Raw genomic sequence first — 72,089 nt, forward strand, 5'->3', positions numbered from 1 at the left:
TCCCAGCAGGCTGGTATCTGGACACAGAAATGGGTGGTTGGGAGCTGACAGAAGCTGAGTACAACAAGCTAGACCAGGCCTGTAATAATGGTTGCACAAAATCTGGTTTGCACATGGTTTGTCTGACCAGAGACTGCACTGAATCAATACTGCAAGCAAGCAATGCTGCAAGCACCTGTTGAGGACAAGCTGAGTATTGCTCAAAGAAAAGGCCGAGTCATCTTCCAACAGCCACACCAAAGACTCTACCTGAGCTGCACTAAAAGGCGGTGTATAGTCATCACCTCCACTAGGGACATCAGACAGGGCCAACTCTGTACAGATCCGAATCAATGGCTGCACGTCCTCAAACAGAAAACTGCCCTGATCAACAAAAACATGGGCTATACGGATACATTCCAGCAGTTGCTCCCTAGTGTATTCACCTAATGTCTGATGACAAAAATCTCTGTCATCTGTTGCCAGAAGCGAAAGATACAGGATATCTTCCAGATGCATTTTTCTTGGCAATAGCAAGTGTCCAGATCCTATTCCCAAGTGCAGCCGATCTGTTAGTATGGCTTCAGAATTCTGTCATGGGAGGGATGCCTAACACAGGCATCCAGCACAAAGTAAACAGATCAATGGGCTGCACTAAGGGAATCAGGCTCGAAAGGTAAGTGAAAATATAAATATTTATTAAGGAAAAAGACACGCGTGCAAACCAAACAAACACAGCAAACCATAAACAAGCAAGAACACAAATAATACACAGCAAACCATAAACAAGCAAGAACACAAATAATACACAGCAAACCCCAAAACCCTAAACTAACTAACTAACTAACTATATACATGGAAAGGGAACACATATATAACAAGGCAGGGATGAGAGACAAGGGGAACAGGAGGCCAGGTGGAGGAAGCGGAAGCAAGGGGAGCCAAGGCAGGAATCAGGGGACAAGTCACAGGTATAGGGAACAGAGTCCAGGACAGGAAGCAAATCAGGAACAGGTCTCAGGAACAGGTCTCAGGCAACAGGTCAGGCAGGGACAAGGCTAGCAGGAAGGATTCTGAAGCCATGAGCCTCAGTGAAGGGCGGGCTTATATACTTCCAAGCCATACCACTTCAGGTGCAGCTGGATTATTAGAATGTCTGTTTGCTGGGAGACACCCGCTGGTGACCACCAGAACTGCAACCTTTGATGGCAAAATAAACAGTGACACCAGCAGGCGATCCCAGCAACAACACCGTTCCTGACAGCTGGGCGTACCAAGATGGCCTCCGCCACCTTTCTATTGCTGGCGTCCAGCTTCTTTCAAAATGTAACATTCAAAACAGCATCCCAGATGTCAATATACTATATTTATCTAGTGTTCTGCTCAAACGATCCACAACCAAAGGGGGGGGGGGGGGGGGGGCTGGCATCTAAAATGCTAATTCCAGCAACCTAACAAGGTATACTATATAGAGGCACCGCACACATCAGCTCAATGTGTATCAAATAGTGAAGAGCGGCCTCAGCCTCAGCTCCTCCTAAGACCACACACTGACGCATTTCGTCCTGTCTCTGGGGCTTAGTCGTAGGGGTCTATCCATCAAAAGCCAGAGTGGCTTCAGGAGCAAAATTGTGAGACAAAACTGTGCCAGTAAATAAATATACAAAAAATACATAATATTTTAAATGCAAAGAAATAAAAATCATATATAAAGTGTTCAATATTGATGTCTTTTGTTGTTCAAAAAACTGCAAGCATGTATACTGTGTCCCCTGCAAAAGTGCAAATACAATGCCTCACTCTAATTAATAATCTGTGCCAGTCCCAAAGTGCAAACAAGCCAAATCCATAATCATCTTCACAGCTGACAGAGAGTGTATTGTGCAGAAGATCCTAGAGGGAATTTTGTAGTACTATCTTGTTTGTTGTGCAATAACTGATGTAAAAAAAAAACTTGCATAACCAGAATTGATAACAGTGTAAAGGTCTGAAATCCACCTGACATTCCTTCAGGTATACACAGGCATACACCATGATCGCTGTCTATGTTTTGTTTTCATTGCTTCTCTGTCCTGTGGAGAGCCAAACTTTAAAGAAATTCATTGGCGCAGTCTATGAACATGCTGTTATACTTCCAGAAGACACAGCGATACCTGTTTCAGCACAGGAGGCCCTGGACTTAATGAATAAAAACATGGATATTCTAGAGAAGGCAGTAAAGGCTGCCGCTGAACAGGTAACCTCACATTCTTTCTTACAGTAAAATGCTCACTTTACCTCTGAGGTGTGATGATAAATATTTAGTAAATTCAATATTTTTTTTTATTATTTGATATTTTTGCACTGACTTCAATAAAAGGATAAACAGTACCCTAAATGAATTGACATAGTTCTATATTGGCTCTGCCTCCTGAAGTGTCATCGATTGTGACTGATTCATTCACACTAACATATGCAAAGAGAGAATAAGGCTATATGGGGGGTACCTCATCCATATGGAATGTATACTAAAAAACTAGGACATATTGGACTTTACTGGGACCAAGAGAAGGACAGCCATGTGTAATTTAGATAAAACAAAATATTTATTACAAAAATGTAAAAGACATTCATAAAACCATATATTCATGTCGCCTAGATCTCTGATGTATATCATTGTGTTGATTATTGTAATCCTGTTTTTCCTGGGTAGGCCAAATCTCTTTGCTGCCAAGATATTGAGGTCCAGAGGAAGTGAATATGCGAAATGCATTGACCTCTTGGCATTACTGTTGAGAGAACTAATCCAAAAAGACAGAAACTACTCAAAATGTGAGGGGAGGTTTGTGGGGATTAATAATTTTTGTTAGGAAGGGGGGGGTGGAGAATTTGTTATTTGTGCTAGGGAGGGTAATTTAGAGTATTTTTGCTAAGAGGGTAATTTGGGGGGAGGATTTGTACTAGGAGTGGAAGTTTAGGGGGGGGGTGCAAAGATGGGATATGTGGGGGGGGGGGGAGATTTGTGCTAGGAGGGGACATTTAGGGTGAGAGGATTTGTGCTTGGAAAGGGTATTGAGGGGGAAATGTGTGCTAGGAGGGTGGAATGGAGGAAGGGGGATTTGTGCTAGAAAAGGGGACTGCGGGGGGGGGGGTTTGCACTAAAATGGGGGACTTGGGGGAGAGGATTTGTGCTAGGAAGGGTGATTTTTGGGGAAGGGAATTGTGCTTGGAGGGGGCATTGGTGGGGAACATGTGAGCTGGGAGGAGGAATAAGGGGGAGCAAAGATTTGTGCCTGAACTTGGAGGTGTTGTCATAAGAAGAGCGATTGGGGGACAGCGAATTTATGCAAAGATGGGGGAAGATTTGTGCCAGGATGGAGGCTTTGTGCTGGGAGGGGTTATGGGTGAAGGATATGTGCTAGAAGGGCAAATTTAGGGGTGTAAGATGGGTGGGTTTTTTTTGGGTGGGGATGTGTGCTAGGAGGGAGAAATTGGGGGGGAGTTTGAACTTTAAGGAGGGATTGGGTTGATTTTTGGATTTATTTATTTTGGTTTGGGAGAATTGTATTTTGGTTTTCAGAATGAATTTATGCATGGGGGAGGTTGCAGATCACTAGTGGATTTTTCTTTTTTTTTGGGGAGGGGTGGTGGGAGTACAGATTAGTGCTGGATTTTTTCCCTGAGGGAGGTACAAAAAGCACTTTATGCAACAGATGGTGAAAGGCTTGTTTCTGTTTCAGTATTGCTTATCCTGACCTTAAACCTGTTGAACACCTCTGTGATATGACTGGAATGCCAATTGTGTTTAACATGGGGAAACGTTCATATTGAAGTACCTTTTAAAGTAAATATGTGAGTAAACTGGAACTAAAATAATTGTGGGTACCCAGAGAATATTTTCAGAGTATTTCAGGAGACTGGAACCTAGGGTAATCTATAAATAAATTCTGACTTTACCAAAAAAAGTGCGCTTAACCCATCCTTCTGCACCTCCTTATTGACTCATCATTGTGGTGGTTGTCCATAAAAATGATGTGTTAGAGTGAGGGGTCCAAATTCAGTTTATTATATATATTATTAATATATTATATATATTATATTTATGTTTACATTTACCACAAGCACACATAAATTACATAACAAAAAATAATAAAATTGTAATCCAAAATAGTTATGTAGTAGTAAAAATGTACCGGTAATCCTAAATTATGGTACTTACAATGAGCTTTCTACTTTAGTTCTTCTTTCCTTCCCAAGATTTAATACAAATAAGAAAATAACATGTTGAATTATTAGTATATGGGTGATTCACTAGAAACCATCCACACCAGCAAATGCATGTGAGTTTAAAGCTTCAATCAAATTAAGCACACATTTTTATATACAGTATCTCACAAAAGTGAGTACACCCCTCACATTTTTGTAAATATTTTATTATATCTTTTTATGTGCCAACACTGACACTTTTCATGTGCCAACAGAAATGACACTTTGCTACAATGTAAAGTAGTGAGTGTACAGCTTGTATAACAGTGTAAGTTTGCTGTCCCATTCAAAATAACTCAACACCACCATTAATTTATAAACTGCTGGCAACAAAAATGAATACAACCCTAAGTGTAAATGTCCAAATTGGGCCCAAAGTGTCAATATTTTGTGTGGCCACCATTATTTTCCAGCACTGCCTTAACCCTCTTGGGCATGGAGTTCACCAGAGCTTCACAGGTTGCCACTGGAGTCCTCTTTCACTCCTCTAGGATGACATGGAGCTACTGGATGTTGGAGACCTTTCTATCCTCCACGTTCTATTTGATGCCCCATAGATGCTAAATAGGGTTTAGGTCTGAAGACATGCTTGGCCAGTCCATCAACTTTACCCTCAGCTTCTTTAGCAAGGCAGTGGTTGTCTCTGAGGTGTTTTGGGGTCATTATCATGTTGAAATATTGCCCTGCAGCCCAGTCCCCCTGAAAGGAGGGGATCATTCTCGGCTTCAGTATGTTACAGTAAATGTTGGCATTTACGGCTCCCTCAATGTACTGTAGCTCCCCAGTGCCGGTGTCCTGTTGAGAACTTTCCCCCATTGGATAGTGTCCGCACTATACTGCACTTGTGCAGTATGGAAGACACAGGAGATGCCGAAAGTCTCCGAAGATGAACGGTGCCTGTGCACTTAATAGTACCTTCTCTCCTCAGTCCAGGTTCAAGCCCCACCATCCAAGCAGACATAGAGTTACAATAAAAATATGCAGAGCAAAGCGAGGCCGTGTCAGAATCGTGGCGAGTGAGGCCGTGTCCGAAGCATGGCACGCGAAGCAAGCCTGCTAGGGGCCCTGTTACAAGCTGCTGTTTTACAACATTGGGAACGTGTGAAAGGAAGGTACTATTAAGTGCGCAGGCGCCGTTCATATTCTGAGACTTTTGGTGTCTCCTTTGTCCTCCATACTGTGCAAGCGCTGCGCCTGCACAGTATAGGGAGGACACTATCCAATGGGGGGACACTTCTCATCAGAACACTGGCAGTCCCAGACCATGACACTCCCATCACCATGCTTGACTGTAGGAAAAACACACTTGTCTTTGTACTCCTCACCTGGTTGCCGCCACACTCAAGCTTGACACCATATAAGTTTATCTTTGTCTCATCAGACCACAGGACATGGTTCCAGTAATCCATGTTCTTAATCTGCTTGTCTTCATCAGACTGTTTGCAGGCTTTATTGTGTATCACCTTTAGAAGAAGCTTCCTTCTGGGATGACAGAATGCAGACCAATTTGATGCAGTGTGTGGTGTATGTTCTGAGCACTGACAGGCTGACCCACCCCTTCAACCTCTGCACCAATGCTGGTAGCACTCATAGGTCTATTTCCCAAAGACTACCTCTGGATATGACGCTGAGCACGAGCACTCAACTTCTTTGGATGACCATGGTGAGGCCTTCATGTAGGATGGGCACCACACACCACATCATATGAAGTACCCTAGCTGTCAGTAGATGTGCTTCAGCCCACAACACGAATCACTATGTGTATGTACTGTATGTGTGTATGAGTGTATGGTTGTATCTATGGGGGTGTATCTATGTGGGTGTTTTGTCAAATTGCCTCATAGAGGGTAGTGTTGTGCTATGAATAAAAGGGTACAATGAAATCATAGGGGGGTGCTGTACACTAGGATGCAAATACTCATGACCCCTGCACTATATATGTTACATACTCCTAACTTCTACAGTCTGTTTTCTGGGCTGTATGTTTTTTTACTTTTACTCTTGACCCCTGCACTCCAGATGTTATTTTTACTGCTGACCCCTGCACTTTGTTACTTTTACTAATAAACCCTGCACTCTGAAAATTATTTTTACTCCTGACCCTACTCTCTGTATGTTAAACACTTCTGTCCCCTGCACTCTGTAAATGGATATGATGAATGGGTGTGCACATTGGGCATTGTTAAGATGGTTGGGCTTACACATCACATAGAAGGGGAGAACACTTTGGCATCTTCATCCTGGGCACTGGATGACCTTTACTGGTAATGGACACAGTGGCAAGTTTGGGTGGCCTTTATATAAAAAGATGGAAGAAAGCCCTTTGAAAGTACAGCATTACATCTGATACTATAAACTAGCACAAGAAATATCAATACAAAATGGTTAACTTAACAACACAGTCAAACAATGTCTCTAAAGAGAGCTGCTGGGGAGATGATCAGCAGTACCTACATTTTTTTTAATGTTATTTATTGAAAGTTTTTCATATAACATTATACAGGAACACAAGTAATAATAAAAAAAAATGGTGAGGAAATAAGAACAAAAAAAAGTATACACATGTTGTGCTCGACATACACGATATAACGTTACACAGTAAGACCGAAGGTGCATTATGGTTTACAAATAATACGGAAAGAGAATAGGAATGTTGTACATAAAATTCAATATCAATGAATGTTGTATTTAGCCCAGGTAGACCATTGTTTATCAAACTGCTGGCCTTGCATAGCATTAAGTGCAATAAGGCGTTCAAAGGTATAGTTCCTATGTACTGCTTTGGTCACATCAGAGAGGTTTATGGTGGCATTCGATTTCCAGTGACGTAATATTGGAGCTCTGGTTTCCAATAAAATATGGCTAACAACCGATCTAAATTTGGTATTGAATTCTTCTATACCTATATGTAGTAACGCCAGCAGTACCTACATTTTTAAGGCCATAACTAAGCCACTAGCCAGTGGATTTATAGATATAAGCCTGCCAGCAGTGAAGCGCTTAAAGTTGAACTTTACTCACAACAACTTGATAAAAATAAAGTTCTTAGCAAGGATTAGAGCTGGGCTTGGGCGTGTTTGAAATCCTACATGCCCGATCCAATGTGCAGCTGTGGACCAGGAAATGTCTCACTGCTTGTGATTAGCTATGTGCCGTTTTCAGCTTCCTGGTGGGATAGGGCACGTGGAATTTCAAACATGCCCGAGCCCATCTCTAGCAAGGATTATACATTCCACATTAATAATTGTTATACAAATTAGCGTGTACTGTAAATTGCCTCCAGGATTGCTCCTGTTTGTTCTTGCCAGTAAAAGCCACCATTTTGCTGCCCAGAGCCCCTGAGCAGCACTAAATACTTAGGTTATCAGCAGATCAGCCTCTAGTGGCTCTAATTTTCGGCACACTGCCAAAAAGGAGAGCAACTGAGCATGTGTACAGCAGGGTGAGGCAGTATAAACAGTATAGACACTTATTTTTAATGTTTTACATAGCTATACCTGCAAAAGGGGCCAGACTGAAGTGGTCTAGCAGGACACCATTTTCTGACTAAAGTTCCACTTTAACTTTCACAAGACCGATCAATATCAGGAGAGAGAACTTGAAATCCACTGTAACAGGATGGGTGTAGCAGTCTCCTTAAGGTAACCTTGCTGGCAGCAGTTAAACCCCTGCAAAGCGAAGAAGACAAAACTATATAAGGGTGGTCAGAGGCTTCTCACCACCATTGCTGGATAAGTGTCCCCCTATTGGTAGTCAGTCCACATATCCACCCCCATAGCCATGTAAGGTCTTTCTACCTTTATGGAGTCCTCAACCTAAGTCCCAGCAGGCTCCCTATTGTTTTCTCCACTTGCAGGACTTGATACAGTACAGTAGCCTCCCCTACACTCCACTTTCCTTAGGGGGAGGGGGCTTAGCTTTTCTGCTCCCAATGCAGCGTCTGATATCTTTGTGTATCACAGCCTTCGCCATAGTGCAGCTCACAGCACTCCACACCCCAGCCTTATGGCTCTCCGCTAGGTTTTTTTCTCCATATGTGCTGTTGGGCAGGGCTAAAGGTCAAACCACCTAATGCAGCCAATCCCTATCCTTCTCTGGTCTGCAACAAAATAGCCCCTCCTATACTGAGAAAACTTCCTTTTCTCATCTGGAACTTCATCTCTGAATGTTACATCAGCTCATTATAGATTGCCACCCATCTCATACACCTTAAATTATATTACTTTCCTAGATTTCCTAGTCTCTGGTCTGCAGTAACAAGCAGCTTGTTTAAACAGGTTTGTTTTTTATGTTACAGAAGCTCATCATGTTGAAGGCTTAATATACATTATCTTCACTGTTTTGTTATATATCTTACTACCTTTTCAGGGTGCTCATTTGATTGTCACACCAGAAGATGGCATCTATGGTTGGAGATTTACCAGAGAAACAATTTTACCATATCTTGAAGATATTCCAGACCCCGGTGTCAACTGGATTCCATGTACTGATCCTGAAAGGTGCTTTGTCTGTTGGTGAAATTTAAACAATTTAATTTTTGTGTAGAAAAGAGCTTGCTATCAAAAACTTTCCAACTGGAATTTAGGATTAGTAAATTGTACAGCAGACTTTTCAGGTCTCTTGAAAACTAGAGAAAAGCATAAGTAAATGTCTAGTTGACAAAATTAAAGTGATTGTTATTTTTATAGAATATAAAACGAGACCTTACAAACATGTAATATTTACATGCCCTGTGTAGTGGTTTTGCACAGAGCAACCTGGATCCTCTTCTTCTCCTGGCCCCTCCTTCCTGTTGAGTGTCTCCACAGCATATGGGGGCACCCGACCTGAGCTGCAGCTCAGTGTGTCCATTCAGTTCGGCCCTGCACCCTCTCTCTCCTTATTGGCTAACTGACAGAAGTAGGAGCCAATGGCACCGCTGCTGTTTCTCAGCCAATCAGAAGAGAGAAAGATGGGGCACAGGTAAGTATTAGGGGGTGCTGGGGCAGCTGTTGACACAGAAGGCTTTTTATCTTAATGCATAGAATGCATTAAGATTAATAAACCTTCTGCATTTACGACCCCTTTAATTGTTCTTAAAGTAGAACTATAGGCAAAACTTTTTTTTTTTCATTTTGGATAGAGCAAGGGAGGGTTAAAACTCCTGTCAGATTTTTTTTTTCTCCTGATCTGTGTCCCATTCGGGAGATTTCCCTTCACGTCATGTCCCAAAGCCAATAAGGATGGGAGAGGAAATCCCTGCAAATTAACAGAATTCCTTGGGGACCCCCAGGTCACCAGAACTAGTGTTTCCATTGGAAGATTTCCCCTCTATTATTTTTCTAGGGACAACCCAAAATCTGTGATTTTTTTTCTTTTGCTTTCAGTGATATTGGTAAATAGGACAAATAGAGAGGGTGAATCTCTTTAGCGGGAGCACAAAAAAACAAAAACTGACAAGTTTTCTAATCCCTTTCCATTCTATCCAAAACAAAAATATTTTTTGCCTTTAGTGATACTTAAACTTTTAATTGTACATAACACAATAAAAATACAATTTGGAGTCTGGTTGCTAAAGAATTATATACAAATCCTTATGTTTTATAGTCAGACTTGGTTTTAATTTTATGCTATATTTATTACCGGTATTTGAATAGTGTTATAAATTTAGACTGTGATTTAAATAGTATACAGTATATTTGTTTTGTAATTCCTTTATTTAACAAAAATTTGCATTTTCAAATGTGCAAAAATAGTGCACAGCTTGGTCACGTGAATAGACAGACTTGCAAAATCAATGGTAATACAATAAGGTCTGCACAGCATCAAGGAGTGAGTTTCCAACAAATACAGATGAAGTGCAGCATAAGAATGCAACTACGTTCAGAGAGGTCCCAGAGGCTATAATGACCAAGGCATGGCCTACAACCAGATGGACAAAATATAATGGTGGGGTAACTACGGAAACTACAAAGGATATATAACCAAACTTCGTAAAGGGTATGGGAGGGGAATAAGGGAGGTAGGGGAAGGGGTAGGGAGAAGAGGGAAAAGGAGGTAAAGAAGAAAAAAAGTGAAGGAAGGAGGGAGAGACTAGGAAAAGCAGTCTCTCTCACCCCGGGGCCAAAAAAAGATCCACAGGCCCTGGGGGCTCAGCCGGGTTGTAAGACCTCCTGCAAATAGGCATCAGTGTACACAAAATATTGCCACAGCCTCCATGTGTCACAAAAGATGTCCTCCCTGTTATGTAGGGTAGCCGTGAGGTCCTCCATGTCCCTGAGTTCATTGATTTTGGGAAACCAAAGAGACTTTGAAGGCGGATTCACAAACCTCCAAGCACAAGGGGATACATGCTTTTTCTGCATTCAGCAAGTGAATTGTGTAGCATTAACCCCCGAAGGAGCTGCTGGTTAGATTTGGGCTTACCGTTTCCTTCTTTCTTCCTCATTGCACGTCTAGGGGTGTCTCATGGTAAATGGCCCAGTAACTTGAGAGACTGACAACAGATCCACTTGAATGGATTTTATTTGCAAACATAGACAATGAACAGTCTCTTAAATTGGGATCAGAGGGTTGGAAAGGGAATTCAGGTACTCTTAGTGTCAAAGTCAAAATGTTGGAGAACTTGCTTACTTTGACTGCATCCAGAGAATAGCCATTCACAACCGGATGATCACTCAAGTTGTACAGTTCCTCTCTCACAAGGCCTAGCAGCCAACAAGGTGCTTACTCAGAAACAAGTCTCTGCCACAGATGTTGTTGTAGAACGTACAAGATAATGTCTCTGCCACCGACGTTGTTGTAGAACACGTAGGGAAACTTAAGCTTGAAAACACTTGTAGGATACCTGGATCTTTCAGCCAGCTTGGCAATATCCACAAGACCGGATTCTCTCGGGTACTTCAGCCCTTCCAGGCTCTTACTAAGAAACCAACCCGTACGTGGTCTTCTTCTGAAGAGTCCTCCACTGGAGTGCTTGAAGTCACTGGGCCTCCCCCAAACCGGAGATGGCACCCAACCACCTCAGAATCCTTCTTCAGTTTCCTTGCCTCGGACTAGCCAGCCCCGAGGCATCAAAATCGAGTGGATCCACACCCCAGGACATAGCCTTCCTGGGGGCTGGTCAGGAGGACCAGGACCATGAGGTCAGTACATCATTCTGGACCGGACCCCGAACCACGTGACGCCCGCATCTTAAATACCCTCACCCAGAAATCACAGTGAGAGTGCCACTCCCACTGGGCAGGCTCCGAGAGAGAGTAACTTAAGCACCTAACCAGACCATAGTTCCATGTCTGCCAGAAGAGACAGTGCCCCCTTTGGCCATGCTGAACATCTCACAGTCCAGTCAGACTGATGCTGAAGTCTAATTTAGATAATTGTACCCAAACCAAACTGCAGTTTAGGCAATTTTAACTTTGAAAAAAAAAACGCATAGCGCGTGGTCTTCAGGAGCCGCCACTATAATTGTAAAAGAAGCTTTATATTTTTTAATGGGTCATTCTGGGAGGTGCAGCAAGCATGTCACTGGCTTCCCCACCAGTTCAACATTTCTCAAGTGTTTAACAGCCCCGGCCACTGCTTGCCAAAACTGTGTAAATTTTGGGCAGTCCCAAAAGCTATGTAGCATTGTACCTTGTCCCGCACCACATTGCCAGCAGGTGTCTGATATCTGAGGAAAGAAGCAATGTAGAGTAATAGACACCCTGTACCATCTGGTTAAGATCTTGTAATTGGTGTTCTGAACCTTTATGGCAATAGACGACTTCTATGCAAAGTGGAAAATTTTCTCTTTTTGTGAATCAGTGAATTGCATGCCCAAATCAGATTGCCATTTAGAGAGAAAGCCAGGGGTGAAGTCCATATGGCTGTGTATATGATAGAAAGACTATAGCAAATTGGTTCATGTCTGTGACAGTCTCCAGTTCCGTGAGTGGACAAAATATACCAGAAGAGCAAGAACATTTTCAAATAAAATATCGGAGCTGAATACCACTCCAGAGATCCCAGGGGGATCTGAGGTGGTGGCCAAGGCAGAAGTGAGCTTACCATCAGGCCCCAGGAAGTCCCAGAGGTGGAGACGACCACCTGCCATCGGGCACTGAAACTGGGGACTCTGAAGGCCAGGCTCAAATTCCCAGAATAGGGATCATGGGGGAAGGTAATGGAGAGACCAAAGAGCTGAGAAAGGTGTTTCTGGAGACCTTCAATGTGCCACCAAGAGTGGGATGATCACTGAGATCCTATGGCAATGAAAGAGTGATCCATGGCCAGCTCTTCACAGTTCCACAAGAGTCCTCCGTTTCCATAGCCACCCAGTGTTTGGCCTCGGTATGACAATGCCAGTCGATCAGCCTAGTGAGATAGGCCGCCTTGTAGTACACCCCTATATCTGTTAGGCTGACTCCACCCTGGCATTTGGGAAGGTGGAAGAGTTGGAGCTGAATGTGAGGTTTCCAGTGGGACCATACAAACTCCCAAAACAGGGAGCTGGCACTTTTGAAGAAAATGGGAGGTAACTGGATAGGAAGTGTGCAGTATATTGACATACCCCTGCCCACAAGGAGCTTACAATACGTACACACACGCATACTAGGGCCAATATAGACAGGAGCCTCAGCTTGTCTTTGGAGTGTGGCAGGAAATCAGAGTATTTGGGGAAACCCCACGCAAACATATGCAAACTCCAATCATAATACATGTTTACTTTGGTTAGGTATATAACAAATTGCTGTAGAGGTAATGACTGGACCTCTGAAGTTTCAAGCAATTTGAATATAACAGTCCCACCTTTCTGTGGAGGTTCTTGCTGAATATATCATACGTAACACATAATATACATAAGACAAGTGCTATTGTGGACACAGGGTAGTGCTATTATCACCCTATCCCTGTAATGATGTTACTGCTGTAATACAAAAAGTCTCATACAATAGATTCTTCTTCACTTTGAATTTAAAAAATAATTAAAAATCCACGTGTATGTGCAACATCCAAAATATTATCCTTGCCATAAGGAAGCCCCCAAATTAACAAATGCAAGTAAAATACTTTAATGTGCAGCAGTAAGTAAAATGTTTTAATGTGCAGCAGTCCCCAGCCCCCCCCCCCCCCCCATACATACCTGAGCACCATCTCGATCCAGCGATGTGCGCAAGAGCTTTGACTGTCCCGTGTCTCTCCCTCCTCATTGGCTAAGACAGCAGTGAGAGCCATTGGCAGGCCTTGTATGTGCAGAACAGTGGCTTTTTAATTTCTGCCTAGTAACACTAGTCATCGTTTTTTAAATCCCATCCATAACAGTACTTGCATGTTCTCCTTGTGCATACGTGGGTTTCCTCCCACACTTGAAGGACATGTTGGTTAAGCTGATGCTTAATTGGCTCCTGTCTAAATGGCCATAGTATATGTACAATGCTGTGAAAAAATATTTGCCCCCTTTCTGTTATTATATATTTTGCATATTTGTCATACTTAAATAACTCAGAGCATGAAACAAATTTTATTATTACACAAAGATAACCCAAGTATATACAAAATGCAGTTTTTAAATGATGGTTTCATTTATTAAGGCAAAAAAGCTGTCCAAACCTGCCTGTCTTTATGTGAAAAAGTAATTGCCCCCCTAAACCTAATAATTGGTTGCGCCATCCTTGGTGGCAACAACAGCAATCATTTGTGATGACTGGCAATGAGTCTTTCACATTGCTGTGGAGCAATTTTGGCCCACTATTCTTTGCAGAATTGTTTTAATTCAGCCACATTGGAGGGTTTTCCAGCATGAATGGCCTGTGTAAGGTCATGATACAGCATCTCAATTGGATTTAAAGTGGTTGTAAACCCTTACAACACACTTTGACCTACAGGTAATCCTGGATTAAGGCTTACCTGTAGGTCCAAGAAATATCTCCTAAACCTATACGGTTTAGGAGATATTTTCCCTAAGACAGGCACCGCTGTCTACGGTGCATGCGCCGTAGACAGCGGCGCGCAGGCGCACTGAGCGCAGCATTTCCAACGACGGAGCTGCCGCGCGTGTTGGCTCCCGCATGCGCGGGAGTGACGTCATCGGGGCTTTGCCGAATGACAGCGGAGGAGCTGCGAGACCCCACCAAGAAGATGGATGCGCCGGACTACAGGGGACAGTGGTGACTTCGCTGGCTCCTGTGTCAGGTAAGTGACACATAATGGACTACTATGTGATGCATAGTGTTCCATTATGCTTTGCCTTTGCAGGGAATGAAAGAGGAAGTAAACCCATCAGGGTTTACTTCCTGTTTAAGTCCGGGCTTTGACTAGGCCACTCCAAAACCTATATTTTGCTTTGTTTGAACCAATTGGAGGTGGACTTACTGTTATGTTTCGGATCATTGTCCTGCCGCATAACCCAAGTGCACTTGAGCTTGAAGTCACAAACTAACGACCGGACATTCTACTTTAGGATTTTCTGGTAGAGCTCAGAACTCATGGTTCCATCAATTATGGTAAGTCGTCCAGGTCCTGAGGCTGCAAAGCAGCCCCAGACCATCACACAACCACCACCATGTCTGACTGTTGATATGATGTTCTTGTTATGAAATGCTGTATTAGTTTTATGGCAGATGTAACTGGACGCACACCTTCCAAAAAGTTAAATTTTTGTCTCATCAGTCCACAGAATATTTACCTAAAAGTCTTGGGGATAATCGAGATGTTTTTTGGTAATGCGAGATGAACCTTTGTGTTCTTTTTGGTCAGTAGTGGCTTTGGCCTTGAAACTCTCCCATGGATGCCATTTTTGCCCAGTCTCTTTCTTATTGTCGAATTGCAAGTGAGGCCTGCAGTTAATTTAGATGTTGTTCTGGGTTCTTTTCTGACCTCCTGGATGAGTTGTTGTCATGCTCTTGGAGTAATTTTTGTAGGCTAGCCACTCCTGTGAAGGTTCATCACTGTTCTAAGTTATCTCCATTTGTGGATAATGGTTCTCCCGTGGTTCACTGGAGTTCCAAAGCCTTATAAATGGCTTTGAAACCCTTCCTAGACTGATACACGTACATTACTTTATTTATAATCTGTTCTTGAATTTTTTTACATTGTGGCATGATGTGTGGCTTTTTGTGGTCTGCTACCGTGCGTCAGACAGCTTCTATTTATGTGATTTATTGATTCTGGCAGTAAACAGGCCTGGGTGTGGCAAGTGAAATTTAACTCAGCTTTCCAAAAAACTGTGGTTAATCACAGTTCATTCATGATTCAGCATGGGAGGGGGCAATTACTTTTTCACATAGGGCCAGGCAGGTTTGAGAAGTTTTTTTTTCCTTAACCATTTCAGCCCTGGACCATTTGGCTGGCCAAAGACCAGAGCACTTTTTTGAGATTTGGCACTGCGTCGCTTTAACTGACAATTGCGCGGTCTAGCAACGTGGCTCTTTGGGTGGTATTTGATCACCTCTGCGGTTTTTATTTTTTGCACTATAAAGAAAAATAGAGTGACAATTTTTTTTAAAAACGCATTATTTTTTACTTCATCATCTTGGATTTACTCCGGTTATCTTTGTGTAATATTAAAATTTGTTTGATGATCTGAATCAGGAAGGGTGCAAATACTTTTTCACAGTATGTATGAATGTGAGTTAGGAACCAGCCACTTCATATATTAGTGTATATATATATATATATATATATATATATATATATATATATATATATATATATATATATAAAACATTTCTCGTCAGGAAGTGTTGATACCCATTAATGATCCTGATATCATTCTTCGGTGCTGGTGATGCCCTTTCTTGTAATAGTGATTCATGTGGCTAAATGGTTGCCCGATGACTTTTACAAGGAGTAATAGGGCCCCTCGACCATGCTGCGCGCTGCTGTTTCTGGGCTCTACCATCCCACCGGGGAACCTGGAGCCACTGTAGGCCATTGTACTGGATGACCATAGAGATGAAGGAAGGATTTCCATTACCTGACTGTCTCTATGATATTTGAAACAGGAGCAACAAGAAATATATCACTTCCAGGTTTCGGCTGTTTGCAAGCTGCTACCAGCTAGTAAAGCAGGCTATCAAACTGGTCTCTAATAGACCTCAGATTTCTCAGTAAAGAGTACCTGTTACTGCCCACTCAATCACAAGGGATATTGTTAATCCCTTTGATAGCAATACAGTTGATAAAAAAAATAAAAATAAAAACACAGTGTCAAAAAATAAATGTAAATAAAATAAATAATAACAAAAAAAAATGTAAGCACACCTGTCACTTCATGCGTACACGTACTTAGATCGCTATGTATACAGTAATTGCACAACACATATAAGGTATTGTTGTGAACATGAAAAAAAAAAAAAAGCACCAGACCTCCTGTTTACCTCTAAACTGATAAAGGCTCCTGAAGCATCACCTATGGATAATTGAATGTACTGTAGTTTGTCTCCATTCCATGGGCATGCACGATTTTAAAGCCTGACATGTTAGATAACTACTTACTCAGCATATAATTATCTTTTATAATTTACAAAAACAGTTGGGTATCATATTGTGTTTTTGTGCACTAGACCACCAAGCTATAAACGTATGTCATGTTTGACGTTAAATACTGGGGTTATGGCTGCAGCTAGATGCCATAACCCCCCAGTATCTTTTTTTTTCATTAGGCAGACAGCTTTCCGATAAAAGTAATCCCAGTGGCGGATTTTTATAGGCGGCAGGGCACTTTTATAGGCCCCCCCTGTCACTTCCCGGTCATTTTCAAGCTTACCAGAGACATCTGTTAAGCTCAGAAACTATCTGATGCAGCCATTTGCTGGGCAAGAAGTCGAGGGAGGGCAAGATAGTCCCACTCGGCTCTATGCCCTCTGACATCACTTCTGGTTCTTGGGCATAAACAAAGGATTTTGTTTTTCCTTAAAGTCAAAACTTTTTCTTTTCTTTTGTTTTTAAAGGTACATGAGAGATCTGGGGTCTTTTTGACCCTAGATCTCTCAATAAAGAAGAACTGTCCTGCTTATTTCTATTACAAGGGATATTTACATACCTTGCAATATGAACAAAAGTGATAAAAAAATAAAATAAAATAAAGGGACAGTGTCCCATCCCTCTATCCTCCCATCCTTATGTAAGTCGCGCCTCATGTGTAAATGGTGTTCAACCACACATGTGAGGTGTCGTTGCAGTCATTCTAGTGTAAGACCTCATCTGTAAATCTAAACAGGTAATCTGTAAAAAATGTTAAAGCTGCGGCTATGGAGATTTTTTTAGGTACTGTAGTTTGTCGCCATTCCACGAGAGTGTGCAGTTTTAAAGCACGACATGTTAGGTATCTGTTTACTTGGCGTAATATTATCTTTCACATTATACAAAAAAATTAGGGTAGCTATTGTACTTTGTTATTTTTATTTTTGTATTCATTAACCACTTGCCGACCAGCACACGACGATGTACGTCGACAGAATGGCATGGGCAGGCAAATGTGCGTACATGTACGTCCCTTTAAATTTGCCGCCCTGCCATTGGGAGCGCGCCGCTGGCGGCGTGCTCCCGCGCTGGTCGGGACCCCCGTGAGTCCGGTCGCGGGACCCGCGGACTCGATCGCCGTTGGCATCCCCGCGATCGTCTCACGGAGCGGCTAGATGAAGAAGTGCCGTTGTAAACAACATTTCTCCATTCTGCCTAGCAACTAGTGATGCTGATCTCTGCTGCATGTGATTGGAGCAGAGATCAGTGTTCACTAAATGAAAGTCCAACCCCCCCACAGTTAGTAACACACCCCTAGGAACACTTACACTGCCACCCACTGGTTAACCCCTTCACTGCCAGTGTCATTTACACAGGAATCACTGCATTTATATAGCAGTGATTACTGTATAAATGACAATGGTCCCAAAAATGTGTCAAAAATGTCCGATGGGTCCCCCACAATGTCGCAGTCACAATAAAAATCGCTGATCGCCGCCATTACTAGTAAAAAAAAAATAATAAAAAATTATTAATAAAAATGCTATAAAACTATTCCTATTTTGTAAACGCTATAACTTTTGCGCAAACCAATCAATAATCGCTTATTGCGATTTTTTTTACCAAAAATATGTAGAAGAATATGTATCGGCCTAAACTGAGGGAAAAAAATGTTTTTTTTATATATTTTTGGGGGATATTTATCATAACAAAAACAAAAAGTTAAAAATAATGCGTTTTTTTCAAAATTGACGCTCTATTTTTGTTTATAGCAAAATAAAAACCGAAGGGGTGATCAAATACCACCAAAAGAAATCTCTATTTGTGGGAAAAAAAGGACGTCAATTTTGTTTGGGAGCCACGTCGCACGACTGCGTAATTGTCAGTTAAAGCGACGCAGTGCCGAATCGCAAAAAGTGGTCTGGTCTTTGACCAGCAAATTGGTCCGGTCTGAAAGTGGTTAAAGTGCATTTTTTTCCAAAACAATTGCATTTAAAAGACTGCTGCGCAAATACAATATGACCTAAAATATTGCAACAACCGCCATTTTTTTTCTTTAGGGTCTCTGCTAAAAATATATATATATATATATTTAGGGATTCTAAGTAATTTTTTTAGCAAAAATTACTGGATTTAACTAGTAAGCAACAAATGTCAGAAAAAGGCTGGGTTAGCAAGTGGTTAAAGTGTATTTTTTCCTGAAAATTTGTGTTTGATAAATCACTGTGCAAATATGGTGTGACATGTCATTTATATGTATGCTTCTTTTTTTTTTTTCTTTTTTTCTTAATAGTTTATAGTAGTGACTGAGCCTGGGTATGCCCATTAGGCTGTTTTGTTTTGTATTTACCTTGAAAATGAAAAAAATTTAATAAAAATTGCAGCTATCACAATTTTATTTTCCATGGTCTTTGCTTTCAGAAAATATATAATATTTGGGGATTCTTAGTAATTTTTTGTAGCAAAAAATGCAGGTTTTAGAATGAACCTGGTTTCGAAGTGGTTAAATTGTAAGTTTCTTGAGGGCAGGGACTTATTGTAAATATATGTAAAGCACTGCTTAAATTTCCATGTGTAAATACCCGTAATAAATGTGCAGGCACTGCTTTACGCTTACAGTTTAAAGTGGTATTAAACCCCAAGCCAAATAAGTATTGCAGCTTATCTATACTTAAGCCCCATACACACTATAAGATTATCTGCTGAGTTTTTCCTCAAGATTTACCAAAACCATGTAGTAGAAGAGCCTCCCTGATTGCATACACATTGAAACTCCTAAGGTTTGTCCTCATATTATATGGTTTTGGTAAATCTGAAGGAAAAAGTCAGCAGATAATCTGATAAGTGTGTATGGGGCTTAAGATGTGGCTATATTAGTTTTCTTCTTTTTTTTGTTTTTTTCCCTCTGTTTTCACTGTGTGATCTAGTCAGTAACACACCTCCTGTCTTAGCCCTTGTACACACGGTCGGACATTCCGACAACAAAATCCGTCTGATTTTGTCCGAAACGTGTGTTGCATACACACGGTCGGAAAATCCAATCGTAAATAACGTGATGATGTTATTTCATTATGACGGGACTACGTTCAGGCTAGTAGCCAATAGCTTTGGTCTAGGAATTTGATCTGAGCATGCGTGGCATTTTGTCCGATCGGAAATTCTCTACACACAATCGGACAAAGTCCGATCGGATCATGTTGTCAGAAAGTTTTATAGCCCAGCTCTAAACAGTCTAATGGAGCCCACACACAGTTGGATTATCCGGCAACACGGTCCGAGGGCTTAGAGTTCCCCCACCGTGGATGAAGGATCACAGGGGTCAGCAGCACTGGAAATTGGGGGGGGGGAGGTGTTATACTAACAGATTTAGATACACTAACACATTGAAGCCAAATTCCAGCAAAACAGTTACATCAGTTTTTTTTTTCCCTTTTGGGATAAAGGTTTTACATTAATAAATAAAAATTGTTCTTTGTAAGCACCTCTGCCAGAGGTAAATGGTTTGCCTCAACCCTGCAAGTGATGTACCTGCAAGAGAGCTTGTTCTTTTGAAAAACAACAGACTTACTGGCTGGATCATACGATGAAAGTAAAAGAAAGAAAAGCCTAAACAATAAATCTAATGCAGCCATCACATTTAAGAATTGGTAAGCTGCAATATAACAAATATTTGCTTGTGGGTTTAACCACTTGCCGCCCGCCCTATAGGCAATTGACGGTGGCAAAGTGGTTGCATAATCCTGATCGGACGTCATATGACGTGATCAGGATTATGAGTCGCTGCACGCCACCCGGGGGCGCGCATCGCGGCGATCGTTGTTGCGGGGTGTCAGTCTGACACCCGGCAACTACGATCTCGGTAAAGAGTCTCCGACGGAGACTCTTTACCACGTGATCAGCCGTGTCCAATCACGGCTGATCACAGTGTAAATAGGAAGAGCCGGTGATCGGCTTTTCCTCACTCGCGTCTGTCAGACGCGAGAGGAGGAGAGCCGATCGGCTGCTCCTCTGACGGGGGGGGGGGGTCTGTGCTGATCGATTATCAGCACAGCCCCCCCGAGGATGCCCACACTGGACCACCAGGGACGCCACCAGACCACCAGGGATGCCCAGCAAAAGGTAATCCTCCCTAGACCACCAGGGATGCCAGTCAGTGCCACAATGGATGCCAATCAGTGCCCATAATGGATGCCAATCAGTGCCCACAATGGGCATCACTGATTGGCATGCATTATTGTTTGGCACTGATTGGCATCCATTAGTACAGTATAACAATACAATGCCATCTATGAGTGCCCACCTGTGCCGCCTATGAGTGCCCACCTGTGCCGCCTATCAGTGCCCACCCATGCCCATCTGTGCCGCCTATCCGTGCCCATCTGTGCCGCCTATCCATGCCCATCTGTGCCACCCATCCATGCCAATCCATGCCAGCTATCAGTGCCAATTTGTGCCACCTATCAGTGCCCATCCGTGTCGCTCATCAGTGCCACCCATCAGTGCCACCTATCAGTGCCCATCAGTGCCACCTATCAGTGCCACATATCTGTGTCCATCAATGCCACCTCATCAGTGCCACTTCATTGGTGCCACATCATTGGTGCCCATCAGTGCCGCCTTATCAGTGCCCATCAGTGTAGCCCCATCAGTGCCCATCAGAAAAAAACGTACTTATTTACAAAGTTTTGAAACGGAAACAAAAAAAAACATTTCTTTTCAAAATATTCGGTATTTTTTTATTTGTAGCGCAAAAAATAAAAACCGTAGAGGTGATCAAATACCACCAAAAGAAAGCTCTATTTGTGGGAAAAAAATGATAAAAATTTCATTTGGGTACAGTGTAGCATGACCGCACAATTGTCATTCAAAGTGCGACAGCGCTGAAAGCTCAAAATTGGTCTGGGCAGGAAGGTGTTTAAGTGCCCGGTATTGAAGTGGTTAATATTGCTTTAATTCTGTAACCAACCTGCACATTTGTTGTTACTGATAGGTGTAAAACATTCAACTGATCAATGCTGTACATAAGGCAAATAAGACCAAAGACTGAACTAAACAACCGTGCAATCAAAAGTATAGTATTAAAGTTTATATACTCATTAAAGTCTTATTTGTTTGTGTAGGTATGGTCGAGCACCAGTGCAGACAAGGTTGAGCTGTATGGCTAAACACAACTCTATATACGTGGTTGCAAACTTTGGAGACAAAAAGTTGTGTAATGCCTCTGATGCTGGATGCCCAGATGATGGTCAGTATAATTATAACACTGCTGTTGTGTACGACTCTCAAGGAAAATTAGTAGCACGTTACCACAAGGTATGTAGTTTCACTTCATTGCTATTATTATTATTGCTTTTTTTTATGTATTGGTCCATCCAGTCAGATTGTTCATGCCAAATCTGATACCCTTTTGGTTTAATTAAAATAATATTGCTCTTTTAGCATGAGCTGTACTAACGGTACCAACTTTCAGTATAGTGTTTATTGTCTAACCTGAATAATTTAGTTTCATTTTGCATTTGTTTTATCGGTATTGATGTATTTTTTTTATAATTTGCAGTATAACTTGTTCCTTGGAGAAAAGCAGTTCAACGCGCCCAGTAAACCTGAGCTTGTGACATTTGACACACCTTTTGGAAAATTTGGCATTTTTATTTGCTTTGATCTGCTATTTTATAACCCAGCTGTTGCTCTGGTTGTTGAGCACAATGTAGACACTATTCTTTTCCCTACTGCATGGATGAACCTTCTCCCTCATCTGACCGCTGTGGAATTTCACTCTGCATGGGCCATGGGAATGGGTGTTAATCTGCTGTCTTCAAATACCCATAATACTAGCATGAGGATGACAGGTAAGCAGCAATAAGTATTTCACTTAGGCCTCATTCACACCTTGGTGTTTTTGGAATGTGAACAGAAACAGATGAAAAATGTGCATCATGCTTTTGGTGCCTTCACGGCACTCCAAACATTGGTAGCAGCTGCGTGGCAAAACGCATGAGGCTCACTGCAAAAAAAAGTGCAGGTGCTACTTTGGTGCATTTGTCCCACAGTCCGGTGTATCCCTCGATACCATCTCACAAAGTTAAGAGGTATGCAAATGATTAGTCACCATTATTGCCTGTGATCGCCCTGCAACTGATCTTTCTACTACTAGTAACTAGGGATGCGTTCAGGCTTGTTCGCATGGAACCCGTGCAGAGCCTGCCAGGAATTCGGCGCAGCGCTGCGCTAATCACAGGCAGTGAGACATTGCCCGATCTCCGCAGCCACACATTGGGGCAATGTCTCACTGCCTGTGATTAGCGCAGCGCTGCGCCGACTTCCTGGTGGGCTCTGCACGTGTTCCATGCGAACACGCCTGAGCTCATCCCTACTAGTAACTTACCATGCCTTGTTCTACACTGTGTCCCTGTGTGGAGGCAGCCATTTTGGTAGAAACATGGCTTTGCTTCCTCATTTCAGAGTCTGGAGGCAGCCATCTTGATAGAGACATGACTTTGCTTCCTCATTTCAATGTCTCCAGCAAGGAGAACTGTAAAAGCACAGTGGTGACATCACCAAATCTCACTCCATATCTCCTTGGCCTGGCATTCAGAGACATCAATGCCTTAGAACTCACACTACCAAAATACAGCTATAAGGCTGTAGGCGCACTCACTTACCAGGATGTGCTCTGCTATTTCCATGAGGTTTTAAATTTTTCAGTGTACTGTATAGGCACAATTAACATTTTAAATTGTCCCTTTGTAGCACTACTCCCAAAGAAACTGCTTGGCAATTATGGATTCTATGTTTTGTGCCTAGTCTCCAAAAAACAATCTCAGCCCCTCTGGTATACTTGATTGAATGAAAATCACTGCATGCACATATAAGGATATGAGTATAGATACATTTAATCTGGCTGTAGGCTACTACCAGAAAATAGACATAAGATCGATTGGTGGTAGATGAACTCAATTTATTGATACAGGTCAAAATAGCTAAATTTGCACACAGTCTGCTAGACAGAGTAAAAGTTGGGGTGAGCGAGGAATTTCACACAGAGCCCGCAGCTGCACCTCTCCTCTGTTACAGTACAGTAACTCTGCCATAATTTTCAGCGTGGGGGTGAAGTGGGTGGAAAAACACAGTTGGTGGCAGCACTAGGCTACACCTTTAAAAGAGCAATTATTTACTTTTTATATCCAGATCCAATTTATAACAAAACTGAAACTTTCCCTTCTGTGCCATTTCCAATGCAGGGCGTGCCTCCTTTTGCTAGACTGAGACAGCCCAAAGATGACTTCAACAATGCAGGAGCTTCTCTGTGGTCAGGAGTTCTAGCAAGATTTTTGCAGTCCTTGCAATATGTTGACAAATGCATTAGCTGACCTGGCATGAAAAATCCATTCTTGGCATCCAACAGATACCAGGAATGAAGTCATGGAACTACAGTTCCATTTTAAAGTGAACCTTTTCTGAAAAGAAGCACAAAATCTGCTTTGCATATGTCCTCCTTACATAATGAACTTAATGGCTTCTATGACCGGGTCACTGGCCTGGAATAAGTATGCAGTTCAGGAAAGTCAGAATGAATCAAGAACTACTACAAGCTGGGAGTTTGTTCCAGGCCAGTGACTGAAAGTACTGATATAAGTGGGTGCAGATAGGGTTATTATTAAAATAAATAAAAATCAGCCAAAGGCCAAACACTGCGCTATAAAAAGGATATAAATATCCAAAAAATATAAATAAATAAATCGGTAGAGCAGCCAGCACTTCGGTTTTTAGAATACAAGAAAACCCCTAAATCAGTGACAAATAAAAAATAAGTGCAGGGTCGTTAAGTGATAAAACAATAGTGAAGGGAAAAATTTACATAAATAATAATACATCAAGGAATATGCCAGATTAATAGCACAAACTCTGCTTAAATATAATATATTTGCACACTAGAATTAAGCATATATAATAAGCATCAACAAAATTATTATTTAAAGTGACTAAAATTATCTGGTGAATAAATGCTAAAAGTGAAAACTAAGGCAATAATTTTATATCGCGCTATATTTCAACTTTCTTGTAAGTGTGATCTATTTATTTTTATTAAATTCTTTATTTAAATACTAAATCTCCTCCTGTCCCCCTCAGTCTAGCAACTGCGAAGGCCTAGCCCACAGTTTCTTGTCTCAGTAAAGCTGCCTGCAGGGGCAGCAACTTCAAGAGACTCCAGAACCATTCCTGGAGGGAAAAGAACATCCTAGTAAAGCTTCCAAAACATTTATCAACTCCCCAGCCACCTTCTGCATGCCTCCTTCCAGGGATTGGCTGGGGTATGATAAACATTCATACTGAGCGTTTAAATCTCCCTGCTCGATACGCTGGAAACTTCTTTCAGAGGCAACTGTAAGGAATCAAACCCTAAGCGCAGGAGACCCTGAACAGATGAAAACAATCACTGCTCTACTTACTACAGTAGAGTCAAAGTCTAAATTGAACTAGAGGAGAGCGCTATATACCTAACAGATTTTTGTTATATTGCATGTTATTTGAGACGATAAAAACTGTATTGTGAATGGGAAAGTCCATTGTATAATCTGTATTTTAATTCTGTTTTAGTTTGTATTTCCTTCTAGAAAAACGGGCACATTTCCCAGCAATTCTCAAACAAATCAATTTATTGTTTCCTGTTTTCAGGCAGTGGAATCTTTTCCCCAGATAAAGTTGTGCCATACTTCTATAATATGGAAAATGAGGAAGGTAAACTGCTTATCTCTGAACTCAGCTCCCATCCACGGAAATCTGCAACATACTCCCCTACCAAATGGAACTTGCATGCCTCTATGATTCAGAATTATCCTCCTGGCAGCAATGTTTTTAATGGATACCTCTTTTCTGATAACTACACTTTCACGGAGCTTACAGACTTACAAGGGAAATATACGGTTTGTCAAAACCAACTGTGCTGTCATTTAGAATTTAAAATGGCAGACAAACGTGAGGGTGAGATTTACGTATTAGGTGTTTTCGATGGTCTACATTTAGTTGAAGGAGAATACTATCTACAGGTAATATAACTGTAGTTACGTTTTTTTTTGTGATAATGTTTGCCGAGTGTGCTCAAAGTAAATAATTTTGCCTTTACTAATAAACTGGTCAACATAAAATAGCAATCAAACTTGAATTCAAAATAGGAAACTGCTACAGTCTGAACTCAGTGTCTTTAAATACTTAAAGTGGAAGTAAACCCTTCTATCGTTTTCAGTCAAGGAAGCCGCCATCTTGGCTTCTAATAATTCTTCAACTGCCATAATGCTGCACATGTTAGCAGTTATGACACCAGCCATTAGATGGTTTGAAACTTTGGTTGAGAGCACACCCAATGTGAACGTTAGCATTTACGGCATGCATGGAATATAAGTGTTTTTTGAAACTGGGTTTACTCACGCTTTAATGTATAACTTCAAAAACTTTTTTTTCTCTGGAGTGGTTAGACTGGTGAAAGACTAATGCCCCATACACACTATCAGATTTTCCGCAGATTTTTTACTTCAGGTTTACCAAAACCATGTAGTACAAGGGCCTGCCTGATTGTATACACATTGAAACTCCTAAGGTTTGACCTCATATTATATGGTTTTGGTAAAACTGAAGAAAAAACTCAGCAGAAAAACTGATAGTGTGCATGGGGCTTAAAACTCTTTTTGGCTTCTTTTTGCTGTTTATGATTTTGTTGAGGAGATTTCTTTCCAATTCCTATCCCAGTAACAATATAGCCCAAAGTGGAATTGAAGGAAGCTCTCCATAGGGATACATACAACAATAAAATACTAAAAGGGGTTTAATCCTTCTCCTATGCAATAAAAAAAACAAGCGTGGACAAGTTTGCTTCAGAGCAGAAAATAAACGCAAAACTGCTCTGCCCTAACTGTAACCTTATCTCTGTAACCTTATCTCTCTCTGGATTCAGTAGGCCATTCTATGCTATGTGAAGAATGACTCTACCTCTATATACATTAGTTTGATGATTATTTATACCTTCTGGATGACAGGCACATTGTTTCATCATGGGGACAGCTGTATTTACATCTGCTGATACACATATATATGCTACATATATATCATATTTGCTCCATAACATTTTATAATCAGTTACTAATAACACAACTTTGTAAGTATTTTAAAGAGAAGCCTTATATATTATGACTTGTGTTATCCAGGTATGCACATTATTGAAGTGTCAAAGCACAGATATTGCATCATGTGGAGAATCTGTTGAGGAAGCTTCTACTAGATTTGAATCATTTTCTCTCAGTGGGAATTTCTCCACTTCCTATGTCTTCCCAGAAGTTTTGTTGACTCAAATTAATTTGGCTCCTGACCTGTTTCAGGTTTGTAACTGTATATACTGTATAGTTTTGTTTTACTTGTTTTATGTGTGATTTGGACACAATATCCTGAAATAAGAAGGAATCTCACATGTTATGTGATGCAATAGAAATAGGACATGTAAATACCTTCTGTGCTAAGAAAGCTCTAGTGTGCCAAACAATTGTTTAGCGGTGGGATTGTTGGTTCCTTTCATCTCTTCTTACCTAAACCTTCTAGGTTTTACTACAGTTTGCAGTTTAGACCTTGCAGCATTAGGGTTATTAGTTTGAGTGTCAACCATAACAACCTGCATTGAATTTGCATATTTTCCTATGTTAGCTTGGGTTTCCTCCTAAATTCCAAAGACATTTTTTGGTGGATTAATTGGTTCCCATCCAAATTGGCCCTAGTATGTGTATTTTTGCGTATGAGGTAGGGACCATACTTTGTAAGTTCCTTGAGGGCAGAGACAGATGTTTATGTACAATATATGTAAAGTACTGCATAAATTGATCATGATATATCAATACCTGTAATACTGGGTGCTTCCCCAAAGATACAGTTTCCTCCAGTCTGGAACCAGGAACAAGGTATTATAGTTGAGCACCCAAGAACTAGAGGACACTAGCTTAGGTGCAAACTGGAACTCACTTTATTGTAAACTCACACAGAATATATAGCACACAAGATCAGGTAAGAGCCTGATCACATTACTCTAACAATGCAAACTGTAAACAGTAGTCTCATTTGCACATCTAAGGAACAGCCGAAAGCTAACAGTGATCTAATTAATAACCAGTTGCCTAGGCGACTCAGGTCACTAACCAACCAGACAATGCTTTCATTAATCATTGATTCCACCTCACCTCGGACTGTCCAGCACCAGTCTACAATAGTCTGAGACAAAGCTCTTACAACGTTCCAGCAGTCTGAAAAAGTGAAATTCATTTATCTTCATAGATTTCTTGAGGGACATTTTTGATAAATATTTCTGTCCCAAGTGGAGGGGCTCCAACTCAGTCTGCAGGGGGGCCACCATATTTCTCTGACCATTAACCTGTATAATTACACCTTTCAATTCACTCTAGATGATAAACGTTATTCTCCTTATTCAGTTTAAATTAATCCAAGCCTCTTTTCAATCAAATAATTGTATTTATTTATTTTTTCAATCTCAGCCTCACTCTTAGTGTTCATCACATTGTTGTACATCATTAGATAATCTACTTTTTCATGGGATTAGAGGCTGAACTGAGCTCCTTACCATGCTCTGATTGGAAGAAGCAGACAAAATCCCCAGCTTTCTCCATGGGCCATAATCGGTGGGTTGGAAGCTTGCCCCTAGTCCCCTCCAAAAGCCTCTGTCCCAGTTTGGTCTGCCACACTGTAGATAGGAATAAAGTAACGGTTACAGCATTTAGGTGACTATAGTTACTTAAAAGACTTGGTTCAGGTCATTATTGGCTGACACCAGCTGGCCCTTGAAGTAAAAAAAAATGTGTAATGCCAGGTAATCGCTGTTGCATTTTTGAAAGAAAACCAGTTGTTTAATGGTTTACCCCCTGCTTATAATTCTTTTAGAATAGAAGGCCTAGGCTTTTAAGTTTTCAGTACAATGCATTTTATGCTGTGCAGATGCCTGTTGCCAGGTTTGCTCACAGGTAGGTGAGGGGGTCTCTCACATATTCTGCTTCAGCAATAAGTACCTGATTGGCTAAGCTCTGCTTCTCCGTCTTTAAGATGAGCACATTATTGTTCAACCTCCCAGGGGTGTATTCTTTATAGGAGTAAAGTATACAAGTCAATACATCAGCGGTATCAAAGAAAGTAGGCCTTGGAAGTAAGAGCAATGTCCTCTGTGAACAAGTAAAATCAAAAGGAGTTACATTTCCATAATGTTAGAGGGGGGCTTGTAAGGAGTAGTAGGTGCCATGGTGGGGTGCAGTTGGTTGTCATATCCTCCATGTTTGGCTCCTTGTTGGGCTCAAAGCAAGGGTCACATGAGAGTCCTACCCCTGGGGGACGGGGGGTTATTTTGGGCTATGCTGGACACTTTTGAAAAGGGTCACTGCCTTACACAGGGTACCATTAATGAAACTGGCTGATCTCTAATAAACATGATGTTACTGTACATCGCCACAGTCACCTTGCCCTCTCCACCTGTCCAGCATATCACCGCTACCTCACTCCCAGTAACGGTATGGGGTCCTGCCGTGCACCTAGAGTGGACTCCATACATGCACTTCACTTAACTCTTTCTCTTCTGTACCTGTGTACAAGTTGAGAGCCCCGGCAGTGCAGTTCTGCTCCCATTGCTACAGGAGACGGATAGCTGCTGAAGGAGTGTCAACAACATCTCCCTCGCTACAAGAGGGTAGCTCACCTGGCACATGTACATGCTTACGACAGGCTGCTAGAGAGGCCTTCAGTACCCATGGTAACCACTTGCATCCTCACACTGCTTAAACTCTTATACCATTATCTTCATACCCCGATGTGATGATTGACCCGAGCTACCTGCAACTATATGTGTTGGTTACTTGCATTACACCCCTTTAGTAACTTCAGAACAGGCAAAAGCAAAGTTTCAAAAGCTTTATATGAGTAAATTACCATAGTGACATAGATAGTCTGGAATAAAGTGCAAACATTTCCATAACATCCCTAGTCACTAACTTGTGGCTGGTTGGCAGTGAAAACTCCAACCTCAGCATATTACTCCCAATCCAGACTCAAGCCCTACCTAAACAAACCGGCCAGAATGGAACCAACAGAACAGCAACAAGAATCCACTTGGCAGCAGCCCTAGGGTCTGGGTCTCTGTCCTTATAGCACACAGGGGGTCGGGCATAAGAAAATCCTGTCAAGAAAAACTCAGGAAGCACAATTAACTCTCAACTCGTTAACCACTACCTGCCTAAAGACAGAGTCAGTCCCCATTGCAATGAAAGACTGAGTAGGAATTATGCACAGCTTCCAACTGTCCATAATTTTTGCAGAAATGTCTCTGATTTGGCACTAACTCTGTCCCTCTTTTCTCCCCATTCGTCCCTCCTTTTCTCATTTTGGTCTAATCTATATAGATGCATATAAATGCACTATTTATCTTTCAAAAAGTGTTTGCCAGAGGTAAACCTTTCATTCAAATTCTTAATTGCTGCATTTGTAATTTTCAGAAGCCAGTATAAAGGAATAGTAGTGGTAAAAAGAGCACGTGTGGGTTTAACTGATATTTTTTTTTGTATAATTCTCTTTTAAGGGGTGTGTCCTCTGTTCCATCTCAAAAATTTGGGAGGCATGATTATGTGAATGTAGCCCAGGCATTGACATTTTGAAGTAGGGGAAGGGTGGAATGGATTACAAAGGCATAGTCTATACTAGATAACGTGGAGTGGTTGCTGGAATGAAAGGAGAATTGATGGGAGCCAGAGTGAAGCCATCTCCATGCATCTACTAAGCCCAGTAAGGCCAGAGGTAAAGCAAAAGGGGTAGGTCTACACAGAATTGCATAAAGCAACTGTAGTATGGTCAAAAGTAGTACAAAGACCCAGAGAAAGAGAATGCAATTTGCGGCAGGAAGATAGGTATGACAGATGATGAATGTGGAGCTCCGATACTCTTTTTGTTCTGGTGACAGTTTTTAACGTTCACCAGAACAAAACAGAAATTTAATCTTCCACCTCTTTCCTCTATATTGGAGTTTCCACAACCTATCCAGTAATGAATCAATACATTTTAAAAAATTGATTTCGTCACACTTTAACTTGTGAAACTTTACATATGGTTGTGGTGGGTAATAGCAATATGCACATTATCACTGATCATTTTAAAGTTAGACTGCGTTCAGTCACACATTGCCAATGCAATATTTGGGCAACATACAGTATACCTGCTCATTTCTATATGGTAATATTTTAACGTAATTATTGTTATTACATTGTTTTCATTCAGGTTTTAAATGATGGACGGCTTATTAGTAAAAATGGTATTTCTTCTCATCCCCTGCTAAGTGCAACTCTGTTTGGAAGATGGTATGAACAAGACCCACCTGAAAAGTTAAAGAAAGTAAAAAATGATACACATTCAAGAACTATGCTGCTTAATGAGTAGAATTGTTTGCATTTTTGTTATGTTCACCTTTAAAGTCACTTTAAAGTATTTGAACGAGAACCTTTATACAATAAAGAATGTATGCTTCAATATATCATTACTGGTAGTTATGTTAATGCGCATGTAGCGCTATCCCCATAGGGGCCTCTGAAAATGTGTCCAGGTTTTTCTTTTCCAGTGATTGCCCTGCCCTGCACACATTCAGTCACTCCTTGGCTCAATGATCAGTATAGGGTTGTTCCTTTTGGTGTTCTTATTTTTCTCTCTCACAGCAGTTTGTACTCACAAAATGTCCTTGGAAAGTTGGTTGCCTCCTTTGAACATCCATGTAACACCCTTTTTCCTGTGATACCAGACTAGATCTTCAGGTTGCACACCTAAGGCCTCATGAATAGCAAGCATTTGGCAGGGTTTGCTAAGGGGGCAGCCAACCCCCCTAGGCTATGTTCCTCTCCTACAGGAAAAAACCTGGAAGCTCTGTGTCTTTATACATACGAAACGGAATGAAACAAAACACGTTTTTTGACAGCACCCATGTCTAACAGAGTCAGCTGATGTCAGGCCCATTCTGGATCTAAAAAATCTAAATTGGTTCCTAAAAATTCGCTCACTTCGAAAGGAGCCGATCAGGTCAGTGGTCTCCATCCTACAAGGTGGAGAACTTCTGGCGTCCATCGACATCAGGGACGCATATCTGCATGTCCCTATATTTACCGCTCACCAAAGGTTTCTGCGATTTGAAGTGGAACAACGGCACTTTCAGTTTGTGGCCTTACCCTTCGGGCTAGCCACAGCACCACGGGTATTCACAAAAATACTGGCCCCACCTCTAGCCAGGTTGAGGGCACAGGGAATAACAGTGTTGGCGTACCTAGATGATCTATTATTAATAGGCCAGTCAGTGACACGCTTAAGGCAAAGCGTACGCATTGCAACCAGTTACCTGGAAAAGTCTTCATTGGATCCTTAACCTAGAGAAGTCTTCCTAAAGTGGAACTTCCACTCATCGGAACCCTCCCCCCCCCCTCCGGTGCCACAATTGGCACCTTTCAGGGGGGAGTGGTACAGATACCCATATAATACAGGTATCTGCACCCACTTCCGGGCATAGATAGCCGCAGAATCTGCGGGTATTTATGCCACTTCCTGCGGGGCCCCCACTGTCTGCTGGGAATCACATGCATCCCAGAGACAGCAGGGACCATCCTTATTGCGCAGCGCGACTCGCACATGCAAAGTAGGGAACCGGGAAGTGAAGCCGCAAATCTTCACTTCCTGATAACCATACCCAAGATGACGGCGGCAGTAGAGTAAGATTCCCCCTATTCAAGTTAAGGCTCACTCTACCAGAGCGGTTAGTGTTTCTTGGGCAGTGAGTCACCTGGCCTCCTTTGCTCAGATCTGCAAGGCCGCAACTTGGTCTTCGAAGGAATGAGGATATCGCCTTCAGGCGCAGTGTGCTGCAGGCAGCAGTATAAGTCCTCAAGGTCTGGGGGTGCCTTACAGGTTGTGTCTCCCTCCCCTCAAGTAGCATTGCTATGGGACATCCCACTAAGTAAATACTTAAGGCTCTGTGTCCTATGATGTACGATAAAGAAAATAGGATTTTTATAACAGCTTAACTGTAAAATCCTTTTCTTGGAGTACATCATAGGACACAAGTCCAAGAGGAGAGCGGTTGCCCGTAGCAATGTCTGTGATTCCAAGTCTGCAGACTGGGTGAGAAAGACTGATTATGTGACTGTGCACGCAGGAGTGGAAGTGACCCCAAATGGGAGATCTCCTGTTTGTGCTAAAAATGACTTGCCTTGCTGCAGTGCCCTGTTCAGTGGGGAGGCAAGTGTTAAAGTTATGTAGTACTGACTTCCGAAAGAGCGGCTGATTTGATTTGGGCCTGCACTCTAGTAACAAAAACTCCACTAACTTGCCTCAGTCCCCTTGACACAGCTGTAGTGCAATATAATATATCCCAATATACCTGTATTGTCCTCTCAGGATCCACTGGCTCCACCTGCTGGGAGAAAACAATACTCCACACAACGAGGTACTTAACCAAAGTATATTTTACTATATATATTTGCAAATAGGTGATTACCACAATTGTACTGGCATCCAACATAGACTGACAGAACAATGAACTTTGGTAAAACAGTTAAAAACAAAATATATATATACATATATGGGAGCTCCCCCTACTTTTGTTGCTATGCGTGAGATCTCATTTAAAGTACTCAGTCTTTATCTTCTGATCTTCGCTAGCAATGGTAACTCCATATAAATTTGTAATCCAAGGTTAAAACTGAATTAACCCTTTCATGACTAAGCCTATTTTTGGAATTTGGTGTTTACAAGTTAAAATCCATATTTTTTGCTAGAAAATTACTTGGAACCCCCAAACATTATATATATTTTTTTAGCAGAGACTCTAGAGAATAAAACGGCGATTGTTGCAATATTTTACGTCACACGGTATTTGCGCAGCGGTGTTTTAAACGCAACTTTTTGAGAAAAGGGACACTTTCATGAATAAAAAAAAAACAAAACAGTAAAATTAGCCCAATTTTTTGCGTAATATGAAAGATAATGTTACGCCGAGTAAATAGATACCAAACATGTCACACTTTATAATTGCGCGCACTTGTAGATTGACGACAAAGTACGGTACCTAAAAATCTCAATAGGCGACGCTTTAATTTTTTTTTACAGTTACCAGATTAGCGTTACAGAGGAGGTCTAGTGCTAGAATTATTGCTCTCGCTCTGACGATCGCGGCGATACCTCACATGTGTGATTTGAACACAGTTTACATATGCGGGCGCGACTTCCGTATGCGTTTTCTTTGCTTCGCGAGCTCGCGGGGACGGCGGGCGCTTTAAAAAAAGTTTTTATTTTTTTATTTATTTTATTTATTTTAAAATGACTAAATTGTTTTAAAAAAAAAAAAAAAAATGTGATCACTTTTATTGCTGTCACAAGGACTGTAAACATCCCTTGTGACAGTAATAGGTGGTGACAGGTCCTCTTTATGGAGGGATCGGGGGGTCTAAAAGACCCCCCACCCCTCCTTTACACTTCAATGTATTCAGATCGCTGAAAACGGCGATTCTGAATACCGGATATTTTTTTAAAACCGGCGCCATTGGCAGCCGAGTAAACGGGAAGTGACGTCATGACGTCGCTTCCGTGTTTACGATGAGGAGACTGGAATGAAGCCGATTGCGGCTTCGTTCCAGTTCCTCCCCAGCAGCCGGAGGCGTCGAATCACGAATCGGTGCTCCCGATCAAGCGGGAGCACCGGTAACAGCGGCGGGAGGCGGCGGGAGGGGGGGACGTCCCCTCCCGCTCCTCCGGCATAACAGCCGAGCGGCTTTTAGCCGCATCGGTTGTTATGCCTGGATAGCCAATCGCCTGCTGCAAAAAACGGTACTGGGATGATGCCTGCAGGTGCGGGCATCATCCCGGTATAACCCCCGGAAGCCGAGTACGCATATCTGCGTGCGCTCGGCGGGAAAGGGTTAAGGATGAGCCTAGTGTTACTTCCACAAATATAATACAGTACTTGAAGTATAATAGTAAGTAGGCCTTATGCCTGCCTAGCATCAGTTGCTATACTCCTCCTCCATGGGATTAAGTATCCCAGCGAGGCCTGTAAATAAGTATAACTAGGTGTGAAGTTTAGAAAATGGTGGGTAGCAACCCGCTCACCAACTGGATCGGAACCTTGGTATGGTAACTGGTCCGGTCGTTGCAGCTTGCTTTTGCGTCAGCCGGCTCCATCACTCCGTCCCATTCCAACAGGTGGACCTGGTCTTCCGATGCTCAAATGAGTGTCTCTGGATCCTCTCAATCCGATCTCTGAGTCACTGGCACTTCAGGTCACTCACAAAACTGAGCAGGGTTGCGCTCTGCACAGGCAATAGGTCGTTTCCTCCGGAAGGCCTCTGTACAAGTCCTCACAGGCAGGCCATGCGTTCCCAAGAGAGCTAAAATGGCCGCTCAGGGTCCTTTTATCTCCTACCCAGCATGCAATGCCAGAGAGGGTGTCCATGGGTAGTGATGGACGAACTTCCGACAGGACGTTTCGCGAACGCGAACCGCGAACGTGACCAAAAGTTTGCGGACCCAATTGACTTTAATGGCAGGCGAACCTTAAAAAGCTCCAGGTCATATTTTCAGCCACAAAATACTTACTAGCAGTGCACACATAGTCCCACAACATGGACACTGACATAACAAAAGTATTAAGTGAATCTGGGATCGACAACGACAAGCATTCTTTTTTTATCTGTGAAATTTTGACAATTCAGGAGCGCATGAAGGCCATGGAGGAGAGGCAAGGTCAGGCCAGGCTATGAAGGGGGTGCAGGAGATGATCAGTGCCACAGTCAGGGCAGCGTAGTCTTATGCCAGTGTCCCAGTGTGCCAGCCTGTGCTTGAGCCCCTCCCTCTGCCTGGCCCTTACCCCCACCTATGCAGGGCTCCACTGCGGTGGTCCGGAGGTGCCAGTCCAGTGCTGATCCTCAGCCATGGTGCTGGCACTGCCTGCTGATTGGCTTCTCCAGTGCTATCTCCCTCACTGTCTGAAACCAGCAAAGCGATAGAGACTGAGCACTGTCACCAGCACCGTGATAGAGACTGAGCATTGACACCAGCACCGGGATAGAAAGCACTGACACCATCACCAAGATAGAGAGCACTGACACCAGCACCATGATAGAGAGCACTGACACCAGCACTGTGACAGAGAGCACTGACACCAGCACTGTGACAGAGAGCACTGACACCAGCACCATGATAGAGAGCACTGACACCAGCACCATGATAGAGAGCACTGACACCAGCACTGTGATAGAGAGCACTGACACCAGCACCATGGTAGAGAGCACTGACACCAGCACGGTGATAGAGAGCACTGACACCAGCACCATGATAGAGAGCACTGAGACCACACCAGCACCGAGATAGAGAGCACTGACACCAGCACCGTGATAGAGAGCACTGACACCAGCACCGTGATAGAGAGCACTGAGACCACACCAGCACCGAGATAGAGAGCACTGACACCAGCACCGTGATAGAGAGCACTGAGACCACACCAGCACCGAGATAGAGAGCACTGACACCGGCACCGTGATAGAGAGCACTGAGACCACATCAACACCGAGATAGAGAGCACTGACACCAGCACCGTGAAAGAGAGCACTGACACCAGCACCGTGAGAGCACTGACACCAGCACCGAGATAGAGAGCACTGACACCACACCAGCATCGAGATAGAGAGAGAGCACTGACACCAGCACCGAGATAGAGAGAGAGCACTGACACCAGCACTGTGATAGAGAGCACTGACAGCAAACCAGCACCGAGATAGAGAGCACTGACAGCAGCACTGATACCAGCAACTTGCTGCGGGACCCAAAAATATGACACCGCTCAACCTCTTCAAACAGGAGGGTACAGGCATATAGTAAGGTGTGCTTTTTTTGTACAAGGAAGTGAGTCAAAGGTAGAAAAAAGGTCTGTGTGCTCGATTAAATAAATCGTTTATAGAGTTATGCATATACATGGTCTACTGGTCACATGTGTTGAATTCCTCCGAGATCCATGCCTCATTCATTTATATAAATGCGAGGTAGTCAACACTGTCGTGAGCTAGGCGAGTGCGCTTACCGGTCACGATTCCCCCTGAATGTCCTATCGGACAGGACACTGGACGAAGGGGCAAGCCAACAGTTCCATTGCAAATTGGGCAAGCTCTGGCCAGAGGTCAAGCCTGCCCACCCAGTAGTCTAGGGGTTCATCACTTCTCAGAGTGTCTACATCGGCCGTTAACCCGATGTAGTCGGACACCTGTCGGTATAGGCGTTCCCTGATGCTGGATCCGGATGAGACCTGTCGATGGGTCGGCTGAAAGAATGATCTCATATCAGAATTCACCAACACATCTTCAAACCGCCCTCTTCTTGCAGGCGCTGTTGGATTGGTACCCGCAACTCTTTCTCTGGGAGTGGGAATTCCTCCTCTGCCAGCGCACGCAAAAGCAGAATGCAGCATTTCTCGAAGCAAGGCTTGTAAGTGCTCCATTCTGACAACCCTCTGTGATGGTGGTAACATTTCCGCCATTTTGTGTTTGTACCGGGAGTCTAAGTACATTGCTCCCCAGTACTGGTCCTTGACCTTTATGCTTTTTATACGGGGGTCCCTGTTAAAACACTGGAGCATGAAGACCCCCATTTGCACTAAACTGGAAGCGGTGTGGTGGCCTGGCTCCTGCTCATCATCCAGGACAATGTCATCCTCCTCGTTCTCCTCTCCCCTTCCACGGACAACAGGGATCCCAGAAAGGTTTAAAGCATGCTCTTCTTGCTCCTCCTCATCCGCCCCGACACCATACTCCTCTGACTCCTCTTCAGATTCCTGTTGTTGACTAGTCTCAGATAGAGTAGCCCCCCCCCCCGGGAATTCATCCAGCATTGCGACTTCCTCATCTTCCTACTCCTGCACCTGGTGATCTCATCAAATGGCTGCAGAAGTCTGCATGCGTTGCGCATGAGCAGTCACTGGCGCAGTGAAAAAAAAAAACAAGCTCTCCAGAACCTGTTCTGCTGCAGAGTTCCTACAGGTGCACATTTCTGCTGGAGCAGCCTATCAAGCATATAGAAGGTTGAGTCTGGCGATCGCAAATAAGACGTCTGACCGGCAGATTGTGTCGCCGCTGAATGTCAGCAAGGCGAGCCATGGCCATGTAGATCTTCTGAAATGGGCTGAGATTTTCCTTGCCTGCCGCAAGATGTCCTGGACCCCAGGGTATTTGACAACGAATCGCTGCACTACCAAGTTTAAGACATGTGCCATGCATGGCACGTGTGTAATTTTGCCTTGTTTCAATGCGCTAAGCAGTTTGGCACCGTTGTCACACACCACTTTACCAACTGTCAAATTGAGCGGTGTTAGCCACTGATCTGCCTGTGAACGCAAGCCCAGTGTGGCTCTTGGCTTCCAGGCACAAAAGACGCAGCACAGCATGGCAACGTCTCACCTGGCATGTCGAATAGGTTCTGGGGATCTTGGGCGGCGCAGCGGAAAGAGACGCTAGCAGTGGAAAAGGAGGAGTCAGTCGAGGAGGAGAGGGATGATGGAGTAGGAGGAGGAGAAGAAGAGGCAGGCCTGCATGCAATCCGTGGCAGTAAAACCAAATCTACACGGGTGCCACGGGTTACATGCTTGACGGCCGTCAGAAGGTTCACCCAGTGGGCAGTAAAAGTGATATACCTTCCCTGCCCGTGTTTGCTAGACCACGTGTCTGTGGTCAGATGTATCTTGGCACCGACACTGTGTGCCAGAGATACATTCACTTGCCGCTGAACATGGCCATATAGCTCTGGGATGCCCTTCTGTGAGAAATACTTCCTTCCTGGGACCTTCCATTGTGGTGTTCCAATGGCCACAAATTTTTGAAAGGCCTCCGAATCCACCAGTTTATATGGCAGTAGTTGGTGGGCTATCAGTTCTGACAAGCCAGCCGTCAACCGTTAGGCAAGAGGGTTATCCTGCGTCATAATTTTTTTTTACGCTCGAACATTTGGCCCACGGAAGCTTGCCTTTTTCCAGAAAAACATGAGGACAGCATGATGGAAGGTGGAGTGGAGGACAATTGTGAGGAGAGAGGAGAAGGAGAAGTAGAAGATGAGGCTGGATGGTGAGAGCCTGGAGTGTGGCTTTGTGGGTTCCGTTGCTCCCACTGGGCTCTGTGATGGCAGCTCATGTGCCTTTTTAAGGCGGTCATCCCTAGGTGAGTGTTGGGCTTACTGCGACTTATGTGCTGACTGCAAAGGCTGCAGATGGCAACACTATTGTCAGCAGCGGACATGTTAAAAAAAGACCACACTGCGGAGCCATGTGCTGGCGTCCTGGGAGCGCTAGATGTGACCGTACATGGTTGATGCCTCGCTCCTGATACATTAGCAGTCTGCTTTGTCCCTCCTGTGCAATCTAAGTTCTTCTTGCTTCTTCTCCCTATTTGCTGGTCCATATCTCCCTCTGAACTCCCCTCCTCTTCCTCTCTTGTGGGCACCCACCTGACATCACTAGACACGTCATCATCAATGTCACCTTCCCCACCGCTATAATTAGAGATCTCAGAGTAGGCAGCAACACCGGAGACCAACCTCCTCCTTGGGCTGATCTGGGTACTGTCATCAGACTGCTGAGTGGTGGTTGTTGCTACCTCCTCTTCCTAATCCAATGCCAAGGGTGGCTGCGCATCTGCAATGTCTTGTGATGGATCGGAAAATAATTCCTGTGACTCAAACGGAGGGTATATGGTGGTGGTGTTGGTAGTAGTGTCTTTGGGGGTGCACACAGCAGAGAGTGAAGAAGAGGGTGCAGATCAAGAGGATGAGGAGGGTGCAGAAGAGTAAGGCTGAGTGAGCCACTCAACCAAGTCTGATGTGTCCTTTGACGTAATCGCACGCACCTTCTGCAATTTGCCACTTAGGCTCAAGCCTGTTGCTTTTGCCCTACCCCTACCACCCCTGCGGAAGGGCCTGCCTCTTCCTCTGCCTGTAATTTTTTTAATGACCCTATGACAAAAGTCTCTAGAGAAGTGCAGTATGTATGTGGAAGAAGGTATATAACACCCTGCTTCAATCTGTCGTTTTTGGGGGCCACTGGTCTATCACACCAGTTATAATACTTTTTTTTTGTGGTATCGCTGCACAACCGCTCAGCAGTCACAATGCTGCACAGTGGAAATGCACTATACTATGCTTTCTATATGTGCAAGTATTTTATACGTGTATTACACCCCTATATACTGCACATCAAATAGTACACCTATACCAGTCCTTAAAAGGACCTTTGTGGACCTAATAGTAGTTGGCTAGTAGCTAGTGAATTGCAGACTGTCCCTGCTCCAAAAACCAAACTGTCCCTCCTTACACTGAGAAACGACAGCTGCAGAATCGGTCAGCAGCACTGCATGCAGTGCACTATAATATGCTTTCTGTATTTGAAAGAAAGTATATTATACGTGTACAACCCTATATACTGTACACCTATAAAAGGACCTTTGTGGACCTAGTAGCTAGTGATTTTCAGACTGTCCCTGCTCCAAACATCAAACTGTCCCTCAGTCCCTACACTGATAAAAGACAGCTGCAGAATCGGGCAGCAATCAGCTCAGCAGCACAGCAGTCAAGTATAATATGCTTTCTATATTTGAAAGAAAGTATATTATATGTGTACAACCCTATATACTGTACACTAGGGATGAGCTTCGTGTTCGAGTCGAACATACGTTCGACTCGAACATCGGCTGTTCGCCCGTTCAGCGAATTCCGAACGTTAAGGGCTGTTCACACCAAATTCGTGTGGCGCTCACGGCCCAAAATGCACTGCGATGGCGCAGTGCATTGCTGGCTCATGATTGGCCAAGCATGCACTGTGACCCCGCATGCTTGGCCAATCCCAGCGCCGGCAACGAGGAGAGCCATGATTGGCCACAGGCAGGATGCCTGTGGCCAATCATAGCTCAGGCTGTGTAGTACACGCCCCACACTATATAAGGCCGCCAGCGCGGTGGCCTTGTGTAGTGTGTTGGCATCTGTCGCAGTTAATGGATGTTCTGTGTACCTTCAACACAGTATACACCAATCGTTATCGGCCGATTTTTCGTTCTTGCTCTTCTGTAGTGGTTGTTGTCTGCGTGCCCTGACCGCTATATTCACCTATATATCTAGCGATATATCTATCTTTTATAATAGAGCTGTCAGTCAGTGTTAGGAGATTGTGCGTGCTGTCTGCATGCTCTGAACGCAGTATACACCGCTATATCCACCGCTATATCCACCTATCTAGCTAAATATCTTGCTCGTTTTAAATAGAGCTCTCAGTCAGTGTTAGGAGATTGTGCATGCTGTCTGCGTGCTCTGAACGCAGTATACACCGCTATATCCACCTATCTAGCTAAATATCTTGCTCGTTTTAAATAGAGCTCTCAGTCAGTGTTAGGAGATTGTGCGTGCTGTCTGCTTGCTCTGAAAGAGACGGACGGCAAAACAAATTATACAAGGGTGATAACCCTTCCCTATGTTTTCCAAAAAGCTTAAAAATAGTTTTTTTGACTGGAGCTACACTTTAAAAATGTACCAGTTGAAAATTACAAACCGATTCAACTTAACACAACAAACCTACACAGTCCCTGTCTTGTTTGCACCGCCTGTATACTGCTGTTCTGAGTATATAGGGCCTGGGGGCCACACGTATTTCCTTTTTTTAATATGGGTACGGGGTTCCCCTTAATATGTGTACAAGACCCAAAGGGGCTGGTAATGGGCAGGGAGGGCTACCCATGCCATTTTTCTCAATGATTTTCAACCATATTGCAGGAACCAGATATAACATTAAAACCGCAAGCAGCTTTAAATGACGTTATTTCCGTTAAATGTCATTTTGTGCAGGGACTGTTCTAAACACCGGAAACACGTGGCACTTCACAGGCATACTACAGACACCCCCCAGGCACCATATTTAAAGGAATATTTCACTTTTTTTTTCATTTTAATCGTCATTAAAATCAGTGCTCCCGCCAAAACGGCCGTTTTTAAACGTTTTTTTAAACGTTTTTTTTTTGCAGTGACCCATGTCCCCTGGGGCAGGAGCCAGGTCCCCAAACCCTTTTTAGGACAGTATCTTGCATATTAGCCGTTAAAATTAACACTTTTAATTTCGAACGTTCGAGTCCCATAGACTTCAATGGGGTTCTAACGTTCGTACGAATTTGGGGTCTGTTCGAAAGTTCTGGTGCGAACCGAACCGGGGGGTGTTCGGCTCATCCCTACTGTACACGTATAACAGTCCTGAAAAGGACCTTTGTGGACCTAGTAGCTAGTGATTTACAGACTGTACCTGCTCCAAACACCAAACTGTCCCTCCCTACACTGATAAAAGACAGCTGCAGAATCGGACAGCAAGCACTCAGCAGCACAGCAGTCAGCAGTGCACCATAATATACTTGAAAGAAAGTACATTCTAAGTGTATTACAACCCTATATATTGTATACCTATACGAGTCCTTAAAAGGACTTTTGTGGACCTAATAGTAATAGCTAGTGATTAAACTGACTGTCCCTGCTCCACACAGCATCCTTTCCCTACACTGACAAAAATCAGCTGCAGAATCGGACAGCAGTGCACTCAGCAGCACAGCAGTCAGCAGCAGTGCACCAGAATATACTTTGTATATTTGAAAGAAAGTATATTCTAAGTGTATTTTGTTTACGAATTCCGGATTTCGGACGACGACTCAGTCATTATGCTTATTATGACTTGCAAAAGACTTCTGTGATAGAAGTCAATGTAAGTTGCCTGAAGACATCAGTGAAGGACTTTCCTCCTCTCTGGGCAGGCTGCCAAGAAAAGAACAAAGAGATTCAATGTTTCTTCTTCAATGGGCTGAACTCCTGTGTAGAAGTTCTCAGTTTAACCATTTAAAGACTAAATCTTTTCTGACACTTGTTGCTTACAAGTAAAAATCCAGTATTTTCTGCTAGAAAATCACTCAGAAGCCCCACAAATTATATATATTTTTTTAGCAGAGACCCTAGGGAATAAAATAGCAGTTGATGCAATATGTTATGTGACGCTGTATTTGTGCAGAGGTCTTTCAAACACAAGTTAGCCTTTTTTTTTTTCGGTCGACCTCTAGAGAGCACTGACATTAGCAGCGTGACATACAGCAATGACACCTGCACCATGATAGAGTGATCTGACACCAGCACCATGATAGAGAGCACTGACATCAGCAGCGTGACATACAGCAATGACACCTGCACCGTGATAGAGTGATCTGACACCTGCACCGTGATAGAGTGATCTGACACCAGCACTGTGATAGAGAGCACTGACATCAGCAGCGTGACATAAAGCACTGACACCAGCACAGTGATATACAGCACTGACACCAGCACCGTGATATACAGCACTGACACCTGCACCATAAGCAGCCCCGGGAGGAAGTCAGCATAGCACAGGGATGGTGGGAGCCCCTCATAATAAGCAGCCCCAGGAGGAAGTCAGCACATCACAGGGATGGTGAACTTTACAAACCTACAGGTCATATTTTCAGCCACAAAATAATTACTAGCTGTGCACACATAGTCCAACCACATGGCCAATGACATAACACATGCATGAGGTGCATCTGGGATCGACAACTACAAGCATTCTTTTTTTATATGTGAAATTCTGAAAATTCAGGAATCTTGAGACAATGGAGGCGAGGGAAGGTGAGGGTAGGCAAAGAAGAAGGTGCAGAAGATGATCACCAGCACCGTGATATGGAGCACTGACACCTGCACCGTGATAGAGTGATCTGACACCAGCACTGTGACATAACACATGTATGAGGTGAATCTGGGATCGACAACTACAAGCATTCTTTTTTATATGTGAAATTCTGAAAATTCAGGAATCTTGAGACAATGGAGGCGAGGGAAGGTGAGGGTAGGCAAAGAAGAGGGTGCAGGAGATGATCACCAGCACCGTGATATAGAGCACTGACACCTGCACCGTGATAGAGTGATCTGACACCAGCACCGTGACATAACACATGTATGAGGTGCATCTGGGATCGACAACTACAAGCATTCTTTTTTTATATGTGAAATTCTGAAAATTCAGGAATCTTGAGACAATGGAGGCGAGGAAAGGGGAGGGTAGGCAAAGAAGAGGGTGCAGAAGATGATCACCAGCACCGTGATATGGAGCACTGACACCTGCACCGTGATAGAGTGATCTGACACCAGCACCGTGACATAACTCATGTATGAGGTGAATCTGGGATCGACAACTACAAGCATTCTTTTTTTATATGTGAAATTCAGAAAATTCAGGAATCTTGATATAATGGAGGTGAGGGAAGGTCAGGGTAGGCAAAGAAGAGGGTGCAGGAGATGATCACCAGCACCAGCACCGTGATATAGAGCACTGACACCTGCACCGTGATAGAGTGATCTGACACCAGCACTGTGACATAACACATGTATGAGGTGAATGTGGGATCGACAACTACAAGCACTCTTTTTTTTATATGTGAAATTCTGAAAATTCAGGAATCTTGAGACAATGGAGGCAAGGGAAGGTGAGGGTAGGCAAAGAAGAGGGTGCAGGAGATGATCACCAGCACCAGCACCGTGATATAGAGCACTGACACCTGCACCGTGATAGAGTGATCTGACACCAGCACCGTGACATAACACATGTATGAGGTGCATCTGGGATCGACAACTACAAGCATTCTTTTTTTATATGTGAAATTCTGAAAATTCAGGAATCTTGAGATAATGGAGGTGAGGGAAGGTCAGGATAGGCAAAGAAGAGGGTGCAGAAGATGATCACCAGCACCGTGATATGGAGCACTGACACCTGCACCGTGATAGAGTGATCTGACACCAGCACTGTGACATAACACATGTATGAGGTGAATCTGGGATCGACAACTACAAGCATTCTTTTTTATATGTGAAATTCTGAAAATTCAGGAATCTTGAGACAATGGAGGCGAGGGAAGTTGAGGGTAGGCAAAGAAGAGGGTGCAGGAGATGATCACCAGCACCAGCACCGTGATATAGAGCACTGACACCTGCACCGTGATAGAGTGATCTGACACCAGCACCGTGACATAACACATGTATGAGGTGCATCTGGGATCGACAACTACAAGCATTCTTTTTTTATATGTGAAATTCTGAAAATTCAGGAATCTTGAGACAATGGAGGCGAGGAAAGGTGAGGGTAGGCAAAGAAGAGGGTGCAGAAGATGATCACCAGCACCGTGATATGGAGCACTGACACCTGCACCGTGATAGAGTTATCTGTCACCAGCACCGTGACATAACTCATGTATGAGGTGAATCTGTGATCGACAACTACAAGCATTCTTTTTTTATATGTGAAATTCAGAAAATTCAGGAATCTTGATATAATGGAGGTGAGGGAAGGTCAGGGTAGGCAAAGAAGAGGGTGCAGGAGATGATCACCAGCACCGTGATATAGAGCACTGACACCTGCACCGTGATAGAGTGATCTGACACCAGCACTGTGACATAACACATGTATGAGGTGAATGTGGGATCGACAACTACAAGCACTCTTTTTTTTATATGTGAAATTCAGAAAATTCAGGAATCTTGAGACAATGGAGGCAAGGGAAGATGAGAGTAGGCAAAGAAGAGGGTGCAGGAGATGATCACCAGCACCAGCCCCGTGATATAGAGCACTGACACCTGCACCGTGATAGAGTGATCTGACACCAGCACCGTGACATAACACATGTATGAGGTGCATCTGGGATCGACAACTATAAGCATTCTTTTTTTATATGTGAAATTCTGAAAATTCAGGAATCTTGAGACAATGGAGGCGAGGAAAGGTGAGGGTAGGCAAAGAAGAGGGTGCAGAAGATGATCACCAGCACCGTGATATGGAGCACTGACACCTGCACCGTGATAGAGTGATCTGACACCAGCACCGTGACATAACTCATGTATGAGGTGAATCTGGGATCGACAACTACAAGCATTCTTTTTTTATATGTGAAATTCTGAAAATTCAGGAATCTTGATATAATGGAGGTGAGGGAAGGTCAGGGTAGGCAAAGAAGAGGGTGCAGGAGATGATCACCAGCACCAGCACCGTGATATAGAGCACTGACACCTGCACCGTGATAGAGTTATCTGACACCAGCACTGTGACATAACACATGTATGAGGTGAATGTGGGATCGACAACTACAAGCACTCTTTTTTTTATATGTGAAATTCTGAAAATTCAGGAATCTTGAGACAATGGAGGCAAGGGAAGGTGAGGGTAGGCAAAGAAGAGGGTGCAGGAGATTATCACCAGCACCAGCACCGTGATATAGAGCACTGACACCTGCACCGTGATAGAGTGATCTGACACCAGCACCGTGACATAACACATGTATGAGGTGCATCTGGGATCGACAACTACAAGCATTCTTTTTTTATATGTGAAATTCTGAAAATTCAGGAATCTTGAGACAATGGAGGCGAGGAAAGGTGAGGGTAGGCAAAGAAGAGGGTGCAGGAGATGATCACCAGCACCGTGATATAGAGCACTGACACCTGCACCGTGATAGAGTGATCTGACACCAGCACCGTGACATAACACATGTATGAGGTGAATCTGGGATCGACAACTACAAGCATTCTTTTTTTATATGTGAAATTCTGAAAATTGAGGAATCTTGAGATAATGGAGGCGAGGGAAGGTCAGGGTAGGCAAAGAAGGGGGTGCAGAAGATGATCACCAGCACCAGCGCCGTGATATAGAGCACTGACACCTGCACCGTGATAGAGTGATGTGATCTGACACCAGCACCGTGACATAACACATGTATGAGGGGCATCTGGGATCGACAACTACAAGCATTCTTTTTTATATGTGAAATTCTGAAAATTCAGGAATCTTGAGACAATGGAGGCGAGGAAAGGTGAGGGTAGGCAAAGAAGAGGGTGCAGAAGATGATCACCAGCACCGTGATATGGAGCACTGACACCTGCACCGTGATAGAGTGATCTGACACCAGCACCGTGACATAACTCATGTATGAGGTGAATCTGGGATCGACAACTACAAGCATTCTTTTTTTATATGTGAAATTCAGAAAATTCAGGAATCTTGATATAATGGAGGTGAGGGAAGGTCAGGGTAGGCAAAGAAGAGGGTGCAGGAGATGATCACCAGCACCAGCACCGTGATATAGAGCACTGACACCTGCACCGTGATAGAGAGATCTGACACCAGCACTGTGACATAACACATGTATGAGGTGAATGTGGGATCGACAACTACAAGCACTCTTTTTTTTATATGTGAAATTCTGAAAATTCAGGAATCTTGAGACAATGGAGGCAAGGGAAGGTGAGGGTAGGCAAAGAAGAGGGTGCAGGAGATGATCACCAGCACCAGCACCGTGATATAGAGCACTGACACCTGCACCGTGATAGAGTGATCTGACACCAGCACCGTGACATAACACATGTATGAGGTGCATCTGGGATCGACAACTACAAGCATTCTTTTTTTATATGTGATATTCTGAAAATTCAGGAATCTTGAGATAATGGAGGTGAGGGAAGGTCAGGATAGGCAAAGAAGAGGGTGCAGAAGATGATCACCAGCACCGTGATATGGAGCACTGACACCTGCACCGTGATAGAGTGATCTGACACCAGCACTGTGACATAACACATGTATGAGGTGAATCTGGGATCGACAACTACAAGCATTCTTTTTTATATGTGAAATTCTGAAAATTCAGGAATCTTGAGACAATGGAGGCGAGGGAAGTTGAGGGTAGGCAAAGAAGAGGGTGCAGGAGATGATCACCAGCACCAGCACCGTGATATAGAGCACTGACACCTGCACCGTGATAGAGTGATCTGACAACAGCACCGTGACATAACACATGTATGAGGTGCATCTGGGATCGACAACTACAAGCATTCCTTTTTATATGTGAAATTCTGAAAATTCAGGAATCTTGAGACAATGGAGGCGAGGGAAGGTGAGGGTAGGCAAAGAAGAGGGTGCAGAAGATGATCACCAGCACCGTGATATGGAGCACTGACCCCTGCACCATGATAGAGTGATCTGACACCAGCACCGTGACATAACTCATGTATGAGGTGAATCTGGGATCGACAACTACAAGCATTCTTTTTTTATATGTGAAATTCTGAAAATTCAGGAATCTTGATATAATGGAGGTGAGGGAAGGTCAGGGTAGGCAAAGAAGAGGGTGCAGGAGATGATCACCAGCACCAGCACCGTGATATAGAGCACTGACACCTGCACCGTGATAGAGTTATCTGACACCAGCACTGTGACATAACACATGTATGAGGTGAATGTGGGATCGACAACTACAAGCACTCTTTTTTTTATATGTGAAATTCTGAAAATTCAGGAATCTTGAGACAATGGAGGCAAGGGAAGGTGAGGGTAGGCAAAGAAGAGGGTGCAGGAGATGATCACCAGCACCAGCACCGTGATATAGAGCACTGACACCTGCACCGTGATAGAGTGATCTGACACCAGCACCGTGACATAACACATGTATGAGGTGCATCTGGGATCGACAACTACAAGCATTCTTTTTTTATATGTGAAATTCTGAAAATTCAGGAATCTTGAGACAATGGAGGCGAGGAAAGGTGAGGGTAGGCAAAGAAGAGGGTGCAGGAGATGATCACCAGCACCAGCACTGTGATATAGAGCACTGACACCTGCACCGTGATAGAGTGATCTGACACCAGCACCGTGACATAACACATGTATGAGGTGAATCTGGGATCGACAACTACAAGCATTCTTTTTTTATATGTGAAATTCTGAAAATTTAGGAATCTTGAGATAATGGAGGCGAGGGAAGGTCAGGGTAGGCAAAGAAGAGGGTGCAGAAGATGATCACCAGCACCAGCGCCGTGATATAGAGCACTGACACCTGCACCGTGATAGAGTGATGTGATCTGACACCAGCACCGTGACATAACACATGTATGAGGTGCATCTGGGATCGACAACTACAAGCATTCTTTTTTATATGTGAAATTCTGAAAATTCAGGAATCTTGAGATAATGGAGGCGAGGGAATGTCAGGGTAGGCAAAGAAGAGGGTGCAGGAGATGATCACCAGCAACGTGATATAGAGCACTGACACCTGCACCGTGATAGAGTGATCTGACACCAGCACCGTGACATAACACATGTATGAGGTGAATCTGGGATCGACAACTACAAGCATTCTTTTTTTATATGTGAAATTCTGAAAATTCAGGAATCTTGAGATAATGGAGGCGAGGGAAGGTCAGGGTAGGCAAAGAAGAGGGTGCAGAAGATGATCACCAGCACCGTGATATGGAGCACTGACACCTGCACCGTGATAGAGTGATCTGCCACCAGCACCGTGACATAACACATGTATGAGGTGAATCTGGGATTGACAACTACAAGCATTCTTTTTTTATATGTGAAATTCTGAAAATTGAGGAATCTTGAGATAATGGAGGTGAGGGAAGGTCAGGGTAGGCATAGAAGAGGGTGCAGGAGATGATCACCAGCACCGTGATATAGAGCACTGACACCTGCACCGTGATAGAGTGATCTGACACCAGCACCGTGACATAACACATGTATGAGGTGAATCTGGGATCGACAACTACAAGCATTCTTTTTTTATATGTGCAATTCTGAAAATTCAGGAATCTTGAGATAATGGAGGCGAGGGAAGGTCAGGGTAGGCAAGGAAGAGGGTGCAGGAGATGATCACCAGCACCAGCACCGTGATATAGAGCACTGACACCTGCACCGTGATAGAGTGATGTGATCTGACACCAGCACCGTGACATAACACATGTATGAGGTGCATCTGGGATCAACAACTACAAGCATTCTTTTTTTATATGTGAAACTCTGAAAATTCAGGAATCTTGAGACAATGGAGGCGAGGAAAGATGAGGGTATGCAAAGAAAAGGGTTAGGAGATGATCACCAGCACCGTGATATAGAGCACTGACACCTGCACCTTGATAGAGTGATCTGACACCAGCACCGTGACATAACACATGTATGAGGTGAATCTGGGATCGACAACATCAAGTATTCTTTTTTGATATGTGAAATTCAGAAAAATTCAGGAATCTTGAGATAATGGAGGTGAGGGAAGGTCAGGGTAGGCAAAGAAGAGGGTGCAGGAGATGATCACCAGCACCGTGATATAGAGCACTGACACCTGCACCGCGATAGAGTGATCTGACACCAGCACCGTGACATAACACATGTATGAGGTGAATGTGGGATCGACAACTACAAGCATTCTTTTTTTATATGTGAAATTCATAAAATTCAGGAATCTTGAGATAATGGAGGCGAGGGAAGGTGAGGGTAGGCAAAGAAGAGGGTGCAGGAGATGATCACCAGCACAGTGATATAGAGCACTGACACCTGCACCGTGATAGAGTGATCTGACACCAGCACCGTGACATAACACATGTATGAGGTGAATCTGGGATCGACAACTACAAGCATTCTTTTTTTATATGTGAAATTCTGAAAATTCAGGAATCTTGAGATAATGGAGGCGAGGGAAGGTCAGGGTAGGCAAAGAAGAGGGTGCAGAAGATGATCACCAGCACCGTGAAATGGAGCACTGACACCTGCACCATGATAGAGTGATCTAACACCAGCACCGTGACATAACTCATGTATGAGGTGAATCTGGGATCGACAACTACAAGCATTTTTTTTTATATGTGAAATTCTGAAAATTCAGGAATCTTGAGATAATGGAGGCGAGGGAAGGTCAGGGTAGGCAAAGAAAAGGGTGCAGGAGATGATCACCAGCACCAGCACCGTGATATAGAGCACTGACACCTGCACCGTGATAGAGTGATCTGACACCAGCACTGTGACATAACACATGTATGAGGTGAATCTGGGATCGACAACTACAAGCATTCTTTTTTATATGTGAAATTCTGAAAATTCAGGAATCTTGAGACAATGGAGGCGAGGGAAGTTGAGGGTAGGCAAAGAAGAGGGTGCAGGAGATGATCACCAGCACCAGCACCGTGATATAGAGCACTGACACCTGCACCGTGATAGAGTGATCTGACAACAGCACCGTGACATAACACATGTATGAGGTGCATCTGGGATCGACAACTACAAGCATTCCTTTTTATATGTGAAATTCTGAAAATTCAGGAATCTTGAGACAATGGAGGCGAGGGAAGGTGAGGGTAGGCAAAGAAGAGGGTGCAGAAGATGATCACCAGCACCGTGATATGGAGCACTGACCCCTGCACCGTGATAGAGTGATCTGACACCAGCACCGTGACATAACTCATGTATGAGGTGAATCTGGGATCGACAACTACAAGCATTCTTTTTTTATATGTGAAATTCTGAAAATTCAGGAATCTTGATATAATGGAGGTGAGGGAAGGTCAGGGTAGGCAAAGAAGAGGGTGCAGGAGATGATCACCAGCACCAGCACCGTGATATAGAGCACTGACACCTGCACCGTGATAGAGTTATCTGACACCAGCACTGTGACATAACACATGTATGAGGTGAATGTGGGATCGACAACTACAAGCACTCTTTTTTTTATATGTGAAATTCTGAAAATTCAGGAATCTTGAGACAATGGAGGCAAGGGAAGGTGAGGGTAGGCAAAGAAGAGGGTGCAGGAGATGATCACCAGCACCAGCACCGTGATATAGAGCACTGACACCTGCACCGTGATAGAGTGATCTGACACCAGCACCGTGACATAACACATGTATGAGGTGCATCTGGGATCGACAACTACAAGCATTCTTTTTTTATATGTGAAATTCTGAAAATTCAGGAATCTTGAGACAATGGAGGCGAGGAAAGGTGAGGGTAGGCAAAGAAAAGGGTGCAGGAGATGATCACCAGCACCAGCACTGTGATATAGAGCACTGACACCTGCACCGTGATAGAGTGATCTGACACCAGCACCGTGACATAACACATGTATGAGGTGAATCTGGGATCGACAACTACAAGCATTCTTTTTTTATATGTGAAATTCTGAAAATTTAGGAATCTTGAGATAATGGAGGCGAGGGAAGGTCAGGGTAGGCAAAGAAGAGGGTGCAGAAGATGATCACCAGCACCAGCGCCGTGATATAGAGCACTGACACCTGCACCGTGATAGAGTGATGTGATCTGACACCAGCACCGTGACATAACACATGTATGAGGTGCATCTGGGATCGACAACTACAAGCATTCTTTTTTATATGTGAAATTCTGAAAATTCAGGAATCTTGAGATAATGGAGGCGAGGGAATGTCAGGGTAGGAAAAGAAGAGGGTGCAGGAGATGATCACCAGCAACATGATATAGAGCACTGACACCTGCACCGTGATAGAGTGATCTGACACCAGCACCGTGACATAACACATGTATGAGGTGAATCTGGGATCGACAACTACAAGCATTCTTTTTTTATATGTGAAATTCTGAAAATTCAGGAATCTTGAGATAATGGAGGCGAGGGAAGGTCAGGGTAGGCAAAGAAGAGGGTGCAGAAGATGATCACCAGCACCGTGATATGGAGCACTGACACCTGCACCGTGATAGAGTGATCTGCCACCAGCACCGTGACATAACACATGTATGAGGTGAATCTGGGATTGACAACTACAAGCATTCTTTTTTTATATGTGAAATTCTGAAAATTGAGGAATCTTGAGATAATGGAGGTGAGGGAAGGTCAGGGTAGGCATAGAAGAGGGTGCAGGAGATGATCACCAGCACCGTGATATAGAGCACTGACACCTGCACCGTGATAGAGTGATCTGACACCAGCACCGTGACATAACACATGTATGAGGTGAATCTGGGATCGACAACTACAAGCATTCTTTTTTTATATGTGCAATTCTGAAAATTCAGGAATCTTGAGATAATGGAGGCGAGGGAAGGTCAGGGTAGGCAAGGAAGAGGGTGCAGGAGATGATCACCAGCACCAGCACCGTGATATAGAGCACTGACACCTGCACCGTGATAGAGTGATGTGATCTGACACCAGCACCGTGACATAACACATGTATGAGGTGCATCTGGGATCAACAACTACAAGCATTCTTTTTTTATATGTGAAACTCTGAAAATTCAGGAATCTTGAGACAATGGAGGCGAGGAAAGGTGAGGGTATGCAAAGAAAAGGGTTAGGAGATGATCACCAGCACCGTGATATAGAGCACTGACACCTGCACCTTGATAGAGTGATCTGACACCAGCACCGTGACATAACACATGTATGAGGTGAATCTGGGATCGACAACATCAAGCATTCTTTTTTGATATGTGAAATTCAGAAAAATTCAGGAATCTTGAGATAATGGAGGTGAGGGAAGGTCAGGGTAGGCAAAGAAGAGGGTGCAGGAGATGATCACCAGCACCGTGATATAGAGCACTGACACCTGCACCGCGATAGAGTGATCTGACACCAGCACCGTGACATAACACATGTATGAGGTGAATGTGGGATCGACAACTACAAGCATTCTTTTTTTATATGTGAAATTCATAAAATTCAGGAATCTTGAGATAATGGAGGCGAGGGAAGGTGAGGGTAGGCAAAGAAGAGGGTGCAGGAGATGATCACCAGCACAGTGATATAGAGCACTGACACCTGCACCGTGATAGAGTGATCTGACACCAGCACCGTGACATAACACATGTATGAGGTGAATCTGGGATCGACAACTACAAGCATTCTTTTTTTATATGTGAAATTCTGAAAATTCAGGAATCTTGAGATAATGGAGGCGAGGGAAGGTCAGGGTAGGCAAAGAAGAGGGTGCAGAAGATGATCACCAGCACCGTGAAATGGAGCACTGACACCTGCACCATGATAGAGTGATCTAACACCAGCACCGTGACATAACTCATGTATGAGGTGAATCTGGGATCGACAACTACAAGCATTTTTTTTTATATGTGAAATTCTGAAAATTCAGGAATCTTGAGATAATGGAGGCGAGGGAAGGTCAGGGTAGGCAAAGAAAAGGGTGCAGGAGATGATCACCAGCACCAGCACCGTGATATAGAGCACTGACACCTGCACCGTGATAGAGTGATCTGACACCAGCACTGTGACATAACACATGTATGAGGTGAATCTGGGATCGACAACTACAAGCATTCTTTTTTATATGTGAAATTCTGAAAATTCAGGAATCTTGAGACAATGGAGGCGAGGGAAGTTGAGGGTAGGCAAAGAAGAGGGTGCAGGAGATGATCACCAGCACCAGCACCGTGATATAGAGCACTGACACCTGCACCGTGATAGAGTGATCTGACAACAGCACCGTGACATAACACATGTATGAGGTGCATCTGGGATCGACAACTACAAGCATTCCTTTTTATATGTGAAATTATGAAAATTCAGGAATCTTGAGACAATGGAGGCGAGGGAAGGTGAGGGTAGGCAAAGAAGAGGGTGCAGAAGATGATCACCAGCACCGTGATATGGAGCACTGACACCTGCACCGTGATAGAGTGATCTGACACCAGCACCGTGACATAACTCATGTATGAGGTGAATCTGGGATCGACAACTACAAGCATTCTTTTTTTATATGTGAAATTCTGAAAATTCAGGAATCTTGATATAATGGAGGTGAGGGAAGGTCAGGGTAGGCAAAGAAGAGGGTGCAGGAGATGATCACCAGCACCAGCACCGTGATATAGAGCACTGACACCTGCACCGTGATAGAGTTATCTGACACCAGCACTGTGACATAACACATGTATGAGGTGAATGTGGGATCGACAACTACAAGCACTCTTTTTTTTATATGTGAAATTCTGAAAATTCAGGAATCTTGAGACAATGGAGGCAAGGGAAGGTGAGGGTAGGCAAAGAAGAGGGTGCAGGAGATGATCACCAGCACCAGCACCGTGATATAGAGCACTGACACCTGCACCGTGATAGAGTTATCTGACACCAGCACCGTGACATAACACATGTATGAGGTGCATCTGGGATCGACAACTACAAGCATTCTTTTTTTATATGTGAAATTCTGAAAATTCAGGAATCTTGAGACAATGGAGGCGAGGAAAGGTGAGGGTAGGCAAAGAAAAGGGTGCAGGAGATGATCACCAGCACCAGCACTGTGATATAGAGCACTGACACCTGCACCGTGATAGAGTGATCTGACACCAGCACCGTGACATAACACATGTATGAGGTGAATCTGGGATCGACAACTACAAGCATTCTTTTTTTATATGTGAAATTCTGAAAATTTAGGAATCTTGAGATAATGGAGGCGAGGGAAGGTCAGGGTAGGCAAAGAAGAGGGTGCAGAAGATGATCACCAGCACCAGCGCCGTGATATAGAGCACTGACACCTGCACCGTGATAGAGTGATGTGATCTGACACCAGCACCGTGACATAACACATGTATGAGGTGCATCTGGGATCGACAACTACAAGCATTCTTTTTTATATGTGAAATTCTGAAAATTCAGGAATCTTGAGATAATGGAGGCGAGGGAATGTCAGGGTAGGCAAAGAAGAGGGTGCAGGAGATGATCACCAGCAACATGATATAGAGCACTGACACCTGCACCGTGATAGAGTGATCTGACACCAGCACCGTGACATAACACATGTATGAGGTGAATCTGGGATCGACAACTACAAGCATTCTTTTTTTATATGTGAAATTCTGAAAATTCAGGAATCTTGAGATAATGGAGGCGAGGGAAGGTCAGGGTAGGCAAAGAAGAGGGTGCAGAAGATGATCACCAGCACCGTGATATGGAGCACTGACACCTGCACCGTGATAGAGTGATCTGCCACCAGCACCGTGACATAACACATGTATGAGGTGAATCTGGGATTGACAACTACAAGCATTCTTTTTTTATATGTGAAATTCTGAAAATTGAGGAATCTTGAGATAATGGAGGCGAGGGAAGGTCAGGGTAGGCATAGAAGAGGGTGCAGGAGATGATCACCAGCACCGTGATATAGAGCACTGACACCTGCACCGTGATAGAGTGATCTGACACCAGCACCGTGACATAACACATGTATGAGGTGAATCTGGGATCGACAACTACAAGCATTCTTTTTTTATATGTGCAATTCTGAAAATTCAGGAATCTTGAGATAATGGAGGCGAGGGAAGGTCAGGGTAGGCAAGGAAGAGGGTGCAGGAGATGATCACCAGCACCAGCACCGTGATATAGAGCACTGACACCTGCACCGTGATAGAGTGATGTGATCTGACACCAGCACCGTGACATAACACATGTATGAGGTGCATCTGGGATCAACAACTACAAGCATTCTTTTTTTATATGTGAAATTCTGAAAATTCAGGAATCTTGAGACAATGGAGGCGAGGAAAGGTGAGGGTATGCAAAGAAAAGGGTGTAGGAGATGATCACCAGCACCGTGATATAGAGCACTGACACCTGCACCTTGATAGAGTGATCTGACACCAGCACCGTGACATAACACATGTATGAGGTGAATCTGGGATCGACAACATCAAGCATTCTTTTTTGATATGTGAAATTCAGAAAAATTCAGGAATCTTGAGATAATGGAGGTGAGGGAAGGTCAGGGTAGGCAAAGAAGAGGGTGCAGGAGATGATCACCAGCACCGTGATATAGAGCACTGACACCTGCACCGCGATAGAGTGATCTGACACCAGCACCGTGACATAACACATGTATGAGGTGAATGTGGGATCGACAACTACAAGCATTCTTTTTTTATATGTGAAATTCATAAAATTCAGGAATCTTGAGATAATGGAGGCGAGGGAAGGTGAGGGTAGGCAAAGAAGAGGGTGCAGGAGATGATCACCAGCACAGTGATATAGAGCACTGACACCTGCACCGTGATAGAGTGATCTGACACCAGCACCGTGACATAACACATGTATGAGGTGAATCTGGGATCGACAACTACAAGCATTCTTTTTTTATATGTGAAATTCTGAAAATTCAGGAATCTTGAGATAATGGAGGCGAGGGAAGGTCAGGGTAGGCAAAGAAGAGGGTGCAGAAGATGATCACCAGCACCGTGAAATGGAGCACTGACACCTGCACCATGATAGAGTGATCTAACACCAGCACCGTGACATAACTCATGTATGAGGTGAATCTGGGATCGACAACTACAAGCATTTTTTTTTATATGTGAAATTCTGAAAATTCAGGAATCTTGAGATAATGGAGGCGAGGGAAGGTCAGGGTAGGCAAAGAAAAGGGTGCAGGAGATGATCACCAGCACCAGCACCGTGATATAGAGCACTGACACCTGCACCGTGATAGAGTGATCTGACACCAGCACCGTTACATAACATATGTATGGGGTGAATGTGGGATCGACAACTACAAGCATTCTTTTTTTATATGTGAAATTCTGAAAATTCAGGAATCTTGAGATAATGGAGGCGAGGGAAGGTCAGGGTAGGCAAAGAAGAGGGTGCAGGAGATGATCACCAGCACCAGCACCGTGATATAGAGCACTGACACCTGCACCGTGATAGAGTGATCTGACACCAGCACCGTGATAGAGAACACTGACATCAGCAGCGTGACAAAAAAGCACTGACACCAGCACCGTGATATACAGCACTGACACCTGCATGGTGGGAGCCCCTCAAAATAAGCAGCGCCCGGAGGAAGTCAGCACAGCACAGGGATGGTGGGAGCCCCTCATAAGGAGCATAGCACAGGGATGGTGGGAGCCCCTCATAGTATGCACAGCAGAGGACGGTACAGCCCCAGGAGTAAGTCTTTAAATGGTTAAACTGAGAACTTCTACACATGGAGTTCAGCCCATTGAAGAAGAAACATTGTATCACTTTGTTCTTTTCTTGGCAGCCTGCCCAGAGAGGAGGAAAGTCCTTCACTTCAGGCAACTTACATTGACTTCTATCACAGAAGTCTTTTGCAAGTCATAATAAGCATAATGAGCAATGTTTTTTCCTTTAAATTCATCGTAAAGAACGTTGTACACGTTAACGAACCTAACGACAATTCGTATTTCATACTAAACAGAACGGAATTTCGGACACGAAATACGAAGTACGAATTAATTTTATTACGAATCGAAACGGAACAGAACGAAACAAATTTCGCCCATGTCTAGTCCCTACACTGACAAAAGACAGAATGTAAAATGGCCACCAGATCAAGTCTATTTATAAGGTAGGGTGTATGTCCAATTGTCCATGTGCTGAAATGTCTCAATTGGCTGTCCTCTACCCCATGATGGATGTGTCATGGGTCAAAGTTCTTCACAAAATAAACAAATATGTCCGCAGAGAACAACGACAGAAGTCCGCCGGTTTGGCAAATCGCGAACGAGCAAAATTCACCGCAAACCGACCGCTGGGTGGACCGCAAGGCCATCTCTACTCCCAAGACGCCGGCATATGGCTCCGCAGTGTGGGCTTTTTTTAACGTGTCCGCTGCTGGCAATAGTGTTGCCATCTGCGGCCTTTGCAGTCAACACATAAGTCGCGGTAAGCCCAACACTCTAGGGACGACAGCCTTAAGAAGGCACATGAGCTGCCATCACTGAGCCCAGTGGGAGCAACGGAACCCACAAAGCCACACTCCAGGCTCTCACCGTCCAGCCTTGTCTTCTACTTCTCCTTCTCCTCTCTTTTCACAATTGTCCTCCACTCCACCTTTCATCATGCTGTCCTCATGTTTTTCTGGAAAAAGGCAAGCTTCCGTGGGCCAAATGTTCGAGCGTAAAAAAATGATGATGCCGGATAACCCTCTTGCCCAATGGTTGACGGCTGGCTTGTCAGAACTGATAGCCCACCAACTACTGCCATATAAACTGGTGGACTCGGAGGCCTTTCAAAAATTTGTGGCTATTGGAAAACCACAATGGAAGGTCACAGGAAGGAAGTATTTCTCACAGAAGGGCATCCCAGAGCTATATGGCCATGTTCAGCGGCAAGTGAATGTATCTCTGGCACACAGTGTCAGTGCCAAGATACATCTGAGCACAGACACGTGGTCTAGAAAACATGGGCAGGGAAGATATATAACTTTTACTGCCCACTGGGTGAACCTTCTGGCGGCCGTCAAGCATGTAACCCGTGGCACCCGCGTAGATTTGGTTTTACCGCCACGGATTGCATGCAGGCCTGGCTCTTCTTCTCTTCCTCTTATTCCATCCTCCCTCTCCTCCTCGGCTGACTCCTCCTTTTCTGCTGCTAGCGTCTCTTCCGCTGCACCGCCCAAGATCCCCGGAACCTATTTGACATGCCAGGTGAGATGGTGCCATGCTGTGCTGCGTCTGTTGTGCCTGGAGGCCAAGAGCCACACTGGGCCTGCACTCCTTTCAGCTTTGCGTTCACAGGCAGATCAGTGGCTAACACCGCTCAATTTGACAGTTGGTAAAGTGGTGTGACAACGGTGCAAATCTGCTTAGTGCATTGAAACAGGGCAAAATTACACACGTGCCATGCATGCCACACGTCTTAAACTTGGTTGTGCAGCGATTCGTTGTCAAATACCCTGGGGTCCAGGACATCTTGCGGCAGGCAAGGAAAATCTCGGCCCATTTCAGAAGATCTTACACGGCCATGGATAACCTTGCTGACATTAATCGGTGACACAATCTGCCGGTCAGACGTCTTATTTGCGATTGCCAGACTCAACCTTCTATATGCTTGATAGGCTGCTCCAGCAGAAACGTGCAGTTAACGAGTACCTGTACGAACTCTGTGGCAGAACAGGTTCTGGGGAGCTTGGTTTTTCCCTAATCGTCTTTCAGGACAGCCACTATGAGAGATAGACTCCTCCTCTTCCTCTGGAAACACTGCGCCAGCCCATAAATTCTTACTTCCCCTGCCGGACCTCAGTTATTAGTGTTTCCTCCGGCGGGGAGACACTGTGCAAGGAACCAGTCCGATCAGTCGTGGAGGCTGTGGCCATTTTTTCGTTAAAAAACCCGGTTTAAAGAAGCAGGGGCTTCGTTTGGAGAAAGCTGGGTTCAAACCGTTCGAAACCGAGCGGGCCGAAAGGTTTACTTACCTCACCAGGTACTGCCACCCCTTCCTAGTCGAGCGCGGCTTCAGGTCGTGGGGGACTCCTATCGCGTCTACAGGGATGCAGCTGGCAAGCCGTTCGAAAGATTTCCCTGTACAAGGGTACAGTCCGCCCCTTTTTTTCTTTGAACCGAGCGGACCGAACGACGGGCGACGTCGTATCCGGCGGAAGCGAAGGCTTGACCTCGAATACGATCGACTTCCGGTTCCGGGTCGTGGAGCTGATAGGAGGGCCGGGCACAAGCTGGAGATGAGTTCGGAACGTGCACAGGCAGCGTGGAACTCTGTAGTAAGCAGCCACCTGCAGTCATGTCGGAAGCTGAGGCTCAAACAACAGACTCTGTCTCCAGCATTCCTAAGGTAAGAGCACCCTGGGGAGGGGTACTCTCTATCTAGGATCCCCCCACCCCAATGTATGGTTCTATCATGGGGGGGGGGCAGACCCCCTGGGTGGCCAGGGGGGAGGGGAGGCTCAGATTCCTTCTTTTAAAAAAAGGGTCTAGTGCACTCCCAGGGTTGTATCCCGAGCTTTGTATTGACTTTGTCTTTTTTCTGTTTTTTCCTTTTTCCTTTTTTTCTTATTTCAGAAAGCTACGGAAAAAACTAGGTCTACGCATAGCTCTAAAAAGAAGTGTGCCTCCTGTAGGGACATTTTAGGGGAATCTTGGACCAAAGTGTTGTGCAAAGGCTGTATTGACTCCCTTGTTAGGGAAAGGGAATCTGAACAGGAGTCAGGACTAGCAGCTTCAGTAAGAGCTCTCGTCCACCTTCTCTTCTTTTAGGTCCCTTTTTGAAAAATTTCAGCTTCCCACGAGTCCATCTCCCCAGGATACAACCCCCCCTCTAGCACAGAGTGCAACAGAGGTTGCAGGCCCTTCAGGGACAGGTAGGGAACTTCCAGACAGTTCCTCTTCCGATTCCCAGGAGGGTTCAGAGGGGGAGGACCAGGACGGGGGGTCCAGGAAAGCCTCCAGATATAAATTATCCCTTGATGAGGTAGAGGACCTCTTAAAGGCAATTTATACAACCCTCGGTATCCAGACGGATAAGAAGCCCCTAACCCTTCATGACCAAATGTATTCAGGTTTGGGGGAACCAAAAAGAAGGGTGTTTCCAGTGCACGAAGTTTTAATGGAAACAGTTAAAAAGGAGTGGCAGGATCCGGATAGAAAGACCTTTTTAGCTAGATCCCTCAAAAGAAGGTTCCCATTTTCGGAGGACCCGACATGCCTTTGGAATAAAAATCCCAAATTAGATTCCGCTTTCTCCCAGGTATCCAGACACACAGATTTGGCGTTGGAAGACATGGGGGCCTTGGCAGATGTCATGGACAAAAGGATTGACTCTCTGTTTAAAAAAACGTGGGACTCGGCTATCGGCAATCTAAAGCCTGAAATGGCAGTTACAGTTGTGGCTCGCAATTTAGAGCACTGGCTCTCACAGATCCAACAACATATTGAGGCAGGCACAGATAAGGAAACCATTATGTCATCCTTTCCTACTATGCTGCGAGGGATCGCTTACATAGCAGATGCCTCTGCTGAGTCCGTCCGCATGTCGGGCAGAACGGCGGCTCTAGCCAATTCGGCCAGAAGGGCCCTCTGGTTAAAAACATGGCTAGGGGATAATGCCTCCAAGATAAAACTATGTGGGATACCCCTGACGGGGGACCTCCTTTTTTGGCCCAGGGCTAGAGACTGTTCTAGACCGGACAGCGGACAGGAAAAAATCCTTTCCTCTTAAACGGAAAACCCCCGTACAAACTAAAAAGGGGTTTAGTCCGCAAGGGTGTAGGGAAACCCCTAAACCAGAGGGGAAAAAGAAAACCTGGCCCCAAAAAGGCAGGGGCAGAGGAGGGGCGATTTTTCGCCCTCCTGTCCAGCCCCGTAAAACCCAGTGACATTCCAGCTACAGTGGGAGGAAGACTGGGGGCCTTTCTACCACAGTGGGAGACAATATCCCCCAATCAATTTATTTTAGAGGTAATAAAAAGGGGGTACCTCTTGGAATTCTTAAGACCACCCCCTCAAAGGCTCCTTGTCACGCATCTACCCAGGTGCATGGTAAAGGCCGAGGACTTGCTAGAAGCTCTGAGGGAATTGGAGAATCAGGATGTTATTCTCAGGGTCCCAAAAGCAGAAGAGGGAAGGGGGTTTTATTCTCACATCTTCGTAGTAAAAAAAACCTCAGGAAAGTTCAGATTGATTCTGAACTTAAAGCCCCTGAACGCTTCAGTGACATACAAAAGATTCCGCATGGAGTCGATCTTTTCAGTAAGGGCTCTTCTGCCCCGCAACTGTTTTATGGTATCTCTGGACCTAAGGGACGCGTATTTACACATCCCTATAGCGGAGGCCTCGCAGAAGTTTCTACGCCTTGCCATAGATTTAGGGGGAGAAACAGTACATTTTCAGTTTCAGGCCCTGCCATTCGGGCTATCCTCTGCACCCCGCATTTTTACCAAGGTCCTGGCAGAAGCCATGGCCTTTCTTCGGCTCCAAGGGATATGTATAATAGCCTACCTGGACGACCTGCTTTTATTTGTGGCATCCCCAACACAGTTGGTCAAGGATCTCGATCTAACCAAAGGGGTCCTTACAGACCTGGGGTGGCTTCTGAACTTGCAAAAGTCCAGCCTGATCCCCTCACAACAGATCTCTTATCTAGGTTTCCTGTTGGACTCAACGCTGTTGAGAGTTTTTCTACCAAGAGAGAAGGTACAAAAGCTGGAAAGAGCGGTGGCCTCTCTTCAGAGCAACCAGCTGGTTTGCATAAGGGTTCTGATGTCAGTATTGGGTCTCCTTACATCTATCCTCCCAGCAGTGCAGTGGGCAGGGCTACATTTTCGTCCCCTACAGACCTTCATCCTGGGGACTGTGGGACCACAGTCAGGAGGCTCTAGACACCCTAGTACATATTCCACACCAAGTAAAGAGACTGGAGGAAAGTGACGAATCTGTCGCAAGGGCGTCTGTGGCTCATCCCGGTTTCTCGGGTAGTGACCACAGATGCAAGTGGAAAAGGCTGGGGGGCACATTTGGGTTCCCTTCTAGCCCAGGGCACTTGGAAAGAATTAAGGGCAGTGGGACTAGCCCTCACATTCTTCAAAAAGAGCTCACCACATTCAGGTGCGGTCGGACAACTCCTCCGTAGTGGCCTATTTAAACAAGCAGGGTGGCACGAGAAGCGGAGCTCTGTTGTCTTTAGCGACAGAGATCCTGAGCTGGGCCGAGACCTACACCCTTTTGCTCTCAGCAGTTTTCCTGAGGGGGAGAGAAAAACGTAGTAGCAGACTTTCTCAGCCGAAAGAGGCTGAGGGAGGGCGATTGGGTTCTCAACCAGGAGGTTTTCAATCTCATAATAAAGAGATGGGGATCTCCAGAGTTGGACCTGTTCGCGCCCAGAAACAATGCAAAAACCTCCTGTTTTTCTCCCTAAAAAGGGGAGAGGGAGCCTTAGGTGTGGACGCCTTGAACCAGAATTGGCACTTCAGAACTTGCCATGCCTTCCCACCTCCAGCGTTGTTCCCAGCAGTTCTGAGAAAGTTTCAAATGGAAAACACATCTCTGATTCTGGTGGCTCCGCATTGGCCCAAGAGAGCATGGTTCTCAATGCTAAAGCAGTTGGCGGTAGAACCTCCCTTACTCTTGCCCCCTCGGCACGATCTCCTCTCTCAGGGGCCAGTCCTCTGCCCACGAGTACGCCAGTGGAAGTTAGCGGCCTGGCTACTGAGGAGGGTTTATTAAAATCTAAAGGTTTTTCAGAGAGACTAGTTTCTACCCTCCTGGACAGTAGGAAAAAGGAAACTCGCCAGATCTATGAAAAGGTCTGGTTACGTTTCAACAAGTGGTGCGCAGAGAGCTCTTTCCCAGTACGGAGCTTCTCCGCAGTTTTGGAATTTTTACAATGTGGGGCAGATAAGGGCTTATCCATTAGTACCCTTAGGGGTCAAGTATCAGCCCTCAGTGTTTATTTGGAAGATCATTTGGCTGCCAACCCATGGGTAGTCAGGTTCTTTAGGGCCCTGTCCAGACAGAGACCGGTCCAGGGTCTGTCCTTTCCCAGATGGGATTTATCTTTAGTTTTACAGAGCTTAACTGGACCCCCCTTTGAGCCTTTAAAGGAGTGTTTTCTGAGAGAACTTACTCTGAAGACAGTGTTTCTGGTAGCAGTAACAACTGCCAGGAGGGTCAGTGAGATGGAGGCCTTATCAGCCAGGGCTCCCTTTTGCGTTATTTTTCCGGACCGGATAGTTTTAAAGACCGATCCGGCCTTTTTGCCTAAAGTGGCATCCAGCTTTCATAGAAGCCAGGAAATTGTTTTGCCCTCTTTTTGTCCCAATCCCTCCGGCAAGAAGGAATTAAAATTTCATTATTTGGATGTTAGGAGATGTATCCTACACTATCTAGAACTGACCAAGACATTCAGAAGGTCAGATTCCTTATTTGTTTTGTTTTCCGGGGCCAGAAAAGGTTGTAAAGCGTCCCGGCGCACTATTGTCTAGTCCCTACACTGACAAAAGACAGAATGTAAAATGGCCACCAGATCAGGTCTATTTATAAGGTAGGGTGTATGTCCAATTGTCCATGTGCTGAAATGTCTCAATTGGCTGTCCTCTACCCCATGATGGATGTGTCATGGGTCAAAGTTCTTCACAATGTAAACAAATATGGCCGCTGAGAACAACGCCAGAAGTCCGCCGGTTTGGCAAATCGCGAACGAGCAAAATTCACCGCAAACCGACCGCCGGATGGACCGCAAGGCCATCTCTACTCCCAAGACGCCGGCATATGGCTCCGCAGTGTGGGCTTTTTTTAACGTGTCCGCTGCTGGCAATAGTGTTGCCATCTGCAGCCTTTGCAGTCAACACATAAGTCGCGGTAAGCCCAACACTCTAGGGACGACAGCCTTAAGAAGGCACATGAGCTGCCATCACCGAGCCCAGTGGGAGCAACGGAACCCACAAAGCCACACTCCAGGCTCTCACCGTCCAGCCTTGTCTTCTACTTCTCCTTCTCCTCTCTTTTCACAATTGTCCTCCACTCCACCTTCCATCATGCTGTCCTCATGTTTTTCTGGAAAAAGGCAAGCTTCCGTGGGCCAAATGTTCGAGCGTAAAAAAATGATGATGCCGGATAACCCTCTTGCCCAATGGTTGACGGCTGGCTTGTCAGAACTGATAGCCCACCAACTACTGCCATATAAACTGGTGGACTCGGAGGCCTTTCAAAAATGTGTGGCTATTGGAAAACCACAATAGAAGGTCACAGGAAGGAAGTATTTCTCACAGAAGGGCATCCCAGAGCTATATGGCCATGTTCAGCGGCAAGTGAATGTATCTCTGGCACACAGTGTCGGTGCCAAGATACATCTGAGCACAGACACGTGGTCTAGAAAACATGGGCAGGGAAGATATATAACTTTTACTGCCCACTGGGTGAACCTTCTGGCGGCCGTCAAGCATGTAACCCGTGGCACCCGTGTAGATTTGGTTTTACCGCCACGGATTGCATGCAGGCCTGGCTCTTCTTCTCTTCCTCTTATTCCATCCTCCCTCTCCTCCTCGGCTGACTCCTCCTTTTCCGCTGCTAGCGTCTCTTCCGCTGCACCGCCCAAGATCCCCGGAACCTATTTGACATGCCAGGTGAGATGGTGCCATGCTGTGCTGCGTCTGTTGTGCCTGGAGGCCAAGAGCCACACTGGGCCTGCACTCCTTTCAGCTTTGCGTTCACAGGCAGATCAGTGGCTAACACCGCTCAATTTGACAGTTGGTAAAGTGGTGTGACAACGGTGCAAATCTGCTTAGTACATTGAAACAGGGCAAAATTACACACGTGCCATGCATGCCACACGTCTTAAACTTGGTTGTGCAGCGATTTGTTGTCAAATACCCTGGGGTCCAGGACATCTTGCGGCAGGCAAGGAAAATCTCGGCCCATTTCAGAAGATCTTACACGGCCATGGCTCACCTTGCTGACATTAATCAGTGAAACAATCTGCCGGTCAGACGTCTTATTTGCGATTGCCAGACTCAACCTTCTATATGCTTGATAGGCTGCTCCAGCAGAAACGTGCAGTTAACGAGTACCTGTACGAACTCTGTGGCAGAACAGGTTCTGGGGAGCTTGGTTTTTCCCTAATCGTCTTTCAGGACAGCCACTATGAGAGATAGACTCCTCCTCTTCCTCTGGAAACACTGCGCCAGCCCATAAATTCTTACTTCCCCTGCCGGACCTCAGTTATTAGTGTTTCCTCCGGCGGGGAGACACTGTGAAAGGAACCAGTCCGATCAGTCGTGGAGGCTGTGGCCATTTTTTCGTTAAAAAACCCGGTTGAAAGAAGCAGGGGCTTCGTTTGGAGAAAGCTGGGTTCAAACCGTTCGAAACTGAGCAGGCCGAACGGTTTACTTACCTCACCAGGTACTGCCACCCCTTCCTAGTCGAGCGCGGCTTCAGGTCGTGGGGGACTCCTATCGCGTCTACAGGGATGCAGCTGGCAAGCCGTTCGAAAGATTTCCCTGTACAAGGGTACAGTCCGCCCCTTTTTTTCTTTGAACCGAGCGGACCGAACGACTGGCGACGTCGTATCCGGCGGAAGCGAAGGCTTGACCTCGAATACGATCGACTTCCGGTTCCGGGTCGTGGAGCTGATAGGAGGGCCGGGCACAAGCTGGAGATGAGTTCGGAATGTGCACAGGCAGCGTGGAACTCTGTAGTAAGCAGCCACCTGCAGTCATGTCGGAAGCTGAGGCTCAAACAACAGACTCTGTCTCCAGCATTCCTAAGGTAAGAGCACCCTGGGGAGGGGTACTCTCTATCTAGGATCCCCCCACCCCAATGTATGGTTCTATCATGGGGGGGCAGACCCCCTGGGTGGCCAGGGGGGAGGGGAGGCTCAGATTCCTTCTTTTAAAAAAAGGGTCTAGTGCACTCCCAGGGTTGTATCCCGAGCTTTGTATTGACTTTGTCTTTTTTCTGTTTTTTCCTTTTTCCTTTTTTTCTTATTTCAGAAAGCTACGGAAAAAACTAGATCTACGCATAGCTCTAAAAAGAAGTGTGCCTCCTGTAGGGACATTTTAGGGGAATCTTGGACCAAAGTGTTGTGCAAAGGCTGTATTGACTCCCTTGTTAGGGAAAGGGAATCTGAACAGGAGTCAGGACTAGCAGCTTCAGTAAGAGCTCTCGTCCACCTTCTCTTCTTTTAGGTCCCTTTTTGAAAAATTTCAGCTTCCCACGGGTCCATCTCCCCAGGATACAACCCCACCTCTAGCACAGAGTGCAACAGAGGTTGCAGGCCCTTCAGGGACAGGTAGGGAACTTCCAGACAGTTCCTCTTCCGATTCCCAGGAGGGTTCAGAGGGGGAGGACCAGGACGGGGGGTCCAGGAAAGCCTCCAGATATAAATTATCCCTTGATGAGGTAGAGGACCTCTTAAAGGCAATTTATACAACCCTCGGTATCCAGACGGATAAGAAGCCCCTAACCCTTCATGACCAAATGTATTCAGGTTTGGGGGAACCAAAAAGAAGGGTGTTTCCAGTGCACGAAGTTTTAATGGAAACAGTTAAAAAGGAGTGGCAGGATCCGGAGAGAAAGCCCTTTTTAGCTAGATCCCTCAAAAGAAGGTTCCCATTTTCGGAGGACCCGGCATGCCTTTGGAATAAAAATCCCAAATTAGATTCCGCTTTCTCCCAGGTATCCAGACACACAGATTTGGCGTTGGAAGACATGGGGGCCTTGGCAGATGTCATGGACAAAAGGATTGACTCTCTGTTTAAAAAAACGTGGGACTCGGCTATCGGCAATCTAAAGCCTGAAATGACAGTTACAGTTGTGGCTCGCAATTTAGAGCACTGGCTCTCACAGATCCAACAACATATTGAGGCAGGCACAGATAAGGAAACCATTATGTCATCCTTTCCTACTATGCGGCGAGGGATCGCTTACATAGCAGATGCCTCTGCTGAGTCCGTCCGCATGTCGGGCAGAATGGCGGCTCTAGCCAATTCGGCCAGAAGGGCCCTCTGGTTAAAAACATGGCCAGGGGATAATGCCTCCAAGATAAAACTATGTGGGATACCCCTGACGGGGGACCTCCTTTTTTGGCCCAGGGCTAGAGACTGTTCTAGACCGGACAGCGGACAGGAAAAAATCCTTTCCTCTTAAACGGAAAACCCCCGTACAAACTAAAAAGGGGTTTAGCCCGCAAGGGTGTAGGGAAACCCCTAAACCAGAGGGGAAAAAGAAAACCTGGCCCCAAAAAGGCAAGGGCAGAGGAGGGGCGATTTTTCACCCTCCTGTCCAGCCCCGTAAAACCCAGTGACATTCCAGCTACAGTGGGAGGAAGACTGGGGGCCTTTCTACCAGAGTGGGAGACAATATCCCCCAATCAATTTATTTTAGGGGTAATAAGAAGGGGGTACCTCTTGGAATTCTTAAGACCACCCCCTCAAAGGCTCCCTGTCACGCATCTACCCAGGTGCATGGTAAAGGCCGAGGCCTTGCTAGAAGCTCTGAGGGAATTGGAGAATCAGGATGTTATTCTCAGGGTCCCAAAAGCAGAAGAGGGAAGGGGGTTTTAGTCTCACATCTTCGTAGTAAAAAAAACCTCAGGAAAGTTCAGATTGATTCTGAACTTAAAGCCCCTGAACGCTTCAGTGACATACAAAAGATTCCGCATGGAGTCGATCTTTTCAGTAAGGGCTCTTCTGCCCCGCAACTGTTTCATGGTATCTCTGGACCTAAGGGACGCGTATTTACACATCCCTATAGCGGAGGCCTCGCAGAAGTTTCTACGCCTTGCCATAGATTTAGGGGGAGAAACAGTACATGGCCTTTCTTCGGCTCCAAGGGATATGTATAATAGCCTACCTGGACGACCTGCTTTTATTTGCGGTATCCCCAACACAGTTGGTCAAGGATCTCGATCTAACCAAAGGGGTCCTTACAGACCTGGGGTGGCTTCTGAACTTGGAAAAGTCCAGCCTGATCCCCTCACAACAGATCTCTTATCTAGGTTTCCTGTTGGACTCAACGCTGTTGAGAGTTTTTCTACCAAGAGAGAAGGTACAAAAGCTGGACAGAGCGGTGGCCTCTCTTCAGAGCAACCAGCTGGTTTCCATAAGGGTTCTGATGTCAGTATTGGGTCTCCTTACATCTACCCTCCCAGCAGTGCAGTGGGCAGGGCTACATTTTCGTCCCCTACAGACCTTCATCCTGGGGGTGTGGGACCACAGTCAGGAGGCTCTAGACACCCTAGTACATATTCCACACCAAGTAAAGAGATCCCTCTGGTGGTGGAGGAAAGTGACGAATCTGTCGCAAGGGCGTCTGTGGCTCATCCCGGTTTCTCGGGTAGTGACCACAGATGCAAGTGGAAAAGGCTGGGGGGCACATTTGGGTTCCCTTCTAGCCCAGGGCACTTGGAAAGAATTAAGGGCAGTGGGACTAGCCCTCACATTCTTCAAAAAAGAGCTCACCACATTCAGGTGCGGTCGGACAACTCCTCCGTAGTGGCCTATTTAAACAAGCAGGGTGGCACGAGAAGCGGAGCTCTGTTGTCTTTAGCGACAGAGATCCTGAGCTTGGCCGAGACCTACACCCTTTCGCTCTCAGCAGTTTTCCTGAGGGGGAGAGAAAAACGTGGTAGCAGACTTTCTCAGCCGAAAGAGGCTGAGGGAGGGCGATTGGGTTCTCAACCAGGAGGTTTTCAATCTCATAATAAAGAGATGGGGATCTCCAGAGGTGGACCTGTTCGCGTCCAGAAACAATGCAAAAACCCCCTGTTTTTCTCCCTAAAAAGGGGAGAGGGAGCCTTAGGTGTGGACGCCTTGAACCAGAATTGGCACTTCAGAACTTGCCATGCCTTCCCACCTCCAGCGTTGTTCCCAGCAGTTCTGAGAAAGTTTCAAATGGAAAACACATCTCTGATTCTGGTGGCTCCGCATTGGCCCAAGAGAGCATGGTTCTCAATGCTAAAGCAGTTGGCGGTAGAACCTCCCTTACTCTTGCCCCCTCGGGACGATCTCCTCTCTCAGGGGCCAGTCCTCTGCTCACGAGTACGCCAGTGGAAGTTAGCGGCCTGGCTACTGAGGAGGGTTTATTAAAATCTAAAGGTTTTTCAGAGAGACTAGTTTCTACCCTCCTGGACAGTAGGAAAAAGGAAACTCGCCAGATCTATGAAAAGGTCTGGTTACGTTTCAACAAGTGGTGCGCAGAGAGCTCTTTCCCAGTACGGAGCTTCTCCGCAGTTTTGGAATTTTTACAATGTGGGGCAGATAAGGGCTTATCCATTAGTATCCTTAGGGGTCAAGTATCAGCCCTCAGTGTTTATTTGGAAGATCATTTGGCTGCCAACCCATGGGTAGTCAGGTTCTTTAGGGCCCTGTCCAGACAGAGACCGGTCCAGGGTCTGTCCTTTCCCAGATGGGATTTATCTTTAGTTTTACAGAGCTTAACTGGACCCCCCTTTGAGCCTTTAAAGGAGTGTTTTCTGAGAGAACTTACTCTGAAGACAGTGTTTCTGGTAGCAGTAACAACTGCCAGGAGGGTCAGTGAGATGGAGGCCTTATCAGTCAGGGCTCCCTTTTGCGTTATTTTTCCGGACCGGATAGTTTTAAAGACCGATCCGGCCTTTTTGCCGAAAGTGGCATCCAGCTTTCATAGAAGCCAGGAAATAGTTTTGCCCTCTTTTTGTCCCAATCCCTCCGGCGAGAAGGAATTAAAATTTCATTATTTGGATGTTAGGAGATGTATCCTACACTATCTAGAACTGACCAAGACATTCAGAAGGTCAGATTCCTTATTTGTTTTGTTTTCCGGGGCCAGAAAAGGTTTTAAAGCGTCCCGGCGCACTATTGCTAGATGGCTCAGAGTAGCCATCGAGCAGGCTTATTCAGTTGCAGGGAAAGAAATCCCAGTGGGTTTTAAAGCACACTCCACTAGAGCTATGGCAGCCTCCCAGGCAGAAAGAGCGGGAGCAACGCCAGAGCAGATTTGCAGAGCAGCAACATGGTCCAGCTATTCCACTTTCGTAAAACGCTACAGAGTGGATCTGGTGTCGGCAGGTGAGCAGACCTTTGGGCGAAAGGTTTTGCAAGCTGTAGTCCCACCCTAACTGGTAAGTGCTCGTTTATCCTCTCATAGTGGCTGTCCTGAAAGACGATTAGGGAAAATTAGAGTTACGCTTACCGGTAACGTCTTTTCCAGTAGTCTTTCAGGACAGCCCTAGTTCCCACCCGAAAATTGGGGGGAGTCTTAGGCCGCGTACACACGGGCGGATTGTCTGCCCAACTAAGTTCATCAGACAATCCGACAGACAGTCCGTTCAACTTTTGAATGAACGGACTTGACCACACACGATGAACAGATAGTCCGCTGAAAGCTTGCGCGATGACGTGTACAGCACGTACGACGGGACTAGAAATACGACGTCCAATACACTGCAATGCAACCTTCGGCGTGTAAATCCTTTCTGAGCATGCGCCATACTTAGTCCGTCCAACTTGCCTACACACGAGCGGACTGTCCGCTGAAACCAAGTTTGGACGGACAAAATTACGGAAATTTCGAAAGACTTAGTCCGTCAGACTGTCTGCTGAAAAAGTCCACTGAAGCCCACACACGAGCGGATTGTCCGCTGAAACACGGTTCAGCGGACTAAGTTGGGCAGACAATCCGCCCGTGTGTACGCGGCCTTACAAAGGACCAGAGCGCAGCAAGATAATGCTATTTGATAAATATGTTATTAATGTGTTCTTGTGTCTCCCCAGCTGGCCGGAGGTAATCTCGATATAAACTGAGGTTCGGCAGGGGAAGTAAGAATTTATGGGCTGGCGCAGTGTTTCCAGAGGAAGAGGAGGAGTCTATCTTTCATAGTGGCTGTCCTGAAAGACTACTGGAAAAGACGTTACCGGTAAGCGTAACTCTAATTTTTTTCACCGCGCCAGTGGCTGCTCGTGCACGACGCATTCAGACTTCTGCAGCCATTTGATGAGATCACCCAACTGGTCAGTCGTAGCCATGGTGCCATAAGTGGCATTGTAACTTATGCCTTCTTTATGGAGCGTGCATTGCATTGTGTCATTGATCAAGCCGTGGAGGAGTAGGACAGGAAAATGAGGAAGTCGCAATGCTGGATGAATTCCCAGGGGGGGCTACTCTATCTGAGACAAGTCAACAACAGGAGTCTGGAGAGGAATCAGAGGAGGATGGTGCCAGGGTGGATGAGGAGGAGCAGGAAGAGCATGCTTTAAACCTTTCTGGGATCCCTGTTGTTGTCCATGGATGGGGAGAGGACAACGAGGAT

The 72,089-nt window shown here is 44.9% G+C and overlaps 1 protein-coding gene across 1 annotated transcript; it reads left to right on the top strand.

Annotated features, from left to right (window-relative positions):
* The first annotated feature begins 1,967 nt into the window (after window positions 1-1,967).
* Window positions 1,968-31,201, top strand: LOC143987809 (pantetheinase-like). The gene is made up of 7 exons (XM_077486855.1): window positions 1,968-2,215; window positions 8,593-8,723; window positions 21,768-21,960; window positions 22,205-22,496; window positions 25,324-25,694; window positions 26,847-27,017; window positions 30,949-31,201. The coding sequence occupies exons 1-7, from the start codon at window positions 2,012-2,014 to the stop codon at window positions 31,105-31,107; spliced, it is 1,521 nt and encodes a 506-aa protein (XP_077342981.1). The 5' UTR covers window positions 1,968-2,011; the 3' UTR covers window positions 31,108-31,201.
* The last annotated feature ends 40,888 nt before the right edge of the window (window positions 31,202-72,089 follow it).

Source organism: Lithobates pipiens, unplaced genomic scaffold, assembly GCF_037356315.1.
Source record: "Lithobates pipiens isolate NorthernLeopardFrog02 unplaced genomic scaffold, aLitPip1_a1.2 Scaffold_18, whole genome shotgun sequence".
In the NCBI taxonomy this organism is placed as follows: Eukaryota; Metazoa; Chordata; class Amphibia; order Anura; family Ranidae; genus Lithobates; species Lithobates pipiens.

Coding starts and splice junctions, on each gene's coding strand:
- LOC143987809 (XM_077486855.1), top strand. CDS start 2,012: ATGATCGCTGTCTATGTTTTGTTTTCATTGCTTCTCTGTCCTGTGGAG. Junction 2,216..8,592: donor TAAAGGCTGCCGCTGAACAG/GTAACCTCACAT, acceptor CTACCTTTTCAG/GGTGCTCATTTGATTGTCAC. Junction 25,695..26,846: donor AAGGAGAATACTATCTACAG/GTAATATAACTG, acceptor TGTGTTATCCAG/GTATGCACATTATTGAAGTG.